The sequence below is a fragment of the Hordeum vulgare genome, chromosome 4H, assembly GCF_904849725.1.
Source record: "Hordeum vulgare subsp. vulgare chromosome 4H, MorexV3_pseudomolecules_assembly, whole genome shotgun sequence".
Lineage (NCBI taxonomy): Eukaryota > Viridiplantae > Streptophyta > Magnoliopsida > Poales > Poaceae > Hordeum > Hordeum vulgare.
In genome coordinates, this window is record NC_058521.1 from 460,858,675 (window position 1) to 460,930,763 (window position 72,089).

General features: G+C 43.7%; 3 protein-coding genes across 3 annotated transcripts; 2 read left to right on the forward strand and 1 right to left on the reverse strand.

Annotated features, from left to right (window-relative positions):
• The first annotated feature begins 26,426 nt into the window (after nucleotides 1-26,426).
• On the forward strand, nucleotides 26,427-28,800 carry LOC123448962 (pentatricopeptide repeat-containing protein At2g37310). The gene has a single exon (XM_045126021.1). It carries the CDS (start codon nucleotides 26,471-26,473, stop codon nucleotides 28,259-28,261), a length of 1,791 nt encoding a protein of 596 aa, XP_044981956.1. The 5' UTR covers nucleotides 26,427-26,470; the 3' UTR covers nucleotides 28,262-28,800.
• A 4,192-nt stretch (nucleotides 28,801-32,992) lies between these two features.
• Nucleotides 32,993-35,368, forward strand: LOC123448963. Its single transcript, XM_045126022.1, has 4 exons — nucleotides 32,993-33,356; nucleotides 33,566-33,695; nucleotides 33,810-34,282; nucleotides 34,857-35,368. Exons 1-4 carry the CDS (start codon nucleotides 33,331-33,333, stop codon nucleotides 35,173-35,175), a joined length of 948 nt encoding a protein of 315 aa, XP_044981957.1. The 5' UTR covers nucleotides 32,993-33,330; the 3' UTR covers nucleotides 35,176-35,368.
• Nucleotides 35,369-35,607: 239 nt separating this feature from the next.
• Nucleotides 35,608-38,485, reverse strand: LOC123448964 (protein MODIFIER OF SNC1 11). The gene is made up of 6 exons (XM_045126023.1): nucleotides 38,115-38,485; nucleotides 36,551-36,613; nucleotides 36,333-36,458; nucleotides 36,176-36,233; nucleotides 36,020-36,074; nucleotides 35,608-35,906 (listed from the first exon to the last, which is right to left on the reverse strand). The coding sequence occupies exons 1-5, from the start codon at nucleotides 38,360-38,362 to the stop codon at nucleotides 36,045-36,047; spliced, it is 525 nt and encodes a 174-aa protein (XP_044981958.1). The 5' UTR covers nucleotides 38,363-38,485; the 3' UTR covers nucleotides 35,608-35,906; nucleotides 36,020-36,044.
• Nucleotides 38,486-72,089: the final 33,604 nt, after the last annotated feature.

The following is a 72,089-nucleotide window of genomic DNA, read 5'->3' on the forward strand; positions in this document are numbered from 1 at the left end:
CGTCTCGGTCAACGGTCCCTGGGCGATGGGGTTCGGTCCCCTGGAGCTGGCCTAGGTGGGGTAGGTGGCCTCTAGCGCTGGCTCGGTGGGAAAAGGGATGCGTGGTGCGCTGGGGAACCTGGGACTCGATCCTATCCCACGGGCGATGGGGCTGGTGGTCAACGCTAGCTGGGCATGGCCTCTAGCGCTGGTGGGCTGAGCCTTTGGCTCGGCCTGGCCAGCTGTTTTTTTAATAAAACCATAAAAGGTAAATAACTAAATAATATTTTTTTTAAAGAAAAACAAACAGAAAAACAATAATAATATACGTATACAAAAATATATACATATATATATATAATATACGCATATAGTAATATATATATATATATATACATATAGATATATATATATTAAAATGCTTATATAGACACATATATACAAGTATAAAATAAATCCCCTAATAAATAATAAGGGAACCTAATTCCACCTAATGCAATATTTTGAAAATAGTTTTAATGCAATAGGCCACGCAAATAGCATTTGAGAACTTAACTAAAAATAATTTCGGACATTATAAAATTTGCAAAACCTAATCGGTAACTCCAAATAATATTCGAAACATTATGCACTTTTATTTGACAGGGGAGAAGTCATATTATCTCCACTCCAATAAATTGCCCGAAGTTACATAATGAATAAAATTTTCAAAAGAACAACATAATGCATAGAAAAATATGAGGTGCATATGAATCATCTATTAACATCCTAATTTAAGAAAATTGGGATGTTACAAACCTACCCCCCTTAAGATGAATCTCGCCCTCGAGATTCGGGTTGGCTAGCAAATAGGTGTGGGTGGTCCTGTTTGAGATCCTCCTCTCGTTCCCAAGTAGCCTCTTCCTCGGTATGATGGTCCCACTGAACTTTGCATAATCTGATTGTCTTGGTGCGAGTAACTCTCTCTGCTGTCTCTAGAATCTTAACATGCTTCTCCTCATATGTCAAGTCAGTCTCCAACTGAATTGCCTCAAGTGGCACTGTATCTCTCAAAGGAACGTCTGCCATCTCGGCATGACACTTCTCCAGCTGGGATACGTGAAACACATATGGATAATCCTTCACAACTGGCACCTCTTCCAGGCTACCCCCCTTAAGAGAGTTCACCTGCATCCTCTTATGCTTATACTTGCATACATATTTGATTCTCTTCCCTCCTGGTGCACTGAGAGAAATAGATCGACTAGCACAATCGATAACTCCTTCATATAATTGTAACCAGTCCATACCCAAAATAATATCCAGACCTTGTGACTTCAATATGATCAAATCTGTAGGGAACTCATGCTTCCCAATAGACAAATTTAACTGATGACAACCAACACCTGCTATCATCTCAGCTCCTGGGGAACTCACTCTAATAGGCATACTAAGGGTTTTGGTTGGAAAGAATAGATGACTAATAGACAGAATAGGTCTAAAGGAATATAAATATTCTACCCATATGCATAGTATGATCAAGGTAATATATATGAGGCAACAAAACACCATAGCAATAACACAAACAAGCATAAAAATAAACAAACATATCTATATATATAGTCAAATAATTTCGACAAGATCCTAGTTTCACAAACATGCAAAATAACAATCAAGCAAGCAACCTAGTATCGTCATGCCACAAAGCGGGCATAATCAGATACGCTAACACGTTAATATCGCAAATAAAAACAAGATAAGTGGTGGTCTCAACACTAGTTCCTACTTAAGCTGGTCAAGATACTAGAGTGGTTGTCTAATGAAAGAGTAAGATGTAGACAAAGTTGATAGAATAATTTTTTCACTCCTATAGCTTTTCTAATCCATTTTCTAGGGCCACGACCTACAGTCAACGCATTGCTCTGATATCATCTGTAACGACCAAACCTCGAAGGATTTGAGTCTCTGTGCTTTACTGTGCTAGTCCCTGGATCGACTTGCTAGCACACACAGTATAGATGAAAACCAGATATAGCAAGTGCATCATTTATTACAAAGTATGATCCAGAATTTATAAAATATAACAATCTGCATAGCACTTAGCTAGCTCTATTCTATTAAACAGCGGAAAAGTAGCAGAATAATAACGATGAGTCCCATCATAGCCCACTGGCGATGTTGAGTGAAGACTCGCGACCCTAACCGTACCTTACTCCTCGTCTGAATATCCTGCAACATGATACGTTGCAGCCATATAGGTCAATACTTTGAATGTATTGGCAAGTTACACAGGAGAAGTAATATAACAGACATACATGTATATGCATAGTATAAAAAGAGAAAGGCTGATGGTTATTTTGCAGAAAGCTGATTTTATCCTCACAACTACCTAATAGTCAAGTTTTAGTTTATTTGCTACAATAACTCACATATGGTTGAATTGGCATCTCCAACTCCAACCTATTACCATTATTAAGTTTCCCACCAAGTTTTTATTAAGTGCGTCATCTGTCAAGATCATCCAACAACTGTAATGGCCTAGCTGCTCAAAATTGTCCATAACCGGGGACACGGCTAATCATGATTAGTTTATACACTCTGTAGAGGTTTGCACACTGTACCCACTAGACCCAACCCGAAGATTGAGACGAAGTCTTTCAGAAGCAGTCACCTCCACCCAACGGCAAGCCGGTACACCTATTTATATCTACATCTGCTAGCTTTGCCCAGGCAAGGTTCCCACAACCTACTCAACTAAGCTAGAGCCCATATAGCTAGTGGTTGCGCACGGAAGCTACTAGTCACTAAGTCTGTTTGATCTTTTTGAACCTGGGCGGCATTCCACTTACATTCAGAGGGTAGAAACCATGATGTTCTTGAAACCACCCAGCAATACCATATCCGCCCAGAGGTGTATTATATCCTGAATTACTACTCAATTTATTTTGTAGTAATCCTCACATAATCTCAATGAATACAGGAACCAATCCCCGTCTACCTAGCATAGCAAAATTTTATCTAACATGATCTTCGTGACAAGGGGATATAGCTCAATAGCATAGCAATAATAATAATAATAATCCTATACATGCATAATTTTCATAGGGTGATATAATACTACATGCATAGAAAAATAATAAGTAAAGGATGATCAACATGTAACTTGCCTTGATTCTGGTTCAGAAAGTCACACTCCTGACAATAGTTTGCGTCGCACTCCGCACAATCTACACGTTGCAAACAATCACACCAATCAATCACCACAATGACATAACACCAAATAAAACCATCGGCAATAAAACAACTTGTTTAAAACCAAAGCATAAATAGCATGGCAGTAGGTATAAAATCATCTACATGCCATTTTAATGCCATCATATTCTACTCATCATATTAATGCCATCATATTCTACTCATCAATACGAGATCACAGAAAAAAGAATTTCCTGAATAGGAGTTACGAGTAAAAAGATAAACGCGTTTGAAATTTTTACCGAGAATCTGACTGAGCTGAAAACAGATAAAAACAGACTTAATTTCGTCCTGAAGCTGTTCATCGGGGTTTGATGAATCGGATCGTGTGCGTGTTCTCACCACGAACAGCGGGGAAAAACGGAACCGTCTCGGTGTGGCTCCTCCGATCATGCTTCTCCGGTGGCGGTCGGACGAACTCCGGCGAAGTGCGCAAATTCCGGTGAACGGCTCCACGAACTCCGGTGACTGTGAGGTGCTCCGACGTGCTCTGCGGTGCTCGAGGCTGCTGCGCTGTGCGTGCGAGGCGACGGCGGGGCGAATCGGGAGCAGGAAAAATTGGGTTGCACTGTCTAGTTGGCCTGGGGCTTCGGTCCTTGCGATATTTCTGCTCGCGAGAAGAGTCCTGGCGAGGCTCAGGAATCCGGCTCGGTTCCTGGGTCGATGTGGTATAACATGGCGAGGGCACGAGCTGGTCTCGGTCACGGGGCAAGGAGAAACGAGGCGAGGCTGGGGCCATGGGGATCCGTCTCGGTCAACGGTCCCTGGGCGATGGGGTTCGGTCCCCTGGAGCTGGCCTAGGTGGGGCAGGTGGCCTCTAGCGCTGGCTCGGTGGGAAAAGGGATGCGTGGTGCGTTGGGGAACCTGGGACTCGATCCTGTCCCAGGGGCGATGGGGCTGGTGGTCAACGCTAGCTGGGCATGGCCTCTAGCGTTGGCTGGGCTGAGCCTTTGGCTCGGCCTGGCCAGCTGTTTTTTTAATAAAACCACAAAAGGTAAATAACTAAATAATATATTTTTTAAACAAAAACAAATAGAAAAATAATAATAATATACGTATACAAAAATATATAAATATATATATAATATACGCATATAGTAATATATATATACATATAGATATATATATATTAAAATGCTAATATAGACACATATATACAAGTATAAAATAAATCCCCTAATAAACAATAAAGGAACCTAGTGTGACAGCCCGATGTCGACGTTCCAGAAGATTCCCCTCCTATTCCGTTTTCGTCGTGTGGTTCGTTTGTCTGTCGCATTCATCATTGCATCATGCGCATCATCTTCATTGCATCGGCATCTCCTTTGCCGCCAGTTTTCAAACTTGCATCCGTTGTTAGTTGCCGGTTTGCTTCGTTGTCCGTTCTGAGCCCGACCGCACACGCACGCGCCCGCGGCTTCGTTCGAACCCTGTTTTAAAAGTGTGTGTAAAACTTTCTCTGATCGGATTGAGATTTGACGTGCGGTAATTTAGTGTAGGTAGGCCGTCCGTCAAATTTCATTGCGATCGGAGCTCGTTTGTTACCCGTGTCGTTTATTATATAGCGACACTATAGCGGGTCAATTGTCGGACGTTTCGGTATTTTAAACTCTGTCACCGGGTTGCCCATTTTCCCTGTCATCTCCGCCTAGCGCCTCTGCACAGTGCACCACCCCTACACGCAACCTGGTCCGAAAACCTCTCGGAACCCGGACCGGTCGGTCGTGACCGTTGGGTCCGGATCAACCCCGTAATACCCTAAACCGTCATCGGTTTTATAATTAGATGCCCTAACCTATTTTTTTTCTCGATCGTCCGATCGAATCGGAGGGTCCGGATCAGCCTTATCCAACCCCCCCCCCCTTGATATATAGTCCACAATTAGTCCATTTTGAACAAAACCCTAGACCCAAGTAAGACCAACTCCTCCATTTCCATGCCCCGCCGCCAGCTCGTGCCACCTCGGGATCCCAACTGCAGCCTCCAACGAGCCGGTTCCATCCCACCAACCGGGAGTCAACCCCCACCCGCTCTGGACCGCCAGATATGAGATCCAACGATCCAGGGCCTCCTAGTTCTGCAGCTCCTCCTCCCGCAGCTCTCGATCCCTTCTGGATCGAGGCAACTGCTTCGTCGAAGGGCCTCGTCCAGCGCCGCCGTCTTCGTCCGGCCCCAGCAACCAACCGGCGAGCGTCGTCGCAGGAGTTGCCCTGCAGCAGCCTCGACCGAGCCCGTCCTCCCGTGGCCTCGTGCTCCCAGTGCCCGAGTGCCTCGTCGCCCCACCGCCGCGAGGAGCTCCGGCCGCCGCCGGCTACCTCCCGCAGGTAGGACCTCGACCTCCCTCTCTTTCTCTCTTCTCTCCCCTCACCCATCTGTCTTCTCTCCCTCCTGCAGGTCGTCCCTGCCATGGATGTGCATGAGAAGCTCGTGCCGTGCCTTGAGCTCATCGGGAACGGACGGATCCGGGCAGCCCCGCCCCAGATCCGGCGTCCCCGCCTCCGGATCACCACGCCGGGCGTTTTGCCGACGCCGTTGACCTGTTGCGTCGTCGTACCGCCCGTGGCCTGCATCCCCGTCGGCCCTTTTGCCCGCTGTAAGGAAGTGCCCGATCTGAAGTCTGTTTGTTTTGTCAGATCCATTCGGCCTGTCAAAGTTATTCAGTTTAGCCGCCACTATTGAGCATGATTACAACGTTAGCTGAGTTGGCTAGCGCAACAAGGTTACTAAATTGGAGGTCCCGAGCTCGAGTCCTGCGCACCCCAATTTACCTCGTGCCTGCTATTTTTATTTTTGCACGCACACACAGTTCTTGGGCCGATTTCATCCCTGGGCCACTGCACCCTGGTGCAATTCGGTCTTGTGTTTTTTTAAACGTGGTGTGATTTTCCAATTTCCACGGACTTTGCTAATTTCAGGAAACATCCTTGTTTTTCAAACGCCCGTAGTTTATTAACCGTTAGTCGGATCGAGGCGTATTTTATATGGTTTTGGGGTAGTTTTGCGAGTAGAACACGATTTCATAACTTGCATATTTATTTGACATAGTTTAGAGTGTCTAACGCCTAGTTTAGCGTGTTGTCCCAATAGGTTTCGTCCCGCATTTATATTCTCGTGCAAGACCGGGTTGCTCGTATGCCTTAGATAAATGTCCATGTTTTAGGAACTAATTTTCCGTGTATTTTATGGCGCTCACTCGTATTTTTGCGTGTAGGAATTGCCGGTAATTTATTTTCCCGCGTATGGGTTATTTTCCCGCATTAATGTGTGGCATTATCTTGGGTTGCAAACCCCACATATTTTATATGTTTCCGGGATAGAAAAATCCCATGGATTTTCCTGTGCAATTAGTTTTAGCATTAGAGCAAGTTAGTTTGCGAGATATTTTGCCATGTTGCCCTTTTGTTTAATTCGTAGGATTTATTCCGTGCGTCGTTTGACGGAGTTGTCAACTAGAGAGTTGATCTTGGATGTTTTGTTTAGCCCCTCGCATTTTTGGTTGCAATAGAAATGCATGTTTAGGTGTGATTTGCTTGCTCTCAAGTTGCTAGAAATAGTGCTGTTTTAGAGGAGCTGAAATATTTCTAAGTCTGGAATCTGTTATATTTTGTTGCTGTTTTGTTTTGCTTGCATCTTGTGATCTGTAGCTCTTTTGAGGTTGGTCCAATGGAGTAAGTTGTAGCCCTTGTGTTTCTCTAGCATACTGTGAAGTTTCATGCCATTTGGAGTCCTGTAGCTATAGGTTTTGCTGCTGTCAATATGGCTTCAGATCGAAAACTGCACTTTCATGAGGTGTAATTTTCACTAAGTCTGAAATAGTGTGTGAGATGCCATTTTGTGTCTTCTTTTCCTAGTGATCCATGATGCCATGCTAGTTGAGGTTAGATGTTTGTAGTAGTGCTTCTTGCCCTCTTTCGTGTCATGCCTTGTTTGAGTTTATCGGAGTAGTGTAGCTCGTAGTTGTGGGGCGTAGAAAATGCTATGTGGCTGATTTTGGCAGATTGTAGTGATTTCTCGTTTTGCTCGTAGATGTGGATCCGTAGCTCCGTTTTGATCGTGTCCTACATGAAAATTGCTTAGAATCTCGTGTAGTTTCATTTTCTCTTACTGGTTGCATGTGTTGAAGTGCTCGTGACCGCCGTTGCACACATATTGCATTCATGCCATCATATCTTGCGGTGCTTGTATCTTTTGACCCGTAGCTCCGTTGGAGATGTTCTTTATGTGTAGATTGCTTGCCTGGACGCGTAGAATCACGTGAACCTATTTGTTTTTCTGTTTAACAACTAATTAATGCATTAGTTCAGATCTGGACAGAATTGTAAATTAACATGTGAGGTCATTTCGGAGATGCTATATGACATTTCTGACCTCATTTAAAATGCCTAGATAGGTAGTTTAATTGCGCTTCACCTCTTGTCATGTTTAACCACATTTAATATTGTCGTGTATCTAATCGGGATAGAACTAAATAAACAAACGTGGAGTTTCGTCAATATGCAACTCGTTGCATATTGGACTTCACTTAATGTGTAGTATTTGATTGTGTGAATTGTCTTGTCGTGTCTTGCATGTATTCAGTTGTTCATGCATCATATATGTTGCATCGTGTGGTGAATTTTGTGTGTTGATTTGTGTTTCCGGTTTGCTTCGTCTCGATAGAGTTCCGCAAGCGTGTCGGATTGTGAGGACCCGTTCGACTACGTCGGTTCGTCTGCTTCACGAAGGCATTCTTCTTCCAAGCAGGATCTCAGGCAAGATGATCATTTCCCCAGATACCATTACTATCATTGCCATGCTAGTTTTATCACTTCTATCGATTATGTCTCGTTGCCTACCACATGTTAAACATCAACCTCTCAACAATGCCATGAAACCTTCAACCTGTTCGACCTAGCAAACCACTGATTGGCTATGTTACTGCTTGCTTAACCATGTGTTAGCGTTGCTAGTTGCAGGTGCAGATGCTTCCATGCAAAAGCATGGGTTCCTTGTTATATCACCATATTAATGCTATTTAACTTAATGCACCTATATACCTGGTAAAAGGTGGAAGGCTCGGCCTTTCTAGCCTGGTGTTTTGCTCCACCTTTGCCCCCTTAGTTTCTAGCTACCGGTGTTATGTTCCATAAATGAGCGCTCCTAACACGATCGGGGTTGTTATGGGGACCCCCTTGATAATTCGTTTTAGATTAAAGCTGGTCTGGCAAGGCCCAACTTTGGTACTACATTTGCCTAATAACCTAATAATAATGCATAGGGACCCGCCGGCACCCGCGGACTAATTTAATCAACCCCCGGGACAGTGCTCCTCATGAGTGTTGGTCCCACCTGAGCGATGTCCGGCGCCCCTCTGGTCACCCGGAGGTTTAGTGATCCCGACGTCTAGCTCATCCGCTGTGTTCTGAGAACGAGGTACGCGACTCCTATCGGGATCGTCGACACGTCGGGCGGCCTTGCTGGATTAGTTTTACCTTTGACGAGATATCTTGTGCATCGGGATTCCGGTGATGCTATGGGTAATCTCAGAGTTGATGTTTTCCACTAGGGAATCCGACGAGATCGCGAGCTTCGTGATTGAGGATTTCTATGCGGCTTGTGGTAATTTGTGATGGACTAGTTGGAGCACCCCTGCAGGGTTAAATCTTTCAGAAAGCCGTGCCCGCGGTTATGTGGCAACGTGGAAACTTTGTTTAACACTGGTTCTAGATAACTTGAAGTTAACTTAATTAAAATATGCCAACTGTGTGCGTAACCGTGACTGTCTCTTTCGTGAGTTCCTTCTTCGATCGAGGACACGGTGGGGTTATGTCCGACGTAGGTAGGTGTTCAGGATCATTCATTTGATCATCAGTAGTCACGTCCGTTATGCGTAGATCATCCCCCTCTTTATTCTTGTACTCGTAAGTTTAGCCACCAAATATATGCTTAGCCGTTGCTGCAACCTCACCACTTAACCATGCCTCACCCATTAAGCTTTGCTAGTCTTGATACCTTTGGAAATGAGATTGCTGAGTCCCCTGTGGCTCACAGATTACTACAACACCAGTTGCAGGTACAGGTAAAGGTTACTCGACGCGAGCGCGTTGTTTGTTCATTTGGAGTTGTTTCTTCTTGTTCTTCTTCATCGATCTAGGATGGGTTGCAGGCCGGCAGCCTGGGATAGCAAGGATGGACGTCGTTCTTATTTTCTCGTTTGTTTTCGTCCGTAGTCGGACCCTGCTCTTACTCTTGATGAATATGTAATGTACTGTTGTGACTCTGATGTAGCTTGTGGCGAGTGTAAGCCAATTCTATTATATACCTCTTCTTTTCAGTACATATACTTGTAACGATATCCATTCTTGCGACACGACGAGATGCGCTTCTATCCCTGACGAGGCCTTCGTGCCAAATTGAGGATAGGGTCGCATCTTGGGCCTGACAAGTTGGTATCAGACCGGTACCGACCTAGGAGCCCCCTTGATTGATCGAACTTGGCCGAGTCGAGTCTAGTAAAAATAATTTGAGTCTAGTTATATATCGGAGAGTAGGATTCTTTTTTTTCCTCTTGTATGCTCTGGTGAGGAATCTTAACGTAATAATTTACTCTACTCCTCTTCCCACTAAAAAAAAATTTAGGATCACGCGGATATTTTTGGAATCTATATGATGCCGATGTGACGGAGTTCTGTCTTGGTGCCTCCTGTCTGACTTGATTTTCTTCCGGGGAGTTGAGCTCCAGGGGATTCTTGAGCACATCGTTATCATTCAGATTTCTTAGTATCTCAGAACGAAGGATGTTCGTAATTGCTTCAATACTAGTAGTGGCGAGATAACCCCGATGTCCCCAGTACTGGTGCAGATTGTTCGGGAGTACTGCCATACTTTGTATCTTGTGATCACGAGGGTCTGTTGTAGATGAAGGTCCGAGATCTGGTTGTGTGTTGACGGATGTGATACAGGTGACGGGTTAGTATAGGAGTTGTGTGATTATTACTCCTTGTATCCGTGTACCAGATTGCATGACTAGATATTTTGGGAATTCATAGGTGGGAATTCTAGTAGTTGCTTATAGGGCAAACTTTCAACAAATACATGATGTTAGGTTGGGGTTCGACATCTAGTGGATTCGTTTGTTGACGGTCGACTTACAGCGGTACACATTGTGTCTTAAAGAGTCCTTGTAGCTTGCTACGACTCGGGGACGCTTCGTATGTCGGGTGCACTGCCTTGCACTTGATGGCTACTGTAAAGTCGAGCCCGTGCGATCCTGTCCACGAAAATATCAGACGAAATCTTCCACATGAGTTTGTTCTGGCTTGTTTCATAAGCCTCACCCTTTGTTTTGTTGGAATGTGGTAATTCGTGTTGCTTCGATGTCAAGTGGTGATTTCAGATCTTTCCTAATCTGTGTTCTCATATTTTTTATGTGAGAATGCAAATCCTTTTGCTTAATCAATTCTCTTGTTAATTCTTGTCAACTGGAGTCGACATGTTAATTCTTTTCCAACCGGTGTGCTCCTCTCCAAGTGTACTCCATCCTCTTTAATTTTGCAAGATCGTTCTCTCATTTCATCCGGAGTTCATCTCATCTGTCCCAAGTCGTCTTTGTTTTTCGCCACCCTCCCGCCCTTTTTCTTCGATGATTGGATTTCATCCAAGCGCATTCATTTCATTGTGCTTCAGCTATCTTTTATTTCGTGCCCTATCTGGTGATTCATCGTGAAGATTCTCAGGAGCTTCATGTTCATCTTTATTCATTCTTGTTTCTTTATTCATATTTCAGTAGTTTCTTGTTTTCAATTCTTTTAATTATTTTGAGGTGCTAACCTCATCTAGTTTTCTTATTCCGGTGCAATATCTCTCGTTCTAGCAATTGTCAACGGTGATTTTCTTTGATTGGGCCCATAACCCACAGGTTTTCCCAGGATCTTACCTGGCGCTTTAATATTTTCCGGAGATCCTTAATTCTTTTCAACTATGACGTAAGTATGATTTCATCAGTCATATTCCTTCTTCAAGATCTATTTGAATTAGTTCTCACATTTGGCTCAACCTTTCATTCTTCATTATTCCGGAGTGTCTCAGTAGTTCTTGGTGTTGTTTCTCGTCATCATTCTCAGGTTGCTATCCGAAGGAGTGTTTCTCTCAATCTTGGTTCATTCTCTTGGAGATTCATCATTTAAGCTTGGTGCCATCTTCTTAACTGTTGTTAATCATGAGTATCCTTTTCTTGCTATCCGGTGCTTTTCTGAGTTGTTTTTATTTCTCGATCCTCCGAAGGCCATCATTTTAGAAGATTCTTCGTTCTCAGCTTTCAGCTTTCATCCTCAATTCTTCTCCATTGTTGTCTCTTCGTTCGTCTCTCAATTATTCCGGTGCCTTGTTCAAGTTTTCTCTCAGGTGGCTTATGATCTCATCATTCTCATGTATCTCTATTAATTCTTGGTTTTCCCATTCAATTGTGAATTCTTACCGGTGCTTCCTTCAATTTTGCTTCAAGTGGTGTTTTTCCTCTCTGTCTCTCCAAGATTCATTTCTAGAAGAATAAGTGGTATGCTAAATCCGTTGATTATCCTCAGTTTAACTTGATGAAGGATAAGCATAACATAATTCTTATTCTTGTTCATAGTAATCTGAATTCTTCTCCGGAGCGGCTCATTATGTCAATTCCTTTTTTCTCAAGTGTTCTTAGCTTTTCCTTTGCAGAGTTCCAAGTTTCTCAAGTATCTCTTTGCGAAGATGAGTATCTCTTTGCGAAGTTGCATCTAAATCTTGCCAAGGTCATAATCTTATTTTTTTTCTACCTTCATATCTTTGCATCATTCATTTGCATACGGAGGTCCTTCTTGGTGGTGCATCAAGGTTTTAATCCTTTATCAAATGTTCTTCATGATTATTGTTGGAGTACCTCAAGTATCCTTTCTCTTGCATTTATATGTGCAATTGTGCTTCCTTTATCCTTTGAGGTGGTATTATAGCATTCTTGTTAGTGTAGGAGTCTCGAAGAGATTTATTTCAAGAATGAGAGAATTAAACCCACCAATTCTTTGATCATGAGATATTTTAACCCATGATTTCTTCATTGAGCTATCTTGGTTTGGATTTCACCTAAAGCCTTTCCTACGGATTGTTGCTATCATGGTGCTTGTCATTAATCCTAGTTCTCAATGTATCCTCTTGGTGTAAGAAGTTTTGATATCTTTGCTTTCATCTATCCTTGGTTCTTGTAGTGGTTGGTTGTCACCTCATATTTGTTGAGATGATTTCATAAGCCCACTACTATCTTGTTCTTTTCGTTGTTGTTTTTCCAACAACTCCGTCCAATTCTTCTTGCAAGGGTGCTTGTCAAGTTCATTGGACTTAGTAGTTGTCATTCTTTCTTCATTCTCTTCTTCCGTATGAATTAGTTCCTATTCTATTGTTCCGGACGCATTGTGATGTTGCTGTTTTGGGTCTAGCTTGTTGTTCTATCAAGATCATGGTGTTCCCTTGTTCTATTTAGTTGTTTGTTATGTATATTGTCTATTTCTTCCACCTTTTCGAATTTTTTGTCCCATTTTCGTACCGAAGTGCTGCCGAAATTTTCCGTGAATTATTGCTTCTTCCTCATATCATCCTCATCTCTTTGCAACCTTCAAGGATCGTGGTTTCACTCGTTTGTCAAAGAAGCGACTAAGTTTTTACCTCTTGTTCTTTCTCATCCTCTCCCCCTTTCATTCTTGGATCTCGGGGCGAGATCCTCTTGTAGTGTAGGAGAGTTGTGACAGCCGGATGTCGACGTTCCAGAAGATTCCCCTCCTATTCCGTTTTCGTCGTGTGGTTCGTTTGTCTGTGGCATGCATCATCGCATCATGCGCATCATCTGCATTGCATCGGCATCTCTGTTGCCGCCAGTTTTCAAACTTGCATCCGTTGTTAGTTGCCGGTTCGCTTCGTTGTCCGTTCTGAGCCCGACCGCACACGCACGCGCCCGCGGCTTTGTTCGAACCCTGTTTTAAAAGTGTGCGTAAAACTTTCTCTGATCGGATTGAGATTTGACGTGCGGTATTAATTTAGTGTAGGTAGGCCGTCCGTCAAATTTCATTGCGATTGGAGCTCGTTTGTTACCCGTGTCGTTTATTATATAGCAGCACTATAGCGGGTCAATTGTCAGACGTTTCGGTATTTTAAACTCTGCCATCGGGTTGCCCGTTTTCCCTGTCATCTCCGCCTAGCACCTCTGCACAGTGCACCGCCCCTACGCGCAACCTGGTCCGAAAACCTCTCGGAACCCGGACCGGGCGGTCGTGACCGTTGGGTCCGGATCAACCCCGTAATACCCTAAACCGTCATCGGTTTTATAATTAGATGCCCTAACCTAATTTTTTTTTCTCGATCGTCCGATCGAATCGGAGGGTCCGGATCAGCCTTATCCAACCCCCCCCCCCTTGATATATAGTCCACCATTAGTCCATTTTGAACAAAACCCTAGACCCAAGTCAGACCAACTCCTCCATTTCCGTGCCCCGCCGCCAGCTCCTGCCTCCTCGGGATCCCAACTGCAGCCTCCAACGAGCCGGTTCCATCCCACCAACCGGGAGTCAACCCCCACCCGCTCTGGACCGCCAGATCTGAGATCCAACGATCCAGGGCCTCCTAGTTCTGCAGCTCCTCCTCCCGCAGCTCTCGATCGCTTCTGGATCGAGGCAACTACCTCGTCGGAGGGCCTCGTCTAGCGCCGCCGTCTTCGTCCGGCCCCAGCAGCCAACCGGCGAGCGTCGTCGCAGGAGTTGCCCTGCAGCAGCCTCGACCGAGCCCGTCCTCCCGTGGCCTCGTGCTCCCAGTGCCCGAGTGCCTCGTCACCCCACCGCCGCGAGGAGCTCCGGCCGCCGCTGGCTACCTCCCGCAGGTAGGACCTCGACCTCCCTCTCTTTCTCTCTTCTCTCCCCTCACCCATCTCTCTTCTCTCCCTCCTGCAGGTCGTCCCTGCCATGGATGTGCCTGAGAAGCTCGTGCCGTGCCTTGAGCTCATCGGGAACGGACGGATCCGGGCAGCCCCGCCCCAGATCCGGCGTCCCCGCCTCCGGATCACCACGCCGGGCGTTTTGCCGACGCCGTTGACCTGCTGCGTCACCGTACCGCCCGTGGCCTGCATCCCCGTCGGCCCTTTTGCCCGTTGTAAGGAAGTGCCCGATCTGAAGTCTGTTTGTTTTGTCAGATCCATTCGGCCTGTCAAAGTTATTCAGTTTAGCCGCCACTATTGAGCACGATTACAACGTTAGCTGAGTTGGCTAGCGCAACAAGGTTACTAAATTGGAGGTCCCGAGCTCGAGTCCTGCGCACCCCAATTCACCTCGTGCCTGCTATTTTTATTTTTGCACGCACACACAGTTCTTGGGCCGATTTCATCCCTGGGCCACTGCACCCTGGTGCAATTCGGTCCAGTGTTTTTTTTAAACGTGGTGTGATTTTCCAATTTCCACGGACTTTGCTAATTTCAGGAAACATCCTTGTTTTTCAAACGCCCGTAGTTTATTAACCATTAGTCGGATCGAGGCGTATTTTATATGGTTTTGGGGTAGTTTTGCGAGTAGAACACGATTTCATAACTTGCATATTTATTTGACGTAGTTTAGAGTGCCTAACGCCTAGTTTAGCGTGCTGTCCCAATAGGTTTCGTCCCGCATTTATATTATCGTGCAAGACCGGGTTGCTCGTATGCCTTTGATAAATGTCCATGTTTTAGGAACTAATTTTCCGTGTATTTTAGGGCGGTCACTCATATTTTTGCGTGTAGGAATTGCCGGTAATTTATTTTCCCGCGTATGGGTTATTTTCCCGCATTAATGTGTGGCATTATCTTGTGTTGCAAACCCCACATATTTTATATGTTTCCGGGGTAGAAAAATCCCATGGATTTTCCTGTGCAATTAGTTTTAGCATTAGAGCAAGTTAGTTCGCGAGATATTTTGCCATGTTGCCCTTTTGTTTAATTCGTAGGATTTATTCCGTGCGTCGTTTGACGGAGTTGTCAACTAGACAGTTGATCTTCGATGTTTTGTTTAGCCCCTGGTATTTTTGGTTGCAATAGAAATGCATGTTTAGGTGTGATTTGCTTGCTCTCAAGTTGCTAGAAATAGTGCTGTTTTAGAGGAGCTGAAATATTTCTAAGTCTGGAATCTGTTATATTTTGTTGCTGTTTTGTTTTGCTTGCATCTTGTGATCTGTAGCTCTTTTGAGGTTGGTCCAATGGAGTAAGTTGTAGACCTTGTGTTTCTATGGCATGGTGTGAAGTTTCATGCCATTTGGAGTACTGTAGCTATAGGTTTTTCTGCTGTCAATATGGCTTCAGATCGAAAACTGCACTTTCATGAGGTGTAATTTTCACTAAGTCTGAAATAGTGTGTGAGATGTCATTTTGTGTCTTCTTTTCCTAGTGATCCATGATGCCATGCTAGTTGAGGTTAGATGTTTGTAGTAGTGCTTCTTGCCCTCTTTCGTGTCATGCCTTGTTTGAGTTTATTGGAGTAGTGTAGCTCGTAGTTGTGGGGCGTAGAAAATGCTATGTGGCTGATTTTGGCAGATTGTAGTCATTTCTCGTTTTGCTCGTAGATGTGGATCCGTAGCTCCGTTTTGATCGTGTCCTACATGAAACTTGCTTAGAATCTCGTGTAGTTTCATTTTCTCTTGCTGGTTGCATGTGTTGAAGTGCTCGTGACCGCCGTTGGACACATATTGCATTCATGCCATCATATCTTGCGGTGCTTGTATCTTTTGACCCGTAGCTCCATTGGAGATGTTCCTTATGTGTAGATTGCTTGCCTGGACACGTAGAATCACGTGAACCTATTTGTTTTGCTGTTTAACAACTAATTAAATGCATTAGTTCAGATCTGGACAGAATTGTAAATTAACATGTGAGGTCATTTCGGAGATGCTATATGACATTTCTGACCTCATTTAAAATGCCTAGATAGGTAGTTTAATTGTGCTTCACCTCTTGTCATGTTTAACCACATTTAATATTGTCGTGTATCTAATCGGGATAGAACTAAATAAACAAACGTGGAGTTTCGTCAATATGCAACTCGTTGCATATTGGACTTCACTTAATGTGTAGTATTTGATTGTGTGAATTGTCTTGCCGTGTCTTGCATGTATTCAGTTGTTCATGCATCATATATGTTGCATCGTGTGGTGAATTTCTTGTGTTGATTTGTGTTTCCGGTTTGCTTCGTCTCGATAGAGTTCCGCAAGCGTGTCGGATTGTGAGGACCCGTTCGACTACGTCGGTTCGTCTGCTTCACGAAGGCATTCTTCTTCCAAGCAGGATCTCAGGCAAGATGATCATTTCCCCAGATACCATTACTATCATTGCCATGCTAGTTTTATCGCTTCTATCGATGATGTCTCGTTGCCTACCACATGTTAAACATCAACCTCTCAACAATGCCATGAAACCTTCAACCTGTTCGACCTAGCAAACCACTGATTGGCTATGTTACTGCTTGCTTAACCATGTGTTAGCGTTGCTAGTTGCAGGTGCAGATGCTTCCATGCAAAAGCATGGGTTCCTTGTTATATCACCATATTAATGCTATTTAACTTAATGCACCTATATACCTGGGAAAAGGTGGAAGGCTCGGCCTTTCTAGCCTGGTGTTTTGTTCCACCTTTGCCCCCTTAGTTTCTGGCTACCGGTGTTATGTTCCATAAATGAGCGCTCCTAACACGATCGGGGTTGTTATGGGGACCCCCTTGATAATTCGTTTTAGATTAAAGCTGGTCTGGCAAGTCCCAACTTTGGTACTACATTTGCCTAATAACCTAATAATAATGCATAGGGACCCGCCGGCACCCGCGGACTAATTTAATCAACCCCCGGGCCAGTGCTCCTCATGAGTGTTGGTCCCACCTGAGCGATGTCCGGCGCCCCTCTGGTCACCCGGAGGTTTAGCGATCCCGACGTCTAGCTCATCTGCCGTGTCCTGAGAACGAGGTACGCGACTCCTATCGGGATCGTCGACACGTCGGGCGGCCTTGCTGGATTAGTTTTACCTTTGACGAGATATCTTGTGCATCGGGATTCCGGTGATGCTTTGGGTAATCTCAGAGTTGATTTTTTCCACTAGGGAATCCGACGAGATCGCAAGCTTCGTGATTGAGGATTTCTATGCGGCTTGTGGTAATTTGTGATGGACTAGTTGGAGCACCCCTGCAGGGTTAAATCTTTCAGAAAGTCGTGCCAGCGGTTATGTGGCAACGTGGAAACTTTGTTTAACACTGGTTCTAGATAACTTGAAGTTAACTTAATTAAAATATGCCAACTGTGTGCGTAACCGTGACTGTCTCTTTCGTGAGTTCCTTCTTCGATCGAGGACACGGTGGGGTTATGTCCGACGTAGGTAGGTGTTCAGGATCATTCATTTGATCATCAGTAGTCACGTCCATTATGCGTAGATCATCCCCCTCTTTATACTTGTACTCGTAAGTTTAGCCACCAAATATATGCTTAGCCATTGCTGCAACCTCACCACTTAACCATGCCTCACCCATTAAGCTTTGCTAGTCTTGGTACCTTTGGAAATGAGATTGCTGAGTCCCATGTGGCTCACAGATTACTACAACACCAGTTGCAGGTACAGGTAAAGGTTACTCGACGCGAGCGCGTTGTTTGTTCATTTGGAGTTGCTTCTTCTTGTTCTTCTTCATTGATCTAGGATGGGTTGCAGGCCGGCAGCCTGGGATAGCAAGGATGGACGTCTTTCTTATTTTCTCGTTTGTTTTCGTCCGTAGTCGGACCCTGCTCTTACTCTTGATGAATATGTAATGTACTGTTGTGACTCTGATGTAGCTTGTGGCGAGTGTAAGCCAATTCTATTATATACCTCTTCTTTTCAGTACATGTACTTGTAACGATATCCATTCTTGCGACACGACGAGATGCGCTTCTATCCCTGACGAGGCCTTCGTGCCAAATTGAGGATAGGGTCGCATCTTGGGCGTGACACCTAGTTCCACCTAATGCAATATTTTGAAAATAGTTTTAATGCAATAGGCCACACAAATAGAATTTGAGAACTTAACTAAAAATAATTTCGTACATTATAAAATTTGCAAAACCAAATCGGTAACTCCAAATAATATTCGAAACATTATGCACTTTTATTTGACAGGGGAGAAGTCATATTATCTCCACTCCAATAAATTGCCCGAAGTTACATAATGAATAAAATTTTCAAAAGAACAACATAATGCATAGAAAAATATGAGATGCATATGAATCATCTATTAACATCCTAATTTAAGAAAATTGGGATGTTACAACAACATTCTTGACATAAAAGATGGTAATACTCCAAGGTAGAATTTAACATAAGCTGTATAGCAAGGAACTCAAGGGACAACACAAAATGCGATCAAGTTTGTGTTGGGGGGAAAGCAATAAGATTGTCGATGATAACATAGATCATCGAGGGGTAAAAGGATGGTATTTATCATCATGAACTCGATTAATATCCCGAAAGAGCTCGGGATGCTAATGATGATCATGACATATTTGTCGAGAAGTTTCATGAATATGGAATCGTTTAGCGACAACATCAAGCAAAGGAATGGTGAAGCGAAAAAGGATGTCGGAACCACAAATAAGATTGCTAGCTCTGAATCAAAATTGTCTTTCAGGACAAACAACATAACGTTGAAATCTCGATGTAAGCGTACTGCACTGCTGGATATGTGCTCCGAGGATGTGGGACACATATACCATGGTCAAGCTCTAGCATGACTTTTATGATGTATCCTAACATCTTGGAAAACAAGACCGAGTACAAACTCGTAAGCAAAGAAGAATACTAAGAGTTGTTGAATCGCAATGTGTACTCGATTTAGTTATCGGTGTCTTTGAGTGTCCAACAACTCAAAACACGAGGAAAACTGGAGTCAATGAAATATCATAGTTGATGAGGAGCTCATAAGAGGTTATGTAGCTCTGCAATATTCTCGGGATACGAGGGATAATACTCGGAGGTAGGTCAACATTAAAGCTTGGACCGATGTATTGATTTGAAGAAGACAAGCACTTTAACTTGTCCGAGAATGAAACCAAAGTAGAACTACATGGTCGGAAACACGATTACCAAGTGCCAAATCACAGGTACGAGATTAAAACATAGAATGAATGATTATCGATACATCAATGCATCACCTGCCATTTACTCCTCACCTTTGATGAAGTTGTAGCTTGGAAAGATTATCGGGCAAAACACGAGAAGAGTAAGACTCGTGAAAACTCTTCGAATCATATTGATTTAGGAAGGCATAGGTTCAACCCATCGGGGCATCTTAGGAACATATACCACAAGCTCCAAAAGTAATTAACACATGCTTGAAGAGCATGGCTGACAAAAGCATAGGATACAACTTTATCAGAGGGAGAATACACAATTTACCAGGGGAAGAATACCACAAGAATTTTTGAATCTAAAGGATGTCGTCGAATAATAACCCACCAATGGGTCTGGAAGCCCACAAAAGGACATGATGTGAGTATCGGTACTCAATCAAAGGGAGATAGAATGCAAGGCATCGGATTATAGAACATCTGAAAAATATTGATACTTAATTACCAAAGGAATTATGATTTCCAGGTTGGTGTATCAGAATCATATGCTCCGATCAAATAGAAGTAAGTTGAATGGACTTAGATGGACAACCAACCAAAGTTGATTTGTCGAGAACCAGCTCCTGTCTGGAAAGACGTCTGAGCCGAAAAGATAATTTATGAGTATCAACAAATGATTGTGTGCATTCACACAAAGGTTGAATCAATAAGAACACAGGAAAATCACAATGGATTTTAATGAATGCTACTAGACATATGGATTTAACCTTAACACAAGTAGGTGAGAAAGGTCAGGAACAATAGGCTACTGAGAATTTTGGAAGATCTAATAGTAATTCAAAGGACTTTGTGCAAAACGTGAGCAACTGAGAATGAACGAATCCCCGGTAACATAATTTGATGTACCTTGAAACAACAAGAGCAACTTGAAAGAAAATATGAATGACATTTGTACATAGTCATCCATAGGGGTTGGCGGAGGAAGGGAAATCCGCAAAAGCGATGAGCACAAGTTCTCGAGAGAACATCAGAGAGTATCTTCAAAGTCTTCTGACGGATCAAGCCATCACCTGGAATGTGGGGCTCTCTGGGAGAAAGTATTTACAAGAACCTAAAGTTAGAGTTAGCAAAATCTTTAACCCGAAAGAGAAGAGAGATCAGAACCCAGAGTATAGAAGAGGAGTAAAAGATACTAATACCACCCGCTTGAGATGTGGGCCCGTAAGCCACGACATCAAAGTTAGTAAGTTTTTCAAGTACTAGACTCAACATCGGCCAAGGAGTTGAAAATGGGGCTACCTACAGGCAGTCGGCTCTGGTACCAACTTATGACACCCTCAATTTGATCGTACGCTAATCATACACGCAAATGTGTACGACCAAGCTCAAGGACTCACGGGAAGATATCACAACACAACTCTAGACACAAATAAAAACATACATGCTTCATATTACAAGTCAGGGGCCTCGACGGCTAGAATACAGAAACTTGATAAACACACGAGTCAGCGGAAGCAACAAATATCTCAGTACAGACATGAAACATGAAAATGCTTAGAGAAGGCTAGCACAAAAGATACAATGATCGAACGAGGCGAGGCCTCCTGCCTGGGAACCTCCTAAACTACTCCTCGTCTTCAGTGGCCTCCACGTAGCAGTCGACACCGTCGGGGCAGCAGTCGTCATCGGTGATAAACACCACCTCTTGGGCCCCATTAACTGGTCGCAGCAACGGATCGAGGCAAAAAGGGGGAGCAAAGCAACGGTGAGTACTCATCCAAAGTACTCGCAAGACTGACATCAGAACTATGCTAACTTATGCATCGGTATCAAAGGAAGGGTTGTTATGTGGACTGACTGCAATAATGCGAGAATAAAGAGAGAAGGCCTAGTCCTATCGAAGACTAGCATCTTCACGGGTCTTACAGCAACAAGCGAGAGTCGAACGGGTAACACAAATATATAGTCATATTGTTGCAGCAATATTAATTAAAGTCACGCCTAGAGATTCTTCCTCGACTACCTGCAAGGAAGCAATCCCGGAGCAAATATTCCAGTTAAGTAACAGTTGTAGTTGTATAAGATCGGTGCACAACTCCAAGTCGTCCTGTAACCGTGTACATGGCTATCCGAATAGTTAATTTCTTCACTGCAGGGGTGCACCAAGTTTCCCGTCACGCTCGATAAACTCTGGTTGGACACACTTTCCTAGGTCATGCCCAGCCTCGGAACATCGACATGTCGCAGCCTCACCTAGACTCAACAGAGAGGCCGGCCTGCTGGTCTAAATCCTAAGTGTGCAGGGTTCAAGGGCCCATCACCCATTGCGCTCCTGCATGTTGCGTGGGCGGCTGATGTCAGTCCTCGCACCTCTTATACAAGAACGGTGATAATCCAGACCACTCGGGTGCGCGCCGCTCCATTGCTGACGTCTGAAGAGCTTCAACTAATACCACGACGTCTAGTACCCATAACTTCTCCCACGTAGACGGTTAGTGCGAAAAGGTCTCCAGCCAACCCAGATCAAATACCCAAATCCATTAACATTTTAATTAACTCATTGACACATCCACGCGGGAATCCACCTACAACACATCATCCATCAAAGTCCCCAGTAACAAGGTCAAGTAACTGTGTGGCTATAACATCAGGGGGATCCGAGGTATCACCCTCGATGGATTCCTAACGATGTAACCATCGAGATGGCCAGGGAGGAATCACCCTCACTGGGCCAACTTGATGGGTTGTACGACAGAGTCGTTATCGGAAGTGGTGAAGGAGGAATCACCCTCCGTGAACCACCGCCAGTTAACTACACCACAACACTAACATCAGGAGTACGTAACGAGGTGTCACCCTCGGTACTCGATAGTATCTCTGCAGTGTCGCACAATTATGGGGGGGGTGAGTGTTGTGTCGGGTCTTGGCTCGTCGATTAGTTGATCGAGACTTGACAAAAAAGCAGGGCCAACTAGTCTAAGGGGTCGAAGGGGATGACTGCTCCACCTATTCTAAACAGTTTAGATTACGGTATAGTAAAGTAGCAGTTCAACAAAATAGGCTATGTATCAGAATAGGAGCTATCTAAAACAGTAGCAAAATTCTAATGCAAGCATGAGGGAGAAAGAAATAGGCGATATAGGAATGATCAAGGGGATTTGCTTGCTTGGTTGCTCTACAGACAAAATGGATCCTCGACCGGGAAGTAGTCGATCACCCGATCATCATCGATCTCGGGGTCTACCGGAAAGGATGTAACGTAGGGGAAACACAATAAATAACAGAGCAATAAAAAGCATCACAAAGCATGGCATAGCTATATGCAGCGCTAGGCATGAGCTAACGAAGTATCATCTCTCATAGACGGATCGGGAAAAATACCAGATGATATTTCCCGGATCTCTGGCTACTACCGGTCACGCGAAACAAATGGAAAAGTTCCATTTTCGCTATGCTAGGGACACGTGAGAGACGAACGGATAGTGTATCTTGGTTCGTCTTGTTTTTCAACTTTCATGTACAAATTATTTTCATCTGACTTATGGTTTATTTTATATTATTTTTTAAAGTTTTATTAATATCCAAAAATTAAAACAGATTATTTAAATTCAATAATCAGAATTATGACATCAGCATGATGTCAGCATGACATCATCACTCAATACCCGTGTTGACTCGTCAAACTCACGAGTGGGTCCTACATGTCATTGACACAGTTTTTTATTAATTTAACTAGTAATTAATCAGATTAAATTGTGGGGTGGGACCCGACTCTGATACATGGCTCAAATTATTAAGTGATTGAATTAAACAAATTAATTTTAAGTAACCTAATTAATTAATTTAATTAACTAGACAAATTAATCACATGTTAATTGAGGCAACTAATTAATTGTATTAATTAGTCACTTTATTAATTTATTAACTAACCAAATAATTAAAATAATTAATTTATCAACTATTTATTCATATAATATTATTATTATTTTATATTTATTACTACCATTTTGTTAATAGGGGCGTGTGCCCGTGTTGTCATCCACTCGGGGGGTTACCCCAAACTAAGCTATCACAATGGGGGTGGTTACCACCCCAGGTTTAACAGGGAGGTGGCCGGGGCCAACGGGCCTAAGGCCAACGGGGCGACGCCGGCTGAAGTGACCGGTGGCGAGGCGAGCAGCGAGCAGTTGGTGGGGTGGGGCGCGCGGTGGCCGGAGGGGCGAGGCTAGCGGGGCGGCGCCCGTATAGGAGCAGCAGCCAGCGCTGCAAGTGTGTGCGCAGGAACCGCAGACGTGGGGCTGCATAGGCGCGGGATGGGACGCACATGCGGGCGGCGTGGTCGTCGGTGGTGCTGGTGACCGACCCGACCCGAGGGGGAGGAAAAGGGAGGAGGGGACGAGCCCCGGTGGTGCTCACCACCGTTGGAGAGCAGGGGGCGTCGAGGCTCGGGGAGCCGTCGTGAGAGAGTTGGGGTGGATCCGGTGAGGGGGAAAGCGATCGGCGACGGGGGCTGGTGCCGGCAAGGCGCTGGCGGGCGGCAAAGGCTCGGGCACATGGGTGAGGCGAGGCAGCCCCGGCACGGGAGGGGGCCTCTAGGGGAGAGGGAGGAGGACGGCGCCGCACCGGTGGCCGGTGCCGGCTAGGGTGGCCGCGGCAGCGCTAGTCGGGGCGTCGGGTGGAGAGGGAGAAATGTGGGAGGGGAAGGAAAAATTATGGCAGGGGGATGTGGCCCTTTTATGTCCACACATGAGGAGGGTGCGATGTGGGCCGGGGGCTGGCTGAGGCCCCGAGGGGATTTAAATTTATTCTTTTCTGTTTTGCATTCCTTTTAACAAAAATTGAATTTGGTTAAATATGAAAATTGTCCCATAAATACCATGTAATATTTTGGAGTTGTCCATAAAGTTTCACATACTTTTTGAAAAGCACAATTATTTGTTTACTTAGTAATAGCCCAAAATTTAGTGTTGTTGGGTCACTTTAAATATTTTTAGGGCAATTGAGGAATTCAAATTATGTTGGTTTCTTCACGAAAATTAGTGAATGCTTACAGCACATCAAACATTTTTTGTTGTTGTTTGAATAAATATTATTTTCTAACTTTATTTTAAATTTGAGTCGGCTTTGATTTTTAACAAGTGATAATTTAGCTTAGCTAATCTTAATGACATGACATCATTAGTGTGTGATTACTGTAGCTTGATTACAGGGGTTACTATAGCTTAAATCAGGGATGTCACGGCGCTCCATCGCAGCATTGAGTGCCCCCGTCGGAAGCTCCATTGCAGAACCCGATGGTCGCCAGCGAAGCTTCATTGGAGAGCCACCACAAACGAGTGGAGCTTCATTGCAGCGCCACGACGACGGGGTGCCGCAATGAAGCACAAGAGAACGACGGATGGATTGGAGCAGTTGCCATCACGAGCAAACATCGTTGTTCCAAGATCGGTGGTGAGCTGAGTGACGACGAGTCGTCGACCACTCCTGTTCCCGCGGAGGGATCGAGACGCTCCATCTGCTGATGCAACCTTCATGGTGTGGTGGTTGGAGCTGATGTTGTGGAGTACGATGGGTAACTGCTTCTCTCAAGGACGGTGAGAAGCTGGTGTTATGGAGAGATGTAGAAGACGAGCACCCTCAAGAGATACGGCAGCGAATGAGTGGCTGTGGAAGCCCGTGATGCATTGTCCCACCCCAACACATGTCATCTGGCACACGCGAGTGATTTCTCGCAGAAATTATCCGGATGATTTTAAACGTTTTTCTATATCATTATCTTTACCTATTAATAAAGGATGGATGACTTGTGCATGTTTGTTGTTGATCATTTTATTAAAAAAAACTGCAATTTTAGGTAATTAACCTGCAGTACGTTTTTAAGTCAAAAAAATCATCTTTTATTTTTACAAAAAGTCCCTCACTTTTACAATAATAAACCCGCAGTCCGATTTTAAGTCACACTGGACCGTATTTTTCTATTTTTACATATAACACCCTAATATTTATGTTAAACAATGCACATTCCATGTGTAATAAATATATTTTTAAATAATCATATATTTTAAACCCTAACTTTAATTTTAACATATTGTATATGAAATTTGACTAAAAAATGTGTAGAATCTGAATATGATGTAATATTTATCTATTAGCTATTTAAAAAATAACCTATTTAGGCTGTAACCTAAATCAATGATGCATGTTTCGTTACTTCTTGATACCGATGTCAATTTGTAATGCAAATGAATATGTCACACACATTGTGATGCTTGATAAGGAACGAGCAAGGAAAATAATTACAATGAATCAACTAAAATCCATAGGCATGTTGTACTTTCATCAGTCTTTGTCTTTGTACATGTCCCATGATCGAAGATGCTACATACGTTTTTTTTTTACCAAATCCACACGCGTACTTACCAACGGACTACATAATTTTTTTTATAGTGAATACACAAATAATTTTTATAACATATACATACACTTATAAAATTTATGAAGATTGGAAGTACACGAAGATTTATTTTAAAAATATCCAAACCATTCTTGTGATAGTTATGAACATTAATATTGAAACTCATACATAGGATCTTATTTTGTGTTTCATCCGCCGCATGTGACGGTGACACATATAGACTTTTTTAAATAGAGTTAATTTGTAGAAGCGGCCTCCTTACCCCTTAGTGTCGAACGACACCGACAGGTTGCTATCTGAGTCTCGACGTAGGTGAACCAAAATTGAATCAAAATGAGAACAATGATTCAAATAAAAAGTATATACTCTTTCGTTGGAACGCACAAATATGTTTGCTAGTAAGGGGGTGTTTGCTTAGGGACTAGACTTTATTTTAGTCCCAGAGACTAAAGAAAAAAGTCCTTTCAGTAGTGTCTTTTTCTAGTCCCTTAAGAAAAAGTCTCTTTCATTTGGTTACATAGGGACTAAAAGTTAAAAGAAAAAAAAATAGCCTAATCACTGTAAACAAGGCCTGAGTGAGTGTTTCCTAAAAAAAAAAGGCCTGAGTGAGTGAAGTACTCGTTCAGTTGGTCCACCTTGCCCGCTCTCGACGGCTTAGATCGCGTGGATTTGGATCTAGCGGCCGCATGTCGAACTGAGAAACCCGCCCCCGACCCCGGCAAAACAGAGCAGAGCAGAGTCTCGTGAGTCATGAGCAGGGGATGAAGCTCCCGGCGTGGCTCACCGCCGTGCCGCCGGACCCCCGCGTGTACGGTGACCTCATCCAGCGCTGCGCGAACGCCGGCCACCTCGTTGCCGGCAGGCAGCTCCATGCCCGCCTCGCCACCCTCTCTGTGATCCCCTCCAACTTCCTCGCCTCCAAGCTCATCTCACTCTACTCCAGAACCGGGCGCCTGCACGACGCCCGCAGGGTGTTCGACGCCATCCCGCAGCCCAACCTCTTCGCCTGGAACGCCATCCTCATCGCGCTCTCCCTCCACTCGCCCCAGCCCTCCGCGGCTCTTCGCCTCTTCGCGGCCTCCGGCGTGTCCCCCGACGAGGTCACCGTCTCCGCGCTCCTCAAGTCCCTCGCCGCGTCCGGGCCGGACCTGTCCCCTCTCGTCGCCGGGGAGCTCCACGCCCTCGCGTTCCTGCGCGGGTTCGGCGCGGACCTCTTCGTGTCCAATGGGCTCATCACCGCCTACGCTAACGCTGGCGACATGCGCTCCGCTCGCGCGGTGTTTGATGAAATGCCACGAAAGGACGTCGTGTCCTGGAACTCTCTTGTATCAGCGTACGCCCGTGGAGGATGGTACGAAGAGTGTTTGGAGTTATTCCATGAGTTGGTGCAGGCTTGCGCTGGTGGTGGCGTTCGGCCAAACTGTGTCACGGTGACAAGTGTGCTGCATGCTTGTGCCCAGCTCAAGGCTGTTGATTTCGGGGTCTATGTGCTCCGGATTGCTAATGAGAGTGGGCTTGATATGGACATTGCAGCATGGAACTCAGTTGTAGGGTTTTACGCCAAATGTGGGCGGTTGAAGTATGCTCGACAGTTGCTTGAAAGGATGCCTAAGAAAGACACGGTCAGTTACAGCGCCATGATTACTGGTTACATGAACAATGGGCATGTTGATGAAGCAATGGATCTTTTCCGTCAAGCAGATGCTAAAGGCATCAACACGTGGAATGCGTTGATTTCTGGATTGATACAAAATGGACGCCAGTCTGATGTTCTTGGATTGCTTCATGAGATGATGGGTGCTGGGATACTGCCCAATACAGCTACTCTTTCAATCATCATGCCCTCAGCACCGTTGTTCTCAACCCTATTGGGAGCAAAGCAAGCTCATGGTTATGTGATAAGAAATGATTATGATCAGAGCAACAATGTTGTCAGTGCATTGGTCGATGCTTACTCAAAGGCTGGATTTCTTGATATGGCCAGGAAGGTGTTTGAATTGTATGAGAATAGAAGCACAATTGCCTGGACATCGATCATTTCGGCTGTCGCAGCTCATGGAGATGTTATGGAGGCACTGGATCTGTTCAATCAGATGGTCAGTGCTGGCATTAGGCCTGATACTGTAACTTTTACTGTCGTGCTTACTGCATGTGCTCATGCGGGCAAGGTAACCGAAGCTCGTCAAATTTTTCACTCCATGCAAGCTATGTTTGCTGTCAGTCCTGTGATGGAGCAGTATGCTTGCATGGTTTCATTACTCAGCCGTGCTGGTATGCTTAAGGATGCACTTGACCTTGTAAACAAGATGCCTTTTGCGCCAAATGCAAAGGTCTGGGGTGCACTGCTTAATGGAGCAGCAGCAGTTGGTGATGTTGAGCTTGGTCGGTTTGTGTTTGATCGATTATTCATGATAGAGCCTAAGAACACAGGTAACTACATTGTGATGGCTAATCTGTACTCAAATGCTGGCAAATGGGAAGAAGCTGAAATCATAAGGAGCATGCTGTGGGGAGTTGGATTGGAAAAAATTCCTGGGTGTAGTTGGAATTGAGGGGTTCTATAGTCTGCTAGAAATGGTTGCTGCAGATACATTGTTAGCAAAGTGGCAACAAAAACTTAATTTGGTTGTTGGTTGATTAATGAGATTAAATTATAGACAAGAGCCTGGCATCAACCTAACTGTTGAATGGAGACAATTTATAGTGATGACATTCAATAGATCTAATAGTTGAGATGTTATTTTCAATCCTGATAGGTACCAGCCTTTTGGAGTTACATGGACCATCGTATTCCACACCTGATGGTCAATCATATTGATTTGATTGAGCAACAAATTCTTGGACGACAACCAATGAGAGCATTGCTTCCATGATATTCTTATCTGAACCTTTTGTACTATGAGCTGAGAATACTTTTCTTATCTTTATTTGCTATTTCTAGGACGCCAATTACCGAAGCAACATATAATTTCATGATCATGGTTTCTTAGAACCAAGAGCAGTCTAGTTTTAAGCTTCAGGATGTCAAGCATGATCTGTTCCTTCTTGATGAAATACTAATATCAAGGTGCAGAAGAATCCATTCCATAAAGAAAAAGTTCCTTTCATACCCTAGATCCAATGAATAATGGCTTTTCCTTGTGACATTAATATGGAAAAGCAGATCTACTCTTATTTGTTAGGATCATATGCAGACATGATTCAGATGCGCCACTTTGTGTGTATTTGGTATTTGCACCGTCAAAATGTTATTTAAAGTTTTTTTTTCTTCCTGTGGAAAATAGACTGATTCCTGTAAATCTCGTGTGAAGTTCCTGTTTTCCAAACATTATCCGGAAATGTAGAAACGCCCGAGTTAGAGCTGCAAGGAGATGGCACAACAAGATTTGCCTTTTGGCGTTGATCATGGTTCACATGCTTGGATCATTCTACTTCTCCATTTCCCAGCTCATGAACTCCAAGAGAAGAAAAGCACGCAAGCAGCTCCCAGGTTTGTTACCTAACTTATTCTGGACTCACTACCAGAAAAGCATATATGCCTGTTATTTCGTTGTGTGGCCACACTGCTCACATGCTAAAACTTCACAGGCCGAAGGCCGCCCAAACGAGGAAAGGAGATAATGTTACCAGTGGGTACTTACTTTGATGAGAGCCTGCAATCTTGATGCGTGGTGGTGCAGGACACCCTGGAGCCTAGCTTGGAGTACAAGTGAAGCCAAGTGAGTATAGTCACCCCCATCACCACAATCATGTTTCGAAAAAAAACATTTACTTTTTGAAGAAATGCATCTCTTTAATCATACATATAGTGTACAGCCAGCCACGCACTCCATCTCAGCATATATACGCTAAGAGTATAAGACGATGTATCATGCATATGGAGGTGGTTCGGGTGGAAGTGGAACGCTTGATGATTTGGATCATAGCACGCACAAGAGTAGAAGTGCGGTGACAAAATTACCACACAACAAGAAGCAGCAAGGCATATCAGAGGGGATGTTGTCACTATCACTTCACCCCCTTTTTGGCATTATATAACCCCACAGTCAGCATGCATTTCTTGACAACTTTTGAATTCGAAACTTGGCAGGTGGTTAATTAATCTTCAACTTGTCCGTTCCCGTGTCTCGATCCAAATCTGGAGTTTCAAAATGGTCTGAATTGTCTTGCAATTATGCATGCGTGCTGACGCAGTATGTATAATCTTGTGCACGTGATGGGCCTCCCAGATCACGGTAATGACCAGTGGTAAGACGAGGCGTATATCAGTATATGTGTCCACGGCTGTGTGGCTTAACCCAGGACCCTCATGTATTGAGGAATTATTGCCTCTGGACTGTAACCCTATTAGTAAAATGGAATACACTCCTTTTCGCCCCGAAAAAAAAGTATATGTGTCCTCTGTGCGGTGGCTGTGTAGGCGAGCATTGGCATGGGCTATGCGTGCCTGCAACCACTTGCCGGAGAAGCCCAGCATCATCATCGTCCATCACCCTCTGGCGCAAAAGCTTGCGCTCCAAGATCGGGAATGATGGGGGAGGTTCGACCGGCTGTAGAAGAATACATACATTGCCGGGCGGTTAAATTCTTGGAACAAGACAGGTACATACTGTAGAGTAGAGTCTCCATCCTGTGATCTTTATTCTTCCACTACTTTGGTCTCTTTACACTTTAACCGCTGCTGTACTTGCTTTCCAACCCGTTTCCTTTTTCTTGACTGGACAAAATCTAGTCTGACCGTCGTGTCAAAGCGTAACTTTTTTACTGAATAGTATAAAAAAGCTCTAGCCCAAGTGTCTGTCTAACCATGCAAGGTGTCAAAACATCGTTGATGGGGCGGCGGCAGCACCCGGAATCCAAAGACCCTATGCAGGATGCAGCAGACGGTACGGACCCTGACATCTATGAATAATGCCCCAGCTCGTGTCCATTGCTCGGGTACATTCATGAGTGCTTTCTTTAGACGTACTATCTAGGTACATTTATTCATGGCTGTGTGTGAAGCTCCTGGCCTGGGTGAGGAATTGTTGTACAGTATCAAGAAGAGGAGAAGCATTGAGCAGTAACAGGGGGATCAATCAAAGCAAAGGTACGTACATTTTTCACTAAAATAAATCATGCCTCCCTACTTCCCAGTCACTAATACACTCTCCGTTATTTAGATATTTCGACTATATATATGGATTGAAATGAGTGACACTAAAATGTGTCTAAATACTTTAGTTTTTTCTCAGAACATCTCCAATAGCAGCCCTATTTTTGGGCATGATACATTTTTAAGGCACGCGAGGCAAAAAAAGGCCTCTGACAGCTATGTAATCCTATTTATTTTTTCTGGGCAGCCCAAAAAGAGCTTTGCTACAGATACAGAAATACTCCCTCTGTACCTAAATATAAGTCTTTTAAGATATTTCATTAGGTGTCCAAATACGGAGCAAAATTAATGAATTTATACTCAAAAGTATGTCTATATGCATCTATATGTAATCCATTAGTTGAACCTCTACAAAGACTTATATTTAGGAACGGATGAAGTATTTTACATAGAATTACAGATGCGCTGGTGTGTGCAAATTTAATTGGTTGTTAGATGAAAACCGGCCCTATCCTAAAAATCAGAGGGGAGAGATTAGTTGTGAAGGAGAGAGAGATCTGTAGAACTTCCATACCTATCCATACGTCTAGCATTTTTGGCACAAAAAAGAGTCTCTAAAAGTGTAGCAAATATAGGGCACTTTGGCAGCTGCCCAATGTGAGGCTGCATCAGGACGCGCGCGCCATGACCGGCTCCTCCGCGCAGCTGTTTTATTTTAAGGCAACTGTTAGAGCAGTTGTGCTCTATTTCGTGCCCTATTATAAGGCCGCTATTGGAGACGGCGCTTGGGCGTGCCAAAAAAACGTGTTCTTTGCCTTAATTTTTTTACTTCAATATTTTTTCGTGCAAAAAATAGGGCTGTTATCGGAGATGCTTTAATAGTGAACAGAGAACAAAAAGGGTAGTTAGAGCATCTTGAACAGCCGCATAAAAAATGCTTCACACGTTAAAAGATTCGTTTACAGCTCCAACAGATGCTGCAAAACAGTGTGCGCGCTAAAAAGTTTTGGGCATGCTCTAAAAAACGTCAACGCGCGTAGCATATTTGGGACGCGGGATCACGCGCTTCATAATTTGCAGTGCTTGCTTTTTGGGCACGCGTTTTTAAATGTCTGCTAAAACTATGTTGGTTCCATCGTATTAAAATTGCTACAGTGAGACGCTATGGTTTTTATTAAACGCGATTTTTTTTGCAGCTGCTGGAGATGCTCCTAGGAGCAAGCGTGCTCTTGTGATGCTCGTGTTTAGCGCGAATAATACGTGAGAGCACAGCTGATAATATGTCATTGTTAACACTAGCGCATCTTGTCGGTTACCTCTCCGATTCAGTTGGGTTGGAGCACAGGCGGCTCGTGAGGCACCGCGACAAGGACGCCCCAAGCGCTCTCGCCTTTGTCCTCCTCCTGAATTTTCTTGCATTATCACCACATATGTTCACATGCATGACAACAACACGGAGAGGAGAGGAGAGGAGAGGTCGGTGCACAGAATTGAGGGCCCTGCCTACCAACTGCTAAAACCCACGGGCAGAAGATTAATAATACTAATAGTATGCGGCAAGGTGAGAGGTGATGGGGCCGAGCGACAGCAAGCGCAAGCGGGTTAAATGAATGAGCAGGGCCGCCCTTCACGTGGCTTTCTTTCTGCCCTCCCTCCCTCCCTCCCTCCCTCTGTTATGTTATCAGTCTTGCCACATTGCATATTACGAGCCCCCAGGCCAAGTCCCCACATGTCCCCTCCTGTGGCCATCGCTTTGTTAATCCGGTTTTCTTATCGGTGGAATCAGTGTTACCATCTCAGTTCCACGTGCAGCACTTTGCAACTTCCGCTAGGTACGTACGTAGTCAAGGGTTGATGAGCCTGTTGTGTGCGCTATGCTACTACACAATTGACTTGGGTTGCCATGGCACTTGGACACAACCCCTCATGCGACTCCTGCATCCAAAGTTCAATTTATGAACGTGAACCATGGGACGATTTATGCTTCTCAATTTGCAACACTCCTACGCCTGAGAAAGCTGTGAAATGCCCAAGAGTACAGACTACAGTGGAGTGAAACAAGTTCTGTGGTGACTCCAGTAACGCGCCTCACGGGTGGCAGTCACGGACAGAGCCGGCCGGCGGCCGCTGTGGTCATCTCAAATCCTCCGTCAAATCCGTGCCCCCTACTATTACTAGCCAGTAGCCACTCTAGCTAGCGTTCAGACGCTTCTCACGCCCGCAACAAAAACATAGAGAGAGGGAGGGAGGGAGGGAGGCACCTTCCGCTTCAAGCCTCCTCCTCCTCCGAATTCAGCAACCTCCGCACCGCACCACCCCGCCATACCCTGCGGAGCCACCCATCTCAAAAGCAAGCAAGCAGCGTGCATGCAGATGCAGTGCAGCTAGCAGAAGCGCCTAAAGCCACCGCCGCCACATGCCCAGGCCGGTACGCGCGCACCATTTATCTTCCCCTTCCCCCAGCCATTGCCGAGCTCGGGACGCTACGAGATCGCGGCGTCGACAAGGGTGACCAGGAGGAAGGGAATGTCTGAACCGGCCACGCAATGCAGGTCCGTCGCTACTCGCCAGCCACCTTCTTGGATTGCTGGGTGTCTCCTCGGTTTCCAGGACAGATTCTTTGATTGTTTATCCGCGGATGCCGCCTTGGTCTCGGCGCTGTCTCTGCTCTCGAGCTGCGTGTCCATGCCGTGCTAATGGGGATCCTAGGAGGATCAGTTCCTGAACCCTTTTCCTTTTCTTTCATTTGTTTGGATCGCAGGGGAAATGGGGGCGGCGGCGAGGGCGGCGCCGGCGGCATGAGAACGGTGGAGTGCCTCAGAGGGAGGCTGCTCGCCGAGCGGGTGGCGTCCAAGGCGGCCAAGGAGGAGGCCGACCAGCTCGCCGCCAGGGTACCGTACCACTTCTCCTCCACACACATTCCGTACCCATGCTAGCGTCAACCCCTTCAGTTCCCACTGTTTGGTTCGGTACAGCTTTAACTTTGTTCTTTGATTCGGCGACAGTTGGACGAGCTTGAGAAGCAGCTCTCCGACGAGGTCAAGATCAGGGACAAGGCGGAGCGGAGGCTGAGGAGGGTCATCAAGAGGCTCGAGTCCCTCAAGATTCTGGATGTGGGGAGCTCCATCGGCTCGCTCTCCTCCAACTCCAACGGCTGCTCCGGCCAACAGGCGGCGCCGGAGATGGAGGAGAGGAGCGGCCCTGCAGTGTCGCTGAGCACCGTCGATTCGGTGTTGTCAGACCCTCGCGCCGGCGGCGAGGACAAGGGATGGGACGGCGAGAGCGTGAAGGGCTCCTCGGCCGGTTCCTGCACTCAGGCCAACTCCTCCCAGGACGGGAGCTGGTTCTCCGTCGTGTCCGAGCAGTCCGGCTCTGGCGCCTGCAAGGCGGAGGAGAGCCGCACGGAGGAGAACTCTGACGACGCCGACAAGTGCTGTTCCGGTGACGGCGCTGGTGACGTTGATCGTGATTCAGCGAGGTACGCGGCGTGCAGGTTAACAATGAGTGCCTTTTTTACTGGTTATTACTATTACAAGTTAAAAAACAGTTGGTTGATTCATTGCTCTATGGATTAGTAGTATCAGCCTTTCTAGCATGCGTAGGCGTTTGCAGATTACTCCTGGTTCGTGCAGAGTTTTACTTTTGTCTGGCAGGGATTAGGCTGCATTTCTTCATCTTTTTTACATGTGCGTTTTCATCGTGTTATTAATGATGGACATGGAGGGAACAATATGTGCCGCATGCCTCAGTTACCAGAATAATTGTAATTTATAGGGCAGAAAAGGAGACGACGGATTGTCGGCGTTGTGCACATCTGTACGTCTGCATCCCTCTTTGTGTGTCCCGGGCCTTTTTACTAGGATATTGCGAAATACTGCCTCCATTCCGAGTGTTTGGGATGGAGAGGGAGTAGATTTTTCTTGTAGCCGCGTAATCACTTGTGTTGCTGCATAGATTCTTGATGTGTCTGCGCATCTCTTTTTATAGCAACAGCGTACTACCGATTGTGTTGTAGAACTAGTAAAAATGTTTCTCTGGTGCACCGTCAGCAGGGAAGAAGAAGCTCCTGCGGCGTCCAGCGGCTCGTCAAAATCCGAAGCGAGCTACCGGGACGGGGAGGACGACAGGCTCGCGCTGGTGCTGGTGGAACACCCGCACTACAGCGCAGAGGCGGCCGAGGCCGAGGAGAAGGAGAAGGACGAGCTCGCCATGGTCCTGGCCGACCCCCAGCCGAGCGTGGGCGTCGGTGGCGGCGACGACGTGCAGTCGGTCCTCCTGGCGCTGCGGCAGGTCAAGGAGCAGCTGCGCTACACCATCCAGAGGAGGAGGTCTGAGGGGCTTGTCGCGCACCGAGAGCTCTACGGCCACTGACTCAGCCTCGCCTGCTCTCAAGAGCATAACGAGAAGCGGAAGCTGAAGTGTGCTGCACTTGCACTTGCAGTGGTGTATTTATCTACAGCATTGGGAGTATATTTGGTGGAATAAAGGTTCTACTGGTGTGAGGCGTTGTAATGGCGGTATATATATTTATATATAAAAAGAAGTGAATTCCCTAGGCTGTTTACTACTCCTGTTTATTACTCCCTCTATTCACAAATATAAGATGTTCCAACTTTTTCTGAATCAAATGTATAGACATGTTTTAGTGTATTTGTTTTGTGAACGGGGGAGTAGCAGTTAACCTGGCCTCCTCCCGTAGCTTCTCCATAATGGAGCATTTATATGCACTCGATGCGCACTTACCAGACATTCAGATACCCTGGACGCATATAGCATGCATCTGAAACGAACAATACAAGCACAAAAACTAAAAAAGGCCCGAGTGCATGGCTAGGAAGTAAACGTAGTACACAGGTGTCCCCAGACCAACCAGCAAACAGACGATAGGCTGCCCAGCGAGTACAGTAAGGAAGTCCTCAAGTGCTACACGGTAAACAGCACTCAAATGGCTCCCAGCAGAGTACAGCAAGGAAGTCATCAAGCACTACACAGCAAACAGCACAGGAATGGCTCCGACAACATGACGCCATTGGTGTTGTTAGTCTTGTACAAACTACGGTACGGCTTCACCGACGTCTCGAGGAACGAGCGTATCTGAGACCCTGCAAGGAAATGGAATCGGTCATTTCCATGTTATGGGACATATAACAGCAGCCAAGGCCTTATCAAGGAAACAAAATGCTATTGTATGATGATAAGAGCGTGCATATCTAACCTCAAAAGGCAGGGGCTGTTTTCCATCATGCCGTGCCAGCTACAGTCGCCGCGTCCTGTGTTACACATGCACAGAGGTCAGGAGGAAGACAACGAATTACAACAAACAGGAAGCACAAGTTCTACACAAAAACATGCCATAGAGTGGAGGACATACCGGCTTGGAGGTGTCTTTGTCCTTTCCTTCAGATGACCCACTAGGTGCTCCTGCAAACCTGGCAAAGTAGTGAAGAGATGTCAGATATAGCTTGCTCTTGCTTGTTAGATTAGGGTTCTAGTGAAAAGAATGACATGAAACTGCCGCATCATTCTACCTAAGGGCTCGTGCCTTTCGCTTCTCTTCTTCCGCCTTGCCAACTTCTGTACTCTGACCAAATCGCTCTAAGCGAGCTTTTTTCTTAGCCTCGGTATTATCAGAAGAGGGCGTAGGAAGGCCAAACCTGCAAATTGATGGAAGTATGTACCAGTTCACAATTTGGGGGAGTCGAAGACATACAAGTGCATCATAGGTAATTAAGTGTATATCACACACCTCTCAGCCCTGGACTTCTTCTTCTGCTCCTCCATCTTTTCATTCGAAGATCCAGTCCCAAACCTTGTAAACAAGATAATTGGTAGCCACATTTCTTAGTATTTGAAATATAATATGCGTACAAAAGATCAAGCAAATAGGAACCACAGAAGTGATGGAGAAGACAGATAGTTAGTTAACATGGGAACAACTCATTCAGTTTTGATCAAATTAAGATCACACACTAATATTGAAGTATTAACCTAAATGGATTGAAGCTGAGTTTTGCACTATAACCAAAAAAAATGATGTTGCTAACCAGTTCATGTACTATTGATCAGTTTAAATAATCCAGCATGTACTAACGACTATCAATCAGTTCAACAAATGATATTGCTAATGAGCTCATCAACTATAAAAGATGGTCCAGTCATTTCAGCTGTGTACATAAGATATGCGCAATTTCTATTATAGATACTTGGAACACAAGCATACGCATTGGAGAAAGAAGTGGTGAACAATAACATTCTTTCACAATACAGATACTAAAGGTGTACAATAATAACATAATTCACCATACGGGTATTAATTTTTACCAACATAAACAACGAAACAAATATAACATGCTTGAACTTAACTGTTATTGAGATTACAGCATTGTTTACCAAAAAAAATTGAATATCTATATTTGCAAATCTTGTCTGCTTAGGTCCAGATATGTGTGTAAAATATTTCATTGATTAGCAGGTTTTGTCTGGCATGTAGATGAGTTAGAATTCAAGAAATAAGTAAATACCATTGTAGGAGAATTTGCCAATGTTTCATTAGAGATGGAATGTATTTGGTTCTAAAATCCTAACATCATGGCAGTCAATCTAATAAACCTTAAACTCAAGACTATAGAGCCAAAAAATAAGATCATCGTTGTACTACACTAGTCAATTACAATAGAAAGGTCAAAAAAGAATTCAGCAAGTAAAATACTTCACATCGCTAACTACAGTTCACAATAGGGCCCGGGCATCGTGATGTAGACTAAACCAGCTTAATATTGCGCAGCCTCACAGGACAGTGAACATGCAAGAAACATGAGCACCCTTGTCTCCAGGGCCATTGGAGATATACCAACTAAGTCACTTGTTTCTTTGTTTTGTTTTGCTCTTTTGCTGAAGGAAACCTTTACAATAAAGCTTTCATGGTTAGGTAATAATCGATTATGCATCGTGACCATTTTCTTGTATTTAATACTCCTAAATATCCAGAAGCTACTCAATTGTGTGATGCTTGATTTCTCATGCCTGCGTAAGTGCCTTCAAATCCATGCTTACTGAAAACAATGTAACTAATAAGCTCTAATGTGAGCACACTATTGGATCCTCAATCCTATCAATGGAGATAAGCCTCTGGTCAATAATAACAAACATAATAGGCCAGTACATCAAAGTTCCGGTAACTGGAGAAGTACTGCACCATAACTTCCAACACGACTGCCCTAGAGAGTTGGGGACCCCCAAATCTCTCAGATTTGTAGTAAAGGGGGGTAAATCTCTAAACCCTAGGAAAAGGGATTTGATAGAACAATCACCTCTCGGCGCGACTGCTTCGCTTCTCGTCCTCGGACATCACCACCTGCGTCCCAAACCGCTCCGCGCGGCGCATCTTCTTCTCCAGATCCGTGGCTGCCCCACCGGCGGCGGCAGCCGCAGCGGAGCTAGGGTTTGGGGCTGCTGTCGGGGAAGTCGGATTCGGCGCCTCCCCAGCGGCAGCAGCCGCCGGGGCCGTCAGCTCGGTGGCGGCCGGGACTTGCGCGGGCTTGGAATCCTGAGATGCCATCGGTAGAGCGCTCGTCGGGCAGGGAGGTCACGGTCACGGACGCGGTGTGCGGCAAGAGAGTTTCTGGTCTGCTGCTGCTTTTTCCAGCTCGAGTTCGCTCGCCGCTTCACCCCTCTCCTGTATGCTTCGCAGACGGGCCATTTGGGTCAGTTCGAAGTATAGCTGGCCAAACGGGCCAGGCTAAACAGGCCAGCCCGCGAGCCCGCGGGCACGGCACGACACGTCATGGGCCAGACACGGCACAACTAAAACGGATCCATGGCAGGCACGCAGCCCGCCTCGGGCCGTGCCTGGGCTTGAAGGCTGGGCCCGCGGGCCGGCACGACGCGTTCCGTTTACATTTTTATTTTTTATTTATATACATAACATACTATAAAATAGTCCAATAATTCAAAATTAGCTCAAAAACTATCTAAAAGGGGCCTAAAATCGTACTTACCGTGCCCACGAACCGACCCGTTTAGCTCCCGTGCCGTGTCTAAACCAGGAGGCTGCGCACATGGGCCGGCACGGCACGGTCCGGCTAATATTTGTGCCTAAGTGGGTTGTGCCATGACGGGCCGTTTACAGTCGGGTCGGGTCGTGTCGTGTCGTACCGGGTCGGCCCGTTTGGCCAGGTATGATTCGCAGACAAATAAAACGAAATCACTATTAACGAGTACACCTTCCAACGGTTACTCCCACCTTCGCAAGTTGCGACAAGTAGCGCACTCCATGCACCACTTGTCGCAACCTCAGAGTTTTCTTTTTTATAGATCTGTATTTTCAAAATGTTTTATCTTCTAAACCGCCCGTCCAAATCTCGAACCGTTTTCACCGTTGGATTTCTCGCGTCGAGATTTTCAAAACTGGATCCCCTGTTGATAGGATTTGACGAACATTTTTTCACGAAAAAACGGAAGAAACAAAACGCACGAAGAAACCATGCCTCTCGCGAAAAAAAAGAGAGCAGAAAACGCGTTTTTCCCTTTCGGGGGGCGTGCCTCTAGCGAAGGCAAAACCGTGCCTTTCATGGAAGCAAAACCGTGCCTCTCGCAAAAAAAACAGAAAACACGTTTTTTCCCTTTCGGGAGAGGCACGGGCGTGCCTCTCGCAAAGGCAAAATCATGCCTTTCGCGGAAGCAAAACCGTGTCTCTCGCAAAAAAAAATAAAAAACGCGTTTTTTTTCTTTACAAAAGGCATGGGCATGCCTCTCGCGAAGGCAAATTCGTGCCTTTTCGGAAGCAAAATCGTGCCTCTCGCGAAGGCAAAATTGTGCCTTTCGCGAAAGCAAAACCGCGTTTCTCGAAAAACAACAACAAAAAACGTGTTTTTTCCCCTTTCCGATAGACACGGTCGTGCCTCTCGCAAAGGCAAAATCGTGCCTCTCTAAAAAAATAGAAAACGTATTTTTTCTGTAAAAAACAAAAAACAAATTGAATTTTTGTTTCGAGCCAAGAGTTACGAAAGACCGGTGAAAACCCGAAACACCAAAAAAATCCAAAAAAAATCATCCAAAAAAGCCGAAAACGCGTGCGAATTTTTTTCCCAAAGGAAACAATGTGAGCACGACACGTGGCGGCGGATGGAAACGCGCCAAGTGACGACGCGCGGAAGCGGTCGCTGGGAGGCTTTCGAGGAAACGCTCGCCAACTTTTTTTGAAGAAACAACGCGCTTTATTTCATATCATAATGTTTTGGGGAATACAAAGGTTGTCTGGAGGACTATTGAACCATAGATGATGGCCTATATCTAGGGTAGTGACCATCCTCGCTAAGTTATGTGCCTCGCTATTACTAGCACCTTGCTCGTGAACAAACTCACAGCTAAGGAAACTCGACTTCCTCTCTTGTATATCATTTAAAATCATGCAATATTCTCCTCGGTGCAGTTGGCTTTTCAGGTCGTTGATGACTCTCAGACAGGCGGATGTTATACGCACTTTGGTGATAACCATATCTTCCGCCAAAGCTATAGCCTCTCTCCATGCATAGGCCTCGAGCGTTGCAGGCTCAGTTATTCCATGGAAGACCAGCGCACAAGCGCCAAGAAAATGTCCCTCTGCGTTGCGACATATCACACCCACAACACCAATATTTGAGGACTTCGCCACAGCCACGTCATCATTCAGTTTGGTCTCTCCTGGTGAAGGCAGTATCCATCTTGGCGCTGATGTACTAGCAGCCCCCCTGGTGTTCTTGATCTTTTGCTTCTTGGCTGACAGTTCTCTCAACTCTTGCACATAGCGTTCAATGAACAAATGTGTGGACAATGGACTTTGAAATTCCTGCTCGTGAATCGCCTTGCGGCGCGCCCACCATATCGCCCATAGGATGGTAAGAACAGCAACGAACTTGTCTTGGCTCAATGTATTACAGAGACCGTGCAGCCAGATCTTTGGATCGGACGTCTCATCGCCGTATACAAGTAGCAGCCAATCATCGTCGTCGTCTCGGAGGGACCACACGCTCTTTGACATATTACAATCTAGGAGGGCATGTCTCCAAGTATCGCATGCAGCTTGGCAAATCGGGCATACTGCCTCCTCCGACATGTGGCGACGTTGTCTCTCTTGGCCCGTCGGCAGGGACGCCCAAGCTAGGCGCCATGCAAAAATGCGGAGCTTGGCAGGAACCTGAACACCCCAAAGCTTCTTCCAATTGCCCTCCTGCTGGACAGTGTTTGACGGATCGGTTTCTCCAGTAAGCCACTTCTCCCGCCTAATTTTTGTTTCCATGACCATCATGTAGCAAGAACGAACGGAGAACACTCCAGATTTCTCATACTGCCATGCATAGAAATCATTTTAATTAGTATGGCTGAGTGGGATTTGGCGCACTATCTCGGCATCCATCGGAACCAAATGTTCAGTCAATGCTTGCTCGTCCCAGATTCTGTCCACATTTGATATAAGTTCTGCAACTTTGTCCGGGGGGTTTGGAGAGATTACACTAATTGGGCGCATTTTATAATCTCTCGGTAACTAATTATCATTCCAGATGTTGGTGTTCTCACCGTCTCCAATGCGCTTAATCAACCCCGTGTACAAGATGTCCCTCCCTTCGCAGAGAGAGCGCCAGATTTGTGATGGCCGGGAACCCATTTGGGCTGAAAGAATGTCTGAAGCTGGGAAGTACACCGCCTTAAGTATTCTCGCGCTCAGAGTATTAGGGTCACAAAGAATCCTCCATACCTGCTTGGAAAGAAGTACCAAGTTAAAAAAACTCCATATCTCGGAAACCAAGACCCCCCTTGTATTTCGGTATACACATAGATTCCCATGAAACCCATGTTGTTTTCCTTTCACCTGCCTTGCTACCCCACCAGAACTTGCGTATCAATGAAGTAACATGCTGACATAAACCCCTTGGTAACTTAAAAAGAGTCATAGAGTATGTGGGTATAGCCTGCACCACCGACTTAATTAGCACCTCCTTGCCACTTCCCGCTAGGCACTTTTCCATCCATCCCTCGATATTCTCCCAAACTCTGTCCTTTAGATAGGAGAACACACCATTCTTCGCTAGTCCCACGTTAGATGGTAAGCCCAAGTATCGCTCACATATGGTCTCTTTTTGGACTTCAAGAATACCTTTAATTATCTCTCTTTACGACATTGGACATCCCTTACCAAAAAAATGGAAGACTTTTCATGGTTTATACGCTGCCCAGAAGCTTGACAGTACAAGCTTAGAATTTCCTTAAGTTTTGAGGCATTCTCCGCGGTAGTTTTGCTGAAGAGCAAACAATCATCCGCAAACAAAAGGTGGTTTACCTTCGGTGCGGTGGCAGCAATTTGGATGCCCTCGAACAACCCCTCATTGCTTGCTTGCTTTAACATGCATGAAAGTCCTTTATCGCCAATAGGAACAAATAGGGAGAGATGGGGTCCCCCTGCCTAATGCCTATGGAAGGTTTGAATTCACTACTTTGCAGTCCATTAAAGAGTAGAGAGAAAGATATTGAAGTAACTCCTCTCATAACCTAACGCACAAACTAATCGCAGAAGCCCATCTTTTTCATGACGGCCTCCAAATATACCCATTCGACATGATCATATGCTTTCATCATGTCAAGCTTGATAGCACAATGCCCATTCTTCTTGATCATGTTGTTCTTCATAAAATGAAGGCACTCATATGCAGTAATAACATTATCAGTAATTCGACGACCGGGCACAAAGGCCGACTGCTCTTCAGAGATAATATCCGGGAGAATCTGCTTCAGTCGGTTAGCAAGTACTTTGGATGCAATTTTAAAAATCACATTGCACAAGCTAATAGGCCGAAACTGAGACAGTAAAGTGGGGTTTTGTACCTTAGGAATAATAACAATGAACGTCCTATTGATCTCCTCAGGGGAGTCTTCTCCCTCCAAAACTCGAATCACAACCTTGGTCACCTCTTCACCGCCAAGATGCCAATACTTCTGAAAAAAGTGAGCCGGGAAACCATCGGGTCCTGGTGCCTTAGTGGGAAACATTTGAAACAGAGCTCTCTTCACCTCTCCTTCCGTTATATCTTTTGATAACATATCATTCATTGAACTTGTAACCTTACAAGGTACATGACATAACACCTCTTCCATTCCAATGACCCCTTCCGATGCATACAAATTTTCATAAAACTCCACCGCCATTTGCTGAAGTTCTGCCGAGTCATTGCAGACAGTCCCGTTAGGTCGCGTCAAACTCTCTATACGATTCTTCTTTCGTCTGCTGGACGCCTAATGGTGGAAAAAAATTGTAATCTGATCACCTTCGAGAAGCCACTGAATACGTGCACGTTGACGCCACATTACTTCCTCTCTAAAATGCAACTCGATAATTCTATCTTCAACCTTAATTTCCTCACGTGAGGCAGCAATCCTGATCGGGTTCTCGCGCAACTCACCCAGCCTTCTTCTTAGGATCCTCAATTCTGTACGGACTGAACCAAACGTGGTTGATCCCCATCCACTCAAAGTTGCCGCCATGAGCAGCAACTTTTCTCTTATCTCATGTACTGATGTGGCTATCGAAGCCGCCCATGCTTCATGTATCATTGCGTGAAAACCCTCATGCCTTTCCCACATAAGCTCATACCGGAATGGTCTCTCCTTGCCAAGTCGCTGGTTGTGCGCCTCCATACTATTAAGGAGAATAATATGTGAATGGTCTGATTTTACAGCATGCAGATGACGTACAGATGCCAAAGGAAATAAAGAGCTCCACTCGGCTGTCGCCATTGCTCGGTCAAGTCTAACTCTACAGGTGGCACCGTTCTGCACTTTACGTTCGAAAGTCCAGTCGAGACCAGTATAGCCCAAATCACACAACTGGCATACATCAACCGCCTCTCTAAATGCATTTATTTGTCCCACATCCCGCTCATTCGCGCCAAACTGTTCTTCCCTTCGCAGAACCTCGTTGAAGTCCCCGATACACATCCATGGAAGATCACTATCTGCCTTCAAAAATCGCATCATATCTCGGGTTTTATATCGCATGCTCCTATTCGCCTCCCCATACCAACAAGTTAGGCGCCATGGATCTTTCCCATTCTCCCTAACCTTCATATCGATATGATATTTAGAGAAGTTCCTTAGTTCCAGCACCAAAGGCCGCTTCCAATACATACACAGACCACCACTTCTCCCCGAGCTGCCCACTCCATAGGCATTGTCATACCCTAAAGTTCTTGCCAAACCCTCCATGCGATTCTTTGCAATCTGCGTTTCCACAACGCACAAGACCGTCGGCGCACTCTCTCGCGCAAGGTCGTGGAGCTCATTAACTATCGTGGGGTCGCCCAACCCGCGACAGTTCCAACATAGGATCGACATTAGGCCCGGCGTTCCTCCTCGAGGGAGGCCGCCGATGTTGCCAATGCTTGTTCTGAAACTTTATCCGCTCCCAGATTGCTAACTTGTGCCTTTGCTTACAAAAAAGTATTCTTGGCCGGAGAGGCCACTTTCTTTGCTTTCTTTAACTCTCTTGGAGATACATGATACAACCATTTTGCATCATGCTTTTACATTGATATTTATCGCATTATGGGCTGTTATTACACATTATGATACAATACTTATGCCTTTTCTCTCTTATTTTATAAGGTTTACATGAAGAGGGAGAATGTTGGCAGCTGGAATTCTGGGCAAGAAAAGGAGCAAGTTTGAGATACCTATTCTGCACAACTCCAAAAGCCGTGAAAATCAGCGAGGAATTATTTTGGAATATATAAAAAATACTGGGCGGAAGAAATACTGGAGGGGAGCCACCAGGAGGTCACGACCTTGCCAGGCGCGCCCCACCCCCCTGGGCGCGCCTCGGGGGCTCGTGGGCCCCTTGTTACCCCTCCGGCTCCCATCTTCTGCTATAAGGAGGGTTTCGTACGAGAAAATAATAATCAAGAGAGAGCTTTCGGGAAGAAACGCCGCCGCCACGAGGCGGAACTTGAGCAGAACCAATCTAGAGCTCCGACAGGGCCGTCCTGCCGGGGAAACTTCCCTCTCGGAGGGGGAAATCATCGCCATCGTCATCACCAACACTCCTCTCATCGTAGGGGACTCATCTCCATCAACATCTTCATCAGCACCATCTCATCTCCAAACCCTAGTTCATCTCTTGTACCCAATCTCCGTCTCGCGACTCCGATTGGTACTTGTAAGGTTGCCAGTAGTGTTAATTACTCCTTGTAGTTGATGCTAGTTGGATTACTTGGTGGAAGATCATATGTTCAGATCCTTAATGCTATTCAATACCTCTCTGATCATGAACATAATTATGCTTTGTGAGTAGTTACGTTTGTTCCCGAGGACATGAGATAAGTCTTGCTATAAGTAGTCATGTGAATTTAGTATTTGTTCGATATTTTGATGCGTTGTATGTTGTCTTTCCTCTAGTGGTGTTATGTGAACGTCGACTACATGACACTTCACCATTATTTGGGCCTAGAGGAAGGCATTGGAAAGTAATAAGTAGATGATGGGTTGCTAGAGTGACAAAAGCTTAAACCCTAGTTTATGCGTTGCTTCGCAGGGGGCTGATTTGGATCCACTAGTTTAATGCTATGGTTAGACTTTGTCTTAATTCTTCTTTCGTAGTTGTGGATGCTTGCGAGAGGGGTTAATCATAAGTGGGATGTTTGTCCAAGTAAGGACAGCACCCAAGCACCGGTCCACCCACATATCAAACTATCAAAGTAGCAAACGCGAATCATATGAACATGATGAAAAGTAGCTTGATAGAAATTCCCATGTGTCCTCGGGAGCGCTTTACCTTATATAAAAGTTCGTCCAGGCTTGTACCTTGCTACAAAAGGGATTGGACCATCTTGCTGCACCTTTGTTACTATTGTTACTTGTTACCCGTTACGAATTATTTTATCCCGCAACTATCTGTTACCGATAATTTCAGTGCTTGCAGAGAATACCTTCTGAAAACCACTTGTCATTTCCTTCTGCTCCTCGTTGGGTTCGACACTCTTACTTATCGAAAGGACTACGATAGATCCCCTATACTTGTGGGTCATCAATACATACGCCGACAGTGGCGGCGGCGTGTCAGAAGGCTGGCTACCAATAGTTGTCATGCCTCCTGCTATATTTTCCTTTGTAAGTACAAGGTTCAGGTTACTGCTTCATGCAACTTTCACTTTATGGTTTTGCTGGTCTTGCATAGACGTACTAGTTGACAGAACCAATTTTAGGCTCCGGCGGGCTGCAGATTCAGTCTCCTTCACTATCTCGCGAGACTCATTTGATTTCAGAGGGCTAGTCACGTCTTCGTCCTCATCTTCTCCCGCGTCCAGTCTGGCATCCTGGGATGATCTCTTGCGGGGAGGTGATCTCTGGCGAGGAGTAGGTTCACCTCGACCACTTCTGCCTGCTCTACCACGACCCCTCGAGCGACCTCCCCGAGCTGCGTGGCCTTCACCTTGCATCCCCGGTGCTACCTCCTTTCGCTGTGCCAACATCCAGCTTCCCCATTACTTCTGTTTCGCCTCCCAAACACCATCTCCACACTCCTCATGGTTATGACCCATGAATCCACAAATTTGACAAAAATACGGTATCTTTTCATACTTGACAACAAGAATACGCCGACCCTCTCCCGTGACTGTCAAAGATGTAATCCTGGTGAGAGGCTTGCCCACGAGCACGCGCTCCCGCACTCGTACATATCACCTTCATAAAACAGCCTTGGTGAAAGCTGAATCTCTTTGACACGGCCAATACGGCGAGCGAGTTGATCCACTATGTCTGCATCATGATACATATCTGGGATCCCATGAATCTGAGCCCGGACGTAAAGACCATCAAGGTCCACTGAAGTAGGGTCCTTCTTCCCATCCTAATCCTCTACAATTAGCCCCATACCTCGGAACAACCAAGGACCGCCATGGACGATTTTCTTCCAGTCCCCAAGGCAAAACATTTGGAACACGAAGAGGTTATTGTCTGCTTCTGTGTACTTTGGGACTTGCGCCAGCCCCCAGACGGATTTGAGTAACATTGCCGAAGAGGAGAAGGGACGGGAAGTGTTCAGCCTTCCGATCGCAAGCCACCTTGCATCTGCCTCGAGTTTCTTAACCTCCGCTTCACCCACAACCACATCATCCAGCTCTTCATCCTTCAAGTTCAGGTGCTGCAACATCTCCTCCAAGTTCTTCCCGGTCCACCCGGAGGAAGATGAGGATCCATCAGCCCCCGCCATCAAGACAAACTACCTCCACACGACCCCGACAGTAGCAGCGCTAGGTGATACTCTCAGCGGCGATCTAATCGCTGCCGGAAGACAAAAACCCTAAGCAAGAGGGTACGTATCCGCGAACATTGGGTGTAGCTGAAACGCTTGCTAACTAGTTGCTCCCCAAATAAAATGACCTAGCCTGCGTGAACACTAGCAGAAACCAGCCCGCTCCAAAATACTACTCTTTTCATATGATATAAAAACATTTTTTACATTATACTAATAACAAAAACATTTTTATATTATGAGTCGGGTGTACATGGCAAATTAGATTTCGTCATCAACTAAAAAGTAGATTACGGCCAGGTTCTGCTAAAAAATAGATTTCGTTATGTGTTAAAAAAGAGATTTTGCCAAGATTTTTAATTTTTTTAAATCAGCAATAATAATTTCTCCATTAGCAAATATTTCATATGGCCAAAAAATTATGTCATTAGATTCATATTCCAAAATATTAATTTGTGCTATGATTTTTTATATGAAAGAACTACATCTTTTTTTAGAGACCGGCAACTTTATTGATTTTCAACAATATATTACACAGAGTTCCGCGGATGCAATCTGAAACATATAAATGGACTAGCTAAATACATACAAGCTCTAGCTAACAAATGAGCGTGCTTGAAGATCACCGAATTGAAGGCACCATACACAATTTTAATATCAGAAACCACCACAAAAAAATAGAAGAATGGTCAATCGCTGAAGAATGGATCTTCTGTATCAAAGATAGGCATTTTGTGCAAAGATGACATCAACTTCTTGCTTTTCCAATGCCAAATGAACAACTCGCTGGAGAGCTATGGCCTCGGTCATCTCTCGCTTGAGAATACCAATAAATGGGTTGCAGGCCACTATAAAACATGCCTCATGACCCCAAGCGATGACCTTTATATCTGATATGTCAAGCTCAGTAAAAATGGCGATAGAGGGATTGAATACAATGGTCTCAGAGGGCGACGGAGATAAAGTTATACTGGAGATGTTGTATCATGCATGTCTTCAATAACCGGTTCGTAAATATGCTGCGAAATCATTTTGACAAATGCCTTTAATTTTTGGGGTTGTACACCAAGGATGGAGAGCCTGTGGGTTATTCTAGCATAGTTATCAACTTCCTAAATATAGTCACTGTCGGCACAATATGATTCTGGTGTGTGGATCGGCCAAGGAAATCAAAATGCACTTTTTAAGGATATAAAATTATGGCATTGTATATAGATATTATAATATCCTTGATCACATTTCATACATCTCTAACACGAGGGCAAACGAGAAGAGCATGCTCCACGAATTTTAATCTATTGCAAAATAACAAAGTTGTAAGGAAGGAACCTCGCACCAAATAAAAGACCAAAGAGCCCACCAAAAAATATAATAGAAAAAATAGAAAAAGAGTAAATAAAATGAAAAAATTGAAAAATGAGAGAAAAAGAGAGAGGAGGCACACTACTATCCTCTTACCATAATTGTACTTTAAAGTAGCACCTTGCATTTAGTTTTCATAGTCCTCACAATACTCGTTTTCATATACTAGCTGGAATTTTCATTATAGAACTTGACTTGCGTATTCTCATGACGAGTTTTAGAGGTTTTTATGAGCAAGTAAGTTGGATGCACACCCACTTAGTTCCATATAGAAAGCTTTCATATCTTATAGATCATAGTGTATCTGTTGCCTGACAATCCCTACTCCTCGCATTAAGGTCGATTGTAAGACATCTCCATTGCCTAACAATCAAGCCTCGTTGATGTGAGACTTTCCTATGCCTTTTTTTCTTCCCTTATAAACCTCTATGATAATTCTATTTGTCATCCTAAGTCCTAAAGACCAAGCTCAAGCTCAGTACTGAGTGAAAGTTTAAAAAGTTGAAGCGATAAAAATTATAATTTAATTGCTTGGTTTGGCACCAGAGTATTCTTGATTTGATATATGTATGCAAGGAAGACTGAGTGTGTAATTCTTATGATAACTAAGTGTATAGAGATTTTATTTATTTAGCTTCATTATTTCAAAGGGCAATACATTTTTTACTTGTGTGCTTGTGTAGTTTTTTTTTACATTAATAGATTATTGTCTTGAATCATTTGTATAAAAATATTCATGCGCAAGATTTACATCAATTGGTCAAAAGAATGTTAAGTAGCATTCAACATAAAAATATTCTTTTGTCACCGTTTACCTACACAAGGACAAGTAGGAATTAAGCTTTGGGATGTCGATATGTCTCCATCGTATCTATAATCTATGATTGTTAGCCCGGGGAAGCACCGTGTGATACTGTGGCCCTCTCGTCTCGCGTATGGACACCTCACAATGCTTCCAGTTTTCCTTATGGCCTAGAAAATATCACCGTGAAGTTTTGTTCCATTTGGAGTTCGTTTGATACTAGTTTCGAGCGAAACAAGAAAATAGACAAAAACACAAACTGTCACTTGCCACTAGATTAATAGTTAGTTCCCTAAAGTGATATAAAATGGTCTATAAAGCATACAAGATTGATAATATAATAGCATGAAATAATAAAAAATTATAGATACGTTGGAGACATATCATCATCCCCAAACTTAATTCCTACTCGTCTTCGTGTAGGTAAATGGTAACAAAAGATTTTTTTTATGTTGAATGCTACCTAGCATATTTATAATGCAATGTTTTACGGTATAAATGTTGAGAAAATATGACTTAGTAAATATTGAAATGATAATAAAGATGAATACTAGCAAATGATAATTGCTTTTCAAAATAACAACACTAAAGAATATCATTTAATCATGTAAGCAATGTCATAACTCTCTCTTCCTAATGTCACGTATAAATCATGATCGCCCCGGTGCCTAACCAAGCACTTGACTCATACTTTTTCACATGCTTCAGCTTTTTCAACTTCACTCAATATCGAGTGTGAGCCATGTAATTTTTGTTGGGAAACGTTGGATGGAAAATAAAAAATTTCCTATGCACACACAAGATCTATCCATGGTGATGACCATCTACGAGACGAGAGATTGTATCTACATACCCTTGTATGTAGATCGCTAATCGGAAGCGTATATAATGGGGTTGATGTAGTCAAAAATCTTCACGATCCAAATTGTAGTCCTTCTCGCGATCTCATCACGACCCGTCCCACGATCCCATCACGATCCATCCCGATCTAGTGCCAAACGGATGACACCTCCTCGTTCAACACACGTACATCTCGATGACGATCTCCGCCTTCCTGATCCAGCAAAAGGGGGCATAGAGGTAGCTGAGTTCTTTGACAACCTAACGTTGTGGTGGCGATGGTGGTGGAGCTGATCCGGCAGGGCTTCGCCGTGCATTGCCGAACCTAATCTAGAGGAAGAACGAACTAGAGGGAGGGAGAGGGGCTGTGCCTTAGATTGTGTGTTGGTTTCCCTCTCTCCCCTCTAGTATATATAGGAGGGAGGGGGAAGGGGTGGTGCCCTAGGGTTTCCCTTAGGGTTGGCTGGACAAACCCAAGAGGAGGAATCCTCCTCCACCAAGGGAGGTGGAGTCCTACTCCTAGTAGGATTCCCTCCCCACTTGGCTTCCTCCCACCTCTTTAGCGAAGGGCCTTTAGGGGCTGGCTGCCCAGCCCACTAATGGTTGGTGCGCCACCTCTTAGACCCATGTGGCCCTGGGGTGGGTGGACTTCTCCCGGTGGACCACCAGAACCCATTCGTCATTTCCCGTACACTACCGGAAATGCCCGAAACCATTCCGGAGCCCAAATACCCCTTCCTATATATCAATCTTCGTCTTTGGACCATTATGGAACTCCTCATGACGTCCGAGATCTCATATGGGACTCCGAACAACCTTCGGTCACCAACATACACAACTTAACTATTCCAAAACGTCACCGAACCTTAAGTGTGGAGACCCTCGGGGTTCGAGAACTATGCAGACATGACGGAGACACTCTCCAGTCAATAAATAATAGCGGGACCTGGATGCCCATATTGGCTCCTACATATTGTACGAATATCTTTATCGGTCAAACCTCTGTGTCAAGGATTCAGTTAATCCTCTATACTATTCCCTTTGTCCATCGGTATGTTACTTGCCCGAGATTCGATTGTCGATATCTCTATACCTAGTTCAATATCGTTACTGGCAAGTCTCTTTACTCGTTACGTAATACAAAATCCCGTGACTAACTCTTTAGTCACATTGCTTGCAAGGCTTGTTGTGATGTTGTATTACTGAGTGGGCCCCGAGATACCTCTCTGTCATACGGAGTGACAAATCCCAGTCTTGATCCATGCCAACCCAACATACACCTTCATATATACCTCTAGAGCACCTTTAAAGGTAGCGGGTAGACCCTTCTTGAATATTGTTAATGCTAAGATTGATTGTGAAAAAGAAACGGTTACTGTAAGTTTTGGGGATGCATTACATGAGTTCAATTTCTCTAAATTTCGCAGACAACCCCATGACAAAGAATTGCCTAGTAAAGATGAAATTATTGGTCTCGCTTCTATTGTTGTGCCTCATACCGATCCCTTAGAACAATATTTGCTAGACCATGAAAATGATATGTATATGAATGAAAGGAATGAAATAGATAAGATTTTCTTTGATCAGCAGCCTATTCTGAAACACAACTTGCCTGTTGAAATACTCGGGGATCCCCCTCCACCTAAGGGTGATCCCGTGTTTGAGCTTAAACAATTAACCGATAATCTGAAGTATGCTTATCTTGATGAAAAGGCGATATATCATGTTAGTATTAGTGCTAACCTTTCATAGCATGAAGAGAAAAGATTATTGAAAACTCTGAGGAAGCAGCGTGCCGCTATTGGATATACTCTTGATGATCTTAAGGGCATTATTCCCACTCTATGACAACACAACATCAATATGGAGCCTGATGCTAAACCAGTTGTTGACCACCAACGACGATTAAATCCTAAAATGAAGGAAGTGGTAAGAAATGAAATACTAAAGCTTCTGGAGGCAGGTATAATTTATCCTATTGCTGACAGTAGATGGGTTAGTCCCGTTCATTGTGTCCCTAAAAATAGAGGTATCACCGTTGTTCCTAATGATAAAAATGAATTGATCCCGCAAAGAATTGTTACACGATATAGAATGGTAATTGACTTCAGGAAATTAAATAAGGCTACTAGGAAAGATCATTACCCTCTACCTTTTATTGATCAAATGCTAGAAAGACTATCCAAACATACACATTTTTGCTTTCTAGATGGTTATTCTGGCTTCTCTCAAATACATGTGTCCAAAGAGGATCAAGAGAAGACCACTTTTACTTGCCCTTTCTGTACCTTTGCTTATAGACATATGCCTTTTGGTTTATGCAATGCACCTGCTACCTTTCAAAGATGTATGATGGCTATATTCTCCGACTTTTGTGAAAAGATTGTTGAGGTTTTCATGGATGATTTTTCACTTTACGGAACTTCTTTTGATGATTGCTTGAGCAACCTTGATCGAGTTTTGCATAGATGTGAAGAAAGTAATCTTGTATTGAATTGGGAGAAGTGCCACTTTATGGTTAATGAAGGCATTGTCTTGGGACACAAAATCTACGAAAGAGGCATTGAAGTTGATAAAGCTAAAGTTGATACCATTGAAAAAATGACATTTCTAACAGATATCAAAGGTATAAGAAGCTTCCTTGGTCATGTTGGTTTATATAGGAGATTCTTTAAAGAATTCTCTAAGATTTCTAAGCCTCTCACTAATCTTTTGCAAAAAGATGTTCCATTCTTTTTTGATGATGATTGTGTAGAAGCATTTGAAATTCTTAAGAGAGCCTTGATCACTTCACCTGTTGTTCAACCACCTGATTGGAACCTACCCTTTGAAATTATGTGTGATGCTAGTGATTATGCTATTGGTGTTGTTCTAGGACAAAGAGTTGATAAGAAATTAAATGTCATCCATTACGCTAGTAAAACTCTAGACATTTCTCAAAGAAACTATGCTACCACAAAAAAGGAACTTTTAGCAGTTGTGTTTGCTTGCGATAAGTTTAGACCTTATATTGTTGATTCCAAAGTAATTGTTCACACCCATCATGCTGCTATTAAGTACCTTATGGAAAAGAAAGATGCTAAACCTAGACTTATTAGATGGGTTCTTCGGCTATAAGAATTTGATCTGCATATTATTGATAGAAAGGGCGATGATAATCCTGTAGCAGATAACTTGTCTAGATTAGAGAATGTTCTTGATGACCCACTACCTATTGATGATAGCTTCCCCGATGAACAATTAGCTGCCATAAATGCTTCGAGCAATGCTCCTTGGTATGCTGATTATTTTAACTACATTGTTGCTAAATTTATACCTCCTAGATTCACGTACCAACAAAAGAAAATGTTCTTCTATGATTTAAGACATTACTTTAGGGATGATTGATACGTCCATTTTGCATCATGCTTTCATGTTGATATTTATCACTTTATGGACTGTTATTATACTTTGTGGTACCATACTTATGCCTTTTCTCTCTTATTTTGCATGGTTTATTTGAAGAGGGAGAATACCGACAGCTGGAATTCTGGTCTGGAAAAGGAGCAAGTCTAAGTCCTCTATTCTACGCAACTCCAAATGCCCTGAAAATCAACGTGGAATTTTTTGGGAATATATAAAAAATACTGGGCGAAAGAAGTGCCAGAGGGGAGCTGCCAGGGGCCCACAAGCCTGGTGGCCGCGGCCTGCCCCCCTGGCCGCGACAACAGGGCTTGTGGGCATCCTGGTGGCCCACTGGCCCCCTCTTCTGCTATATGAAGGGTTTCGTCTGGAAAAAAATCAGAGCGGAGGTATTTTCGTGGATTCTCCGCCGCCACGAGGCGGAACTTGAGGAGAACCAATCTAGAGCTCCGGCAGGACGATCCTGCCGGGGAAACTTCCCTCCCGGAGGGAGAAATCATCGCCATCGTCATCACCAACACTCCTCTCATCGGAGGGGACTCATCACCATCAACCTCTCCATCAGCACCATCTCCTCTCCAAACCCTAGTTCATCTCTTGTAACCAATCTCCGTCTCGCGACTCCGATTGGTACTTGTAAGGTTGCTAGTAGTGTTGATTACTCTTTGTAGTTGATGCTAGTTGGATTACTTGGTGGAAGAGTTTATGTTCAGATCCTTGATGCTACTCATTACACCTCTGATCATGATTATGATTATGCTTTGTGAGTAGTTACTTTTGTTCGTGAGGACATGGGATAAGTCATGCTAATAATAGTCATGTGAATTTGGTATTTGTTCGGTATTTTGATATGTTGTATGTTGTTTTTCCTCTAGTGGTGTTATGTGAACGTCGACTACATAACACTTCACCATTATTAGGGCCTAGAGGAAGGCATTGGGGAGTAGTAAGTAGATGATGGGTTGCTAGAGTGACAGAAGCTTAAACCGAGTCTATGCGTTGCTTCGTAAGGGGCTGATTTGGATCCACTAGTTCAATGCTATGGTTAGACGTTCTCTTAATTCTTCTTTCGTAGTTGCGGATGCTTGCGAGAGGGGTTAATCATAAGTGGGATATGTCCAAGTAAGGTCAGTACCCAAGCGCCGGTCCACCCACATGTCAAACTATCAAAGTAACGAACGTGAATCATAGGAACATGATGAAACTAGCTTGACAGAAATTCCCGTGTGTCCTCGGGAGCGTTTTACTTCCTATAAGACTTTGTTCAGGCTTGCCCTTGCTACAAAGGGATTGGGCCACATTGCTGCACGTTGCTACTCTTGTTACTTGTTACTTTTCACCTGCTACGTTTCACCTCACTACACCATCACTTGTTACCGCTACTTTCAGTGCTTGAAGTGATTACCTTGCTGAAAACCGTTTATCAGAGCCTTCTGCTCCTGGTTGGGTTCGACACTCTTACTTATTCAAAGGACTACGATTGATCCCCTATACTTGTGGGTCATCAAGACTCTTTTCTGGCGCCGTTGCCGGGGAGGGAAGCGCCTTTGGTAAGTGGAATTTGGTAAGGAAGCATTTATATACTGTGCTGAAATTTATTGTCACTTGTCACTATGGAAACTGTTCCTTTGAGGAATTTGTTCGGGGTATCTTCACCATGAACATAGGCACGAGGAGTTTCTCCTCAACCTAAGGTACCTACTGAAAATATCTTTTATGAAATTCCTTCGGGTATGCTTGAGAAACTGTTGGCTAATCCTTTTACAGGAGATGGATCATCACATCCAGACTTGCATCTAATCTATGTAGATGAAGTTTGTGGTTTATTTAAGCTTGCAGGTTTGCCCGAGGATGAGGTAAAGAAGAAATTCTTTCCTTTATCTTTGAAGGATAAGGCGTTGACATGGTATAGGCTATGTGATGATACTGGATCATGGGACTACAATCGGTTGAAATTGGAATTTCATCAAAAGTTTTATCCTATGCATTTAGTACATCATGATCGGAATTATTTTTATAACTTTTGGCCTCGTGACAGGGAAAGCATAGCTCAATCTTGGGGGAGGCTTAAATCAATGCTATATTCATGCCCCAATCATGAGCCCTCGAGAGAAATTATCACTCAAAACTTTTATGCTCGGCTTTCTCATGAAGATCGTACCATGCTTGACACTTCTTGTACCGGTTCTTTTATGAAGAAGGATATTGACCATAAGTGGAATTTATTGGAAATAATCAAACGTAACTCTGAAGATTGGGAGCTTGAAGAAGGTAAGGAGTCAGGTATGAATTTCCAGTTTGATTGCGTTAAATCTTTTGTTGAAACAAACACTTCTAGAGATTTTAGCGCTAAGTATGGACTTGACTCTGAGATAGTAGCTTCTCTATGTGAATCTTTTGCTGCTCATGTTGATCTTCCCAAAGAGAAGTGGTTTAAGTATCATCCTCCTGTAGAAGTCAACATAGTTAAACCCAATCTAGTTGAAGAGAAAGTCATTGCCTATAATGATCCTATTGTTCCTTGTGCCTACACTGAGAAACCACCTTACCCTGCTAGGAAAAAGTATTATTCTAAAGCTCCAACTGTGATACGTAGGGGTTACATTAGACCACTTGCACCCCCTGAGGAAATTAGAGTTGAACCTAGTGTTGCTATTATCAAATATCTCTTAGCCGAAGACATAGACAGGCATGTTATCAAATTCTGTGAGGACTCCACTAGAATTGCTAAACCTCACGCGAAAGACAAATACGACCTGTAGTTGGTCTGCCCGTTGTTTCTGTCAAGATAGGAGATCACTGTTATCATGGTTTATGTGATATGGGTGCTAGTGTTAGTGCAATACCCCGGTCCCTATATGATGAAATTAAAGATGAGATTGCATCTGCTGAGTTAGAACCCATTGATGTCACTATTACGCTAGCTAATAGAGACACTATCTGCCCTGTGGGAATTGTGAGAGACGTAGAAGTCTTGTGTGGTAAGACGAAGTATCCTACTGATTTCCTCGTCCTTGCTACTGCACAAGATAGCTTTTGTCCCATCATATTTGGTAGACCCTTTCTCAACACTGCCAATGCTCATATTGATTGCGTTAAACAGACTGTCACTGTTAGTCTCGAGGGTGTGTCTCATGAATTTAACTTCTCCAAGTTTGGAAGACAACCCCATGAAAAAGAGTCGTCTGGTAGGGATGAAATCATTGCTCTTGCCTCTATTGCCGTGCCTCCTACGGATCCTTTAGAGCAATATCTGCTTGAGCATGAAAATGATATGCATATGGATGAAAGAGATGAGATAGATAAAATTGTTTTAGAACAATATGCTATTCTTAAGAATAATCTGCGTGTTGAACTGCTTGGGGATCCTCCCCCACCAAAGGGTGATCCTGTGTTCGAGCTAAAACAGTTACCAGATACACTTAAGTATGCCTATCTTGATGAGAAGGAGATATATCCTGTTATTATTAGTGCTCACCTCTTGAATCACGAAGAGAAAAAGTTATTAAAAACTTTGAGGAAGCACCGTGCTGCTATTGGATATACTCTTGATGATCTTAAGGGTATTAGTCCCACTCTATGTCAGCACAAGATTAAAATCGATCCTGATTCTAAGCCAGTTGCTGATCATCAACGGAGATTAAATCCTAGGATGAAAGAGGTCGTGAGAAAAGAAATATTAAAGCTTCTGGAAGCAGGAATCATTTATCATGTTGCTCATAGTGATTGGGTAAGTCCAGTACATTGCGTACGCAAGAAGGGAGGTATCACCGTCGTTCCTAATGATAAGAATGAACTAATCCCACAAAGGATTATTACTGGCTATAGAATGGTGATAGACTTTCAGAAACTGAACAAGGCAACCAGGAAAGACCATTATCCTTTGCCGTTTATCGACCAAATGCTAGAAAGGCTATCTAAACACACACACTCCTGCTTTCTAGACGGTTATTCAGGTTTCTCGCAAATACCTGTTGCACAATCTGATCAGGAGAAAACCACTTTCACCTGCCCCTTCGGTACCTTTGCTTATAGACGTATGCCTTTTGCTTATGCAATGCACCTGTCACCTTTCAAAGATGTATGATGGCTATATTCTCTGACTTTTGTGAAAAGATTGTTGAGGTTTTCATGGATGGTTTCTCCGTTTACGGTTCTTCCTTTGACGATTGCCTCAACAACCTTGATCGAGTCTTACAGAGATGCAAAGATACCAACCTCGTCTTGAACTAGGAGAAGTGCCACTTCATTGTTAATGAAGGCATCGTCTTAGGACACAAAATCTCTGAGAAAGGCATTGAAGTTGATAAGGCTAAGGTTGATGCAATTGAGAAAATGCCTTGCCGCACAGATATCAGAGGTATACGAAGTTTCCTAGGTCATGCTGGTTTCTATAGAAGGTTCATTAAAGACTTCTCTAAGATTTCTAGGCCTCTTACCAACCTCTTGCAGAAGGATGTTCCTTTTGTTTTTGATGAGGATTGTGAGGAAGCTTTCGAAATACTTAAGAAGGCCTTGATAACCGCACCTATTGTTCAACCACCTGATTGGAACTTGCCCTTTGAAATCATGTGCGACGATAGTGATTATGCTGTTGGTGCTGTTCTAGGACAAAGAGTTGACAAGAAGTTGAATGTTATTCACTACGCTAGTAAAACTCTAGACAGTGCCCAAAGAAACTATGCCACTACGGAGAAGGAATTTTTATCAGTCGTGTTTGCATGTGAAAAGTTCAGATCTTATATAGTTGACTCCAAAGCCACTATTCACTCTGATCATGCTGCTATTAAGTACCTTATGGAGAAGAAGGACGCTAAGCCTAGGCTAATCAGATGGGTTCTCCTGCTACAGGAATTTGATTTGCACGTTGTTGACCGAAAGGGTGCTAATAACCCTGTAGCAGATAACTTGTCCAGGCTAGAGAATGTCCTTGATGACCCACGACATATTGATGACAACTTTCCTGATGAGCAATTGAATGTCATCCGCACTTCACATAGTGCACCGTGGTATGCTGGTTACGCAAACTATATCGTAGCCAAATACATACCACCCAGTTTCACCTACGAGCAAAAGAAGAAATTCTTCTTTGATTTGAGACACTATTTTTGGGATGATCCTCACCTTTATAAGGAAGGAGTAGATGGTGTTATTATATGTTGTGTGCCTAAACATGAACAGGGACAGATCCTGCAGAAGTGTCATTCCGAAGCCTATGGAGGACACCATGCTGGAGATATAACTGCTCATAAGGTATTGCAATCAGGTTTCTATTGGCCCACTCTCTTCAAGGATGCCCGTAAGTTTGTCTTATCTTGTGATGAAAGCCAAAGAATAGGGAACATCAGTAAACGTCAGGAAATGCCTATGAACTATTCACTTGTCATTGAACCATTTGATGTCTGGGGCTTTGATTATATGGAACCATTCCCGAGTTCCAATGGGTATACTCACATCTTAGTTGCTGTTGATTACATCACTAAGTGGGTAGAAGCTATCCCCACTAGAAATGCTCATCACCACACCTCTATTAAGATGCTTAAAGAAGTCATCTTCCCAAGATTTGGAGTCCCTAGATATCTGATGACTAATGGCGGTTCACACTTCATTCATGGTGTTTTCCGCAAGATGCTCGCTAAGTATGATGTCAACCATAGAGTTGCATCTCCTTATCATCCTCAGTCTAGTGGTCAAGTGGAGTTGAGTAATAGGGAGATTAGATTGACCTTACAAAAGACTGTCAATAGATCTCGAAAGAATTGGTCTAGCAAACTTGACGATGCACTATGGGCTTATAGGACTGCTTATAAGAATCCCATGGGCATGTCGTCGTATAAAATGGTTTACGGTAAGGCCTGTCATTTACCTCTTGAGTTAGAACACAAAGCTTATTGGGCAATCAAAGAGCTCAACTTCGATTTCAAACTTGCCGGTGAGAAGCGGTTGTTTGATATCAGCTCATTAGATGAATGGAGGGCCCAGGCATATGAGAATGCCAAGTTGTTCAAGGAAAAGGTTAAGATATGGCACAATAAAAGAATACAAAAATGTGAGTTCAATGTAGGTGATTATGTCCTGCTATACAATTCTCGCTTAAGATTCTTCGCAGGCAAGCTTCTCTCTAAATGGGAAGGTCCCTACGTTGTTGAGGAAGTATATCGTTCCGGTGCCATCAAAATCAATAACACGGAAGATAATTTTCCGAGAGTGGTAAATGGGCAAAGAATCAAGCATTTTATCTATGGTACTCCCATAAATGTTGAGACCAATATCATCAACATCATAACTCCAGAGGAGTACATAAGGGATGTTTATCAGCCTGTTTTAAACTCTGAAAACAAAGAGGTATGTGTTTCAGTAAGTAATTGGACTCCAAAACTTTTCCAGTAGGAAATTTTCTCTGTTTTGGAATTTATGGAAAAATAGAAAAATAAAAAGCAATCCGGAGAGCGCACGAGGCGGCAACAAGCTTGATCGCCGGGGCCCCCCTGGCCGCGGCTACAGGGCTTGTGGGCACCTCGTGTGCCTCCCGGACTCCGTTTTCTTGCAGAGCACTCCTTCTGGTCCAGAAAAAATCATTATATATACGCCCAAGGGTTTTGATCTTCGTATCACGCAATTTTCCTCTGTTTTCGTTTTGAGCCTGTTTTCTGCCGCAGATCTAGGTCAAGATGTCTTCTCAGGATTCAGAGGGGGAGAACTATGTGGGTGATTACCTTGCTAACCCCAACTTGGAACCATATGGCTGGACCACCGATGAGGAAGAGGACCATGAACCAAAGGGGAAGGAGCAAACAAGCTCTGACGAGGAGGAGGCTCCTCTACCTCTGTTAGAGCATATATCTCCATATGTGGTTTTGGTAATTGATGACAATTTCTATAGACTAATGGTTGCCTTAAGTTATATTTATAGGATTTGTCCATAGGCATTTCTTGAAGTCCATCTGTCGGGTTCAAGGAGTTTATATGATGACCAAGATGTTATTCAAGGTATTATCCAAAGAACGGTCATAGAAACACTAGGTTGATCAAGATCTCAGACAAAGAGTAAATCAAGATGATCAAAACACAAAGCGTATAAGATGTACCGAGAGGGATCAAGTGATCCCATGATATGGTAAGCATTGTCCATTACGTGTTTGTGTACTAACCCATGGTCTTTGTGAGACTCCTATGTGGGGGTTATGTGTGTTTCCATTGGGCTTGCATCAAAAGGAAGATCTCATACAACCCATGAAGGATGACGTCAAGTGGTGATCGTCATCAAGATTGTGGTGTGCAAGTTCAAGTGGATCAGCACGAATATATCATTGAAACTATTGTCAATGATCATGTGTTGATAAGGACAACCTCATGTGCTAACAAGGACAAGATCAAGATAAGCATTCCTGAGCACTACATGCTTGATTCTTGTGGATGTTCACATGGTGGACAAATGAAGATGAATAAATAAGCTAGGCTTTCCGCATTATGTATGGGAAAGCTACTTGAAGACTTCATCATGTCTTGCTTTCAACTTGAGCCAAGAAGGAACAACAACATCAAGCTCAAGTGAAAGGGCTAACTCAAAGGTATCAGTTCCTTTGACGTTAGTTGTGCGGAGTGATGATCAGCGAATAAAAGTATACACTCAAGTATGGATCATCAGTACTCTTTTATGATTCTTGAGTCCTTAGGGATCCCGCACTATTAAGAGGGGATCACAGGTTTTGTGATGAACTTGCTCAAACTACATCATCACTCTCTGCTCAGACCACATCTCCACTGTTTTGTTGTTATCTGAAAACAGAACCAGTGCCTCGGACATCCGGCTTTCTCCGGACGTCCGAGGACCGGACGACCGACTAGTTCGGAAATCTGGAATCCTATACCAGAGAAATCAGAGCCATATAACTTGGACTTCCGGCTCCCTCCGGACGTCCGAGGCCCGGATGTCCGGCCAAGTCCCGGAAATTCGGAAGTCTGCACCAGTAGAAGTTGAGTTCTATATCTCGGAAATCCGGCTCCCTCCGGACGTCCGAGCACCGGACGCCCGATACCCGTCGGAAATCCGGAACCTACCACCAGTAGAAGTTGAGCTGTATAACTCGGATTTCCGGTCCTCTCCGGACGTCCGGTGGCTGATAAATTCAACATAGGTTCAGTCGTATCTACATGCCTCGGACGACCGACCCCTGTCGGGCGTCCGGTCGCTGTTTAATTCAAAATAGTTTCAGTCATATCTACAGGCCTCGGATGACCGACCTCTGTCGGACGTCCGACCCCTCGCGGACGCCCGGACTTCCGACAACTGTCGGACGTCCAGACCCTGTGTGACTTAAAGTGTCCCCAACAGCTCTTTTTCTCTCCCCACTATAAATACCCCCTCCCACTTCGTGAGAGGGTTGCCCAACACAGCCTTATCCTCATAAGAACACATTTCCACCTCACACACATTTGCTCACTCCAAATCTTAGATCCCAAGAGCATTTGTGAGCCCCTTTGAGAGTTGTTCCAATCAAAAGATAGATCGTCTCCCTCTCCTTTTCTCAACCCAAGCTATTTGTGATTTGAGAAAGTTTTGAGCATTCCCCGTGATCTTGTTACTCTTGGAGGTTGGAGACTCCTAGGCGGTAGGAGTTCTTCGGAGAGGAATCAATCCGTGTGATTTCCCCCGGAAAAGTTTGTGAGGGTTTGGAAGCCACCTCAAAGGCTTACCACTAGTGGTTGAGAAACGCCTTCGTGGTGTTATCTCAAAGGGAGAATAGGGTGAGCCTTCGTGGCATTGGTGTGCCTTCGTGGTAACATCCACCTCTCTAACGGTGACTAGCTTCCCTCCAAGGAAGTGAACATCGGGATACATCTTTGTCTCAGTGACCTTGGTTATCCTTAACCCTAACTCCTTACTTGTGGTTTACTTGTGTTATTTGAGCATACATACATTGCATATTGCTTGTGCTCATTATATTGTGTTGGCCATTTCTTGTACAAGATTAATCATTCAAGCATACCCTCTATATCCACACATTCATACTTGCATCCCTTGATACATCGTGTTGATATAGTGTGATCTAGTATCTTGTGTTGTTCACCTACTTGTCGTGTGATATAGCTCAAGTAAGTTTGTGTAACTTACTTGTGCTTGTCAGTAACTGTATTGTGTCCATCTTGGTAGATCGTGTTGTTGATACACGTTGCAGTGCCTAGTGCATTTAGGATTTGTGCTTGACAAGTACCCTCTTAGTTTATTTCCGCATTAGGTTCAAGCCAAATCCGAAGAAGTTTTTTAAATAGCCTATTCCGCCCCCTCTAGGCGTCATTGAGGTCTTTTCAATTGGTATCAGAGCTAGGTCTCTCTTGAATTAGGTTTCACGACCTAGAGAGTATCGATGTCGACTATTGGATTAGTGCACAATGGCATCTTTGACTTTGATGGCACAAATTATACCCTATGGAGAATTCGTATGCTTCATCACTTTCGGGCCATGGGCCCAAATACTTTACGAATTGTTCTTGTAGGGATTGCCGACAAAAAGGATGATGCATCTTCATCTACTAATGAAATGTATCTTGATTGTGAGGCCTTTCTTGCCATTCATCGAACCATAAGTCCTGAAGTGTTTAAGTCTATCTCGACTTGCAAGTCAGCTCATGAAGTTTGGACTAAACTTGAAGATATATATGGTGGGTCCAATCTTGATGAAGACGGTATTATGATGAAGGAGTTGGTGCATGAGCTCTTCACTCTTTTCGATCTTAAAGAGTCCACCACTACTTCCATATCCGATTGCTTGCACACCTCAGCATCTTCAATCTCACAAGGTAATGACATGGTGAGTGAAGAAATATATGTTGATGAAAATGTCATAGCCTCTATGGACACGAGCATATCTAGCACCACACATAGTGTAAATTATTGTGCTGATAGGTCATGCATTTCACCTAAAGATTCCTTGACAAATGTCTGTGGTGATATGCCTGCTTCCTCGTGTCCTCTTGATCAAAATATCTTGTTTCTCCCTAGTTGCTCTATGACTAATCATTTAGGGGATATCAAGAAATATGAAGTACTTTTGACTAATGAAGAATCTGATTCACCAAAAGAATCATCATCGACTCCTCCAGTTCACATGTGCCTCATGGCAAGAGGTAATAATGAGGTATCATCTTCCCTGTGCAATAACGATGATATTTGCGATGAGGATGATGATGATGACTTGACTGAAAATATCTATGTGATCAGTAAAATTCTTCATAAAGCTAAAAATAACGCTCTTCAAAGATTCCAAGATGTTCTTGCTTACTTTGAAAATTGTAATGATTCACTTAATCATGAACAAGCTAAAAGTGAACAACTTGAACATGAACTTGAGAAGAGTCATCAAGCATGTAGAGACTTAAGATCTTCAAAAGGAGAGATTGAAGTTGCTCATGATAAACTTAAAAAGGATTTTGAGGTCCTTCTCCTTGAATGCAATAATGTCAAGGGAGAGCTCATCAAAACCTCTAAGATCTATGAGGAGCTTCAATCTACTCATGAGAAGTCTCTATTTGCTACTTACTCCTCTCATATTGTTGATGATACTTGTACATCTAACTCTACCTCATTTGAAATATCAACATTGAAGGAGAATGTTGAGCTACGTGCTCAACTTGATTTACTAACTAGCAATTATGGGAAGTTGGAAGAAAACCATGTAATGCTCACAAGCTCTCATGCCGATCTTCTAACATCCCATAATGTGCAAAAGCTAGCTCATGAGGCTATCATCACCAAGGTAACATCAAGCGAGCCTCATGTGGACAATGGCACTACTTCTAGTCAAAGTACTATATTTCCATGTGCTAGTCCTTGTAATTCGTCTACTCATAATGTTGCTACCTCGTGTGAGGAATTAGTTTCCTTGCCTTGTTGCTCTAACATTGAAGCTTACACTTCCTCTAGTACTTGCGTTGATACTAACCATGCAGAGGAAATCAAAGAGCTCAAGGCCCAAGTAACTTCTTTGAAGAAAGACTTGGAACAGTGTCATGAAGGGATGCCCACACTCAACAACGTCCTGTGTGAGCAAACATCTCCGAATGACAAAAATGAGTTTGGAGTAAACTCAAACAAGAACAAGAGGGGCCTAGAACAAGTCAAGAATTCAGCCAAAATCATTTGCTTCAAGTGCAAAGTTAAAGGGCACCATGTTAGATCTTGCCCTCTGAAGACGAAGTCTCAAAGTCACAAGCAACAAGAGAAGCGGACACAAACTCAATCACTTATTCAACTACAAGTTGAAGGAAGGCCTCTTCCCAATAAGACCCAAGCCAAGACTCCCCGAGGTGAGAAATCAACTGGGAAGAAAGCAAAGGGTAGATGTTGCTACTTATGTCGCGAGAAGGGTCACGTCGCTTCGTCTTGCACAAGAGTGAACTTATCCAACCCAATCACTATTGATGATATCTATTCCCTTGGGAAGGATAAGGTTGGCAATGTGTTTGCCAAGTTTGTTGGTACTCAAGATGGTGTCAAGAAAAGAACCATTTGGGTTGCCAAGCCTATTGTGATTAACCTCTTAGGACCCAACGTAGTTGGGGACCAACAAGCTCAAACTTGATCAATAGGTGACTATGGAGGACATTAGAGACTTGGATACATAATGAAGAATTAAGGGGTCTTCATCATTCATATTATCTCAAGCCAAGTCATTTGGATTATCGAGTTTCTATCTTATATCCAATGTGCCTCCTTACGGTAACTTATACTTAAACTGTTTACATTGTTAGGTGCTTGCCCCTTTGTATGTTGTGGTTTTGTACCTTGCATGCGTTTGTATATGTTGTGCTTCCAACTTGCTTATCTTGAGTAATCGAGTATGGGTATGTTGGTTTGCATATCATGTACATGTGAGTCTTGTATTGAGCCTTTTGTGTCTTGTTTGTATTTTTGTTGGCTCTTGTGAGAGATTAATGGATTATCCCATTGTGGGGGAGTGATGTGCTTTGCACACCTCTCAATCCTATAAATGTGTATACATGGGGAATACCACTTAGTTTTGATATTTCAAGATTATCTAGTTTCTATGTGGTATGTCTTACTCATGAGAAATTCAAATTCTATATGGTCCATTAATTATCTCTTGTTGGTTTCAATTTGCCACTTGTTAATATTGTTGGTTTATCACATTATGGGGGAGTAATATGCTATGTGCATATTACAAACCTAGAAAATGTGTACATTTGAGGTGTTGCCACTTAGTGTTGATATTGTAAATTATCCTGTTCCTAGGTGGCATGTTATCTCTACAAGTGTCATATGCTTGCATTTTATGGGTAAAGATGAGCTTGGATATATATTTGTGATCTACCAGTGAGTATCATTTCAAAAATACTTCTTGTCCTTGACAATTGGTATTCCCATCATGTGATTGGAATTGCTAATCATCTTTACATTGGATTTTGTGTTTCGTTTGTCTTCCTTGCCTCTTATGGATCTATTTTAACCTGTCTAGTGCTTTTATAGATATAGAGAAAGTGATGATCCCATCGTGTGCGTTTTGTATTTAAATGCAAATTCTATATAATGCACGTCCCTTGGGGGAGCTATCCTATTTTCTTTAGAACACTCTCTTTATTCACCCATCATAAAATCTTTTGATCCCCATCAAGTGTGTGTTGATGGGAGGCAAGTCTTGCTCTTTATGATGCTTTGTGCCATCATGAAAATTTGTCGAGGGCTTGGTTTGTTGGAACCTAGCTCTCTTTTGGAAACTAGAAACCTCGTGTTTGTTTTCCTTCAATTGGTTTCTTGTTGCCTTCTATTTGGCATGTGTCAATGGATATGTCATTCCTTGAGGTATCTTTTAATTGATAAACTTCAAGTGATAGTTCTTTTGTTTTAGGATCTTATTATCACTTGATACCTTGTCTTTTGGTGACTTATCAACTTTGTGTTGAGTTGATTCTTGAGAGTCTTGAGCATGCGTATCTAGCTACTATATACAACTTCTTTTGCTTGCTTTCCTTCTTTGACCCAATATATAGGATAAACTCCAACTTGTCACAAATTGGCTAAAGTGTGCATGAAATTCAAATTCATATCTATATGCACATATGTATGTGGAGTTTTGTCCTATGTATTGCTGGTTTTCTAACTCTTTGGTCCCAATGAGTTTGGGCACCATTTTGTTTGTTTTTGTTGTTCCAGGAACAACTGGAGATGCATTGGATGCTCGGCTCACCTATAAGGAAGATGTTGAGACCATGTGATTATTGGAGCCAAGTTAGGATGATCAAAGAACAACTATTTACTACATAATTCCAATGTTGTCTCGGTAACAAGTATCCACTTCATGCATTCTTTTCTTGCAAAGGACCCAACTTGTCTTTTCTTTTCCAGGTTGCATCATGGCATGAATCTCTTGATTCATTCTTGTAGTACTTGTTTGCTTTCTCAAAGCATCCGAACGATGATGTCTTACTACTAGTTGGGATGTCTTTGATGTTCGTATGTTGGAAGTTCATATTATACAATAAGAAAATATTAGGCCATGTGCTATGCTTCCAAGCAAAAGATCTCATTGATATATTTATGACTTCCCTTTTGGATATCTAGTGTTCTTCCTTCTTGTAACCATTTCGTGTGTACATCCTTGTTTGTGGATATATATATATCATCATGATTGTCTTCTACTTAGAATCTTGGTCACATGAGAGAAGTTACATCTCTAATTGATATCCTCTTTTCTTTCACGTCCATCGCTGCATTTCCTTTTTCGGTTTTTGGTGGCAATGTGAAAGGATTTGTTTTGAGTGCGTATCTTATTTTCCTACATCTTGGTGCACTCTTTGGCCGTGAAGATTATTTTTCCTCATGCGTGTCTTGATGAGGGTTTTGCCATTTTCAATTAGTATCCCTCCTCTTGACAAGATTCTTACCTCCTATCTTCACAATGGGTTGTCACAAGCGTTGGTTCTTATTTTGTTTATTAGTAAGCTTGTGAACCCATTTTCTAGTATGTGTGTGTGGGAATGATATGTCTTGCACTTTGTATCTCATATTCATCAAGACTATGTTGATGAGTAATGCTCATCCTTATCTTAAGTCTTCTCAAGTGCTATGCCATGACTCACACACATTACTTTGGTTGAGCTTATTCTTAAGTTGCTTCCTTTACATGTTGCTCAACCATTAGTTTTGTGCAATTGATATGCCTATTGTCTCATCTATCTTCTTGCACTCGTTGTGTGTTTCTATTAATTCTGGGGGAGCAACGATCCTATTTTGTGCACCTGTGTCAAATACAAAAATCTCATATTAGTGCACAAATCATGGGGAGCTTCTCTAGTTTTTGATAAAGCACTATGTTGCCTCTATCATAATATCTTTTAGTCATGTGGTTCGAAGGACCATATGATTGTTTGTTCCATCTGGAATTCTTTGATTGCTTGCTTCTATCATAATATCTTTTATTCATGTGGTTCGAAAGACCATATGATTGTTTGTTCCATCTGGAATTCTTTGATTGCTTGCCTCCATCTTTGTATGTCTTTGTGACATACGATCCTTTTATTTGCAATCTTTGGGTCCTCAATATAGTTTGTTTTCCTCCAACTACTTATCATTGTATTTGTGTATTTTTCTGAACTCATTTGCTGAGAAGTACACACTTTTTGGAGGACCACCTACTATTTTGGCTTTCTAAACTTGTCGTCCATTTTGGCAATCGATGCCAATGGGGGAGAAGTTTAGAGAGTTTACTTTGGATATGTTTAGAGGGTTTTGCTTTTATTGCGTAAGCATTTACATCTTGCACACATGCATTATTACCTTGTATGTGTGCGCTTGGTTATGCTCATTTCCTTATATAAACTCTCTTGAAGTGGTTGTCTTCAATTACCAAAATGGGGGAGATTGTTAGAGCATATATCTCCATATGTGGTTTTGGTAATTGATGACAATTTCTATGGACTAATGGTTGCCTTAAGTTATATTTATAGGATTTGTCCATAGGCATTTCTTGAAGTCCATCTGTCGGGTTCAAGGAGTTTATATGATGACCAAGATGTTATTCAAGGTATTATCCAAAGAATGGTCATAGAAACACTAGGTTGATCAAGATCTCAGACAAAGAGTAAATCAAGATGATCAACACACAAAGCGTATAAGATGTACCGAGAGGGATCAAGTGATCCCATGATATGGTAAGCATTGTCCATTACGTGTTTGTGTAGTAACCCATGGTCTTTGTGAGACTCTTATGTGGGGGTTATGTGTGTTTCCACTGGGCTTGCGTCAAAAGAAGATCTCATACAACCCATGAAGGATGACGTCAAGTGGTGATCGTCATCAAGATTGTGGTGTGCAAGTTCAAGTGGATCAACACGAATATATCATTGAAACTATTGTCAATGATCATGTGTTGATAAGGACAACCTCATGTGCTAACAAGGACAAGATCAAGATAAGCATTCCTGAGCACTACATGCTTGATTCTTGTGGATGTTCACATGGTGGACAAATGAAGATGAATACATAAGCTACGCTTTCCGCATTATGTATGGGAAAGCTACTTGAAGACTTCATCATGTCCTGCTTTCAACTTGAGCCAAGAAGGAACAACAACATCAAGCTCAAGTGAAAGGGCTAACTCAAAGGTATCAGTTCCTTTGACGTTAGTTGTGCGGAGTGATGATCAGCGAATAAAAGTATACACTCAAGTATGGATCATCAGTACTCTTTTATGATTCTTGAGTCCTTAGGGATCCCGCACTATTAAGAGGGGATCACATGTTTTGCGATGAACTTGCTCAAACTACATCATCACTCTGTGATCAGACCACATCTCCACTGTTTTGTTGTTATCTGAAAACAGAACCAGTGCCTCGGACATCCGGCTTTCTCCGGACGTCCGAGGACCGGACGACCGACTAGTTCAGAAATCTGGAATCCTATACCAGAGAAATCAGAGCCATATAACTCGGACTTTCGGCTCCCTCCGGACGTCCGAGGCCCGGATGTCCGGCCAAGTCCCAGAAATCCGGAAGCCTGCACCAGTAGAAGTTGAGTTATATATCTCGGAAATCTGGCTCCCTCCGAACGTCCGAGCGCCGGACATCCGACACCCGTCGGAAATCCGGAACCTACCACCAGTAGAAGTTGAGCTGTATAACGCGGATTTTCGGTCCTCTCCGGACGTCCGGTGGCTGATAAATTCAACATAGGTTCAGTCGTATCTACAGGCCTCGGACGACCGACCCCTGTCGGACGTCCGGTCGCTATTTAATTCAAAATAGTTTCAGTCGTATCTACAGGCCTCGGACGATCGACCCCTCGCGGACGCCCGGACTTCCGACAACTGTCGGACGTCCGGACCCTGTGTGACTTAAAGTGTCCCCAACATCTCTTTTTCTCTCCCCACTATAAATACCCCCCTCCCACTTCGTGAGTGGGTTGCCCAACACAGCCTTATCCTCATAAGAACACATTTCCACCTCACACACATTTGCTCACTCCAAATCTTAGATCCCAAGAGCATTTGTGAGCCCCTTTGAGAGTTGTTCCAATCTAAAGATAGACCGTCTCCCTCTCCTTCTCTCAACCCAAGCTATTTGTGATTTGAGAAAGTTTTGAGCATTCCCCGTGATCTTGTTACTCTTGGAGGTTGGAGACTCCTAGGCGGTAGGAGTTCTTCGGAGAGGAATCAATCCGTGTGATTTCCCCCGGAAAAGTTTGTGAGGGTTTGGAAGCCACCTCAAAGGCTTACCACTAGTGGTTGAGAAATGCCTTCGTGGTGTTATCTCAAAGGGAGAATAGGGTGAGCCTTTCGTGGCGTTGGTGTGCCTTCGTGGTAACATCCACCTCTCTAACGGTGACTAGCTTCCCTCCAAGGAAGTGAACATCGGGATACATCTTCGTCTCAGTGACCTTGGTTATCCTTAACCCTAACTCCTTACTTGTGGTTTACTTGTGTTATTTGAGCATACATACATTGCATAGTGCTTGTGCTCATTATATCATGTTGGCCATTTCTTGTACAAGATTAATCATTCAAGCATACCCTCTATATCCACACGTTCATACTTGCATCCCTTGATACATCGTGTTGATATAGTGTGATCTAGTATCTTGTGTTGTTCACCTACTTGTCGTGTGATATAGCTCAAGTAAGTTTGTGTAAATTACTTGTGCTTGTTAGTAACTGTATTGTGTCCATCTTGGTAGATCGTGTTGTTGATACACGTTGCAGTGCCTAGTGCATTTAGGATTTGTGCTTGACAAGTACCCTCTTAGTTTATTTCCGCATTAGGTTCAAGCCAAATCTGAAGAAGTTTTTTAAATAGCCTATTCGCCCCCCCTCTAGGCGTCATCGAGGTCTTTTCAACCTCAACCTGCAAGCACCCATGTGGAGTTCAAGAAGTCAAGCCTCCCCAACTCCAGTAGGAAGCATAAGACTTTGTTTATAAATTCTCGTTTCCTGCAGGAGAGTAAGCAGGAATTATGCCATAGGGTGTTGAAGCTTGAAGAAGAAAACAACGATCTGAGGGAGCAGAATTTCATGCTCCATTGGAAATTAAACAAGCTCAAGACCTCTACAAAGACTCCACCACCATCACCACCAAAGGAAGACAACTAAGCATTGGTATGGGCAACTCCATTGGTTATGCCAAGCTTGGGGGAGTTGCCCTCGTATCGTATCACCTTTATATCTTTTGCTTTTACCTTTGTTTTAGTTCTTTCCTTTTCAGTTTTTATTTCTTCTCTTAGTGGAATAAGTCTTTAGTGTTTAGTTTGAGTCTTTTGCCTTGTGTCTCCCCCGATGTATTCGAGCTTGCGAGCTATATAATAAAGAGTATCTTAGTCAAGGGCTTTGTTTTGTGTCGTGATCAAAAGTATGAAAGGAACGATAGCATGAAAGATCATGAGATGATCTTATGGAAAGTGATAGCTTCACATATAACAAGTATGATGATTGAAACTTGTTGAGAATAGACCAACATAGACCCTAGTCATTGTTGCAATTAATAAGAAGTAACAAGGAAAGAGAGGTTCACATATAAATATATCATCTTAGACACTTTCAATAATTGTGAGCACTCACCAAACTATTACATGCTTAGAAGTAGATGTTGGACAAGGAAGACAACATAATGAATTGTGTTTGCTTGATTCCAAACAATGTTATACGATTAGAGATTCCTTAGCATGTGACAATTGCTTCCACCTCATATTAGCCAAAACTCCCGCACCAAGTAGAGATACTACTTGTGCATCCATAAACCTTCAACCCAGTTTTGCCATGAGTGTCCACCATACCTACCTATGGATTGAAGAAGATCCTTCAAGTAAGTTGTCATCGGTGCAAGCAATAAAAATTGCTCTCTAATATGTATGATCTATTAGTGTGTGGAAAATAAGCTTTATACGAACCTGTGATGAGGAAGACATAAAAGTGACAGACTGCATAATAAAGTTCTTTATCACAAGGGGCAATATAAAGTGACGTTCCTCCGCACTAAGAGGACACGCATCCAAACCTCAAAAGCGCATGACAACCTCTGCTTCCCTCTGCGAAGGGCCTATCTTGTACCTTTACTTTTTGCCCTTGAAAGAGTCATGGTGATCTTCACCAATTCCTT

What these genes read in the sequence shown, in the direction of transcription:
- LOC123448962 (XM_045126021.1), top strand. Translation starts at nt 26,471, where the DNA reads ATGAAGCTCCCGGCGTGGCTCACCGCCGTGCCGCCGGACCCCCGCGTG.
- LOC123448963 (XM_045126022.1), top strand. Translation starts at nt 33,331, where the DNA reads ATGTCTGAACCGGCCACGCAATGCAG. An exon ending in GAACCGGCCACGCAATGCAG is followed by an intron (nt 33,357 to 33,565) that starts GTCCGTCGCTAC and finishes TTTGGATCGCAG; the next exon opens with GGGAAATGGGGGCGGCGGCG. An exon ending in CCGACCAGCTCGCCGCCAGG is followed by an intron (nt 33,696 to 33,809) that starts GTACCGTACCAC and finishes ATTCGGCGACAG; the next exon opens with TTGGACGAGCTTGAGAAGCA.
- LOC123448964 (XM_045126023.1), bottom strand. Translation starts at nt 38,362, where the DNA reads ATGGCATCTCAGGATTCCAAGCCCGCGCAAGTCCCGGCCGCCACCGAG. An exon ending in CGAAAGGCACGAGCCCTTAG is followed by an intron (nt 36,234 to 36,332) that starts GTAGAATGATGC and finishes CTACTTTGCCAG; the next exon opens with GTTTGCAGGAGCACCTAGTG. An exon ending in ACAAAGACACCTCCAAGCCG is followed by an intron (nt 36,075 to 36,175) that starts GTATGTCCTCCA and finishes TGTGTAACACAG; the next exon opens with GACGCGGCGACTGTAGCTGG.